The sequence below is a fragment of the Puntigrus tetrazona genome, chromosome 7 (genome assembly GCF_018831695.1).
Source record: "Puntigrus tetrazona isolate hp1 chromosome 7, ASM1883169v1, whole genome shotgun sequence".
Classification (NCBI taxonomy): Eukaryota; Metazoa; Chordata; class Actinopteri; order Cypriniformes; family Cyprinidae; genus Puntigrus; species Puntigrus tetrazona.
Genome location: NC_056705.1, coordinates 30,341,902 through 30,413,990, shown reverse-complemented (window position 1 = coordinate 30,413,990; position 72,089 = coordinate 30,341,902). Strand labels below are relative to the sequence as shown.

At 37.0% G+C, this 72,089-nt stretch overlaps 1 protein-coding gene across 1 annotated transcript; it reads left to right on the top strand.

Annotated features, from left to right (window-relative positions):
• The first annotated feature begins 26,954 nt into the window (after positions 1 to 26,954).
• Positions 26,955 to 52,402, top strand: LOC122347967 (pyruvate carboxylase, mitochondrial-like). Its single transcript, XM_043243200.1, has 8 exons — positions 26,955 to 27,263; positions 31,154 to 31,296; positions 31,762 to 31,946; positions 32,585 to 32,750; positions 34,065 to 34,210; positions 35,805 to 35,922; positions 37,118 to 37,269; positions 52,274 to 52,402. Exons 2-8 carry the CDS (start codon positions 31,155 to 31,157, stop codon positions 52,400 to 52,402), a joined length of 1,038 nt encoding a protein of 345 aa, XP_043099135.1. The 5' UTR covers positions 26,955 to 27,263; position 31,154.
• The last annotated feature ends 19,687 nt before the right edge of the window (positions 52,403 to 72,089 follow it).

The window sequence follows — 72,089 nt, the reverse complement described above, 5'->3', positions numbered from 1 at the left end:
AAAATTATAAACGCATTAAGAAATGACTTTTAACTTACTATGAATAACCCCAAAGACTTTGCTAACATTAATATTGAGTGATATTAGTGATTACTGTCTTTTTGGCAGACCAGTAAACAACAGGCATAGGAAAAAAAGAAGACAATTATCTTTTAAGGCATCTTTGTGAAAACAAACCTGGAAAAATTACAGATTCCTAGTGCATTCCAGTGAATTATTCATAGGATATATGGTAAATTAAATCAGAGAGCAGACCACACATGCAAATGTTACAGCGTACTACAAAAGGCAAAAATAATAAATAATGCATGCATTTCCTTTGTCACTATTTGCAGAGTTGGTAGCGTATGATGCCAAAATCGTGTAGAGTATTCCAGCCTTAAGATGACCAGAGAGTGGGGTGTAGCGGATCACAGTTCGGATCATATTAAGAGTTCTGAATCACAGATTGTTTCAAAGCAGGCTCCTTATATAGCTCTCTCCTAAATGAATGTCATGCCAAACATGTTCAAAATTAGCAGCAATGAACTCAGTTATAGCTCAGTGCCAACCAAACTGAGATATTAATAAAGTAGATGTTAATAATAGAGGTTGGTGCTGCTCGGCAAAGTCGAGACAAATCTTCTCCTGATTAGTGAAACTTCCTTCTGAGGCCTCTGTGGCAAAAAATTGATACTATGCCCCATCTCACGCCACCGTGGGACTCAATAACTCAATATCTGTTTAACAGCCCTTCTTATTAAGAGTTAAACATCGGCAGTCCATCTGCTTCAGTGCTTGCAGACTATTAGCGTGCTGTTATTAGCATTTCCTTCTTTGTCCCGCAGCTGTTACCCCATAGAGAGCTCCACTTCCTGCAATTTCACTGCTTTGCAAATTTCCTTCTTTGTTTGGTATCCCCCTCTTCACGGCTGCGACACTTCAACCTCAACACTTTTTAAACAGTCGTCCTTCCTGTTGTGTCAAAGCTCCCCCGAGATGAAAACAGCTGCAAATGTGTGTGTGTGTGTGTGCGCATGAATCAGAAGCTTAGCCATAAGTCATGGTTGTGATGTAGTTTATTGGTCACTCCTGTCAGGGTTTGTTTGATAGCACAGGCGTGAGCTAAAGCAGAGAAGAGAGAGAGAGAAGTAAAGCTACTGACTCACTATTTTAAACCTCTCTCATTACTCAGCAGAGTTACAGGGATTTGCAAGGACACACACACGCACAGACTTACACACTCTTTCCATTGTTCACTGCTCCGAGGCAAAACGTCAGCACACTATTGTCGCTGTTTATAGCACACTACTGCACACTGACTTGTATGTGTAGCTTAGTAATCCTTCTCTTTCAGATGTCTGTTGCAGATTTCTTTCTCTCGGCGTTAAAATAAAACAACATTGCCACAGTGAGTTTAGGATGGTAATGAAATCAATCAAGGGCTAATATATCTGTTTCTGTCAAACTGGCATCGAGGGAATGTCAAAGCTAATAGTATTCAACGAACACATTATAGCTTGGTTTCAAAACCTGGGAGACAGCAAAGAGGAAGCCCATTTTTAAAGGAAAAGAAGGCAATAGAAGAATGCAAGATCAACTCAAAATCAGATCCAAGGTATATTTGCTTGCATTGGTCATTTGCAACTATTGTACATGTCTGCTAACTCCTAGACTGTTTGGGATTTGTAGAAAGGTGACATATGCTCTCAGAGTCAGTAATGTTGTATGTCGTGGACCCATCAAAATAAAGACAATACTAATATTCTAATGACTGCTAGTTGACGTAGTTTCAAAGTCACTTACTGTTTTCTAAATTCTAAAGTGGATTATCAAAATAAAGTGTTACCAAACTATTTATTACAATGTATGTCAGTGCGTTTATTAAAATCAATCGTGCAATATTTGTTGTGCGCTATATGTCGATGATAATCAGGGCATTGCACTGATTCCATTAAGGATTGCTTTGTTCCTGGCAGGCAGCTGCCTGACTCTATTGGAACTGACAGAGTATGGCATTAGGAACAGTATCTGAGTTTTTGCCTATGTAGAGCATTCCAAATCAGTCAATTATGAGGCTCCGTCTCTGTTAGGATGCTGCCTACGTAGGCAGTTGGCAGCAGGTTTTGGAGCAGACCTGATATGTGACAGCAACATTATCTGCTCTCCGGTGTCATTAACAGTTACAAAATTTCTTCGTTTAGCATCTTTAAATGTTAATAAGAAGCTCAAAAAAAAAAAAAAAAAAAAAAAAAAAAAAATATATATATATATATATATATATATATATAACACAGAAAAAAAGAAAACATCTTTAGATTAATATAACCAGGATGTTTACTTGTTTAATTTGGTATTTTTAGTTATTTCAAAATTATATTGCAGTATTATTATTGTATTTGGCGTATGTGAGCCATTCTCGTTTTTTTTTTTAAGTGTGTTTGTGCGTGTTTTGTCACCCTGAGTGAATGACTCACCTAATTTCTGATGCAGTGTCTTTGATGCTGCCAGCTTGTTAGCGTAAATGTGATCAGATTGTGCCATGGCTTCCAGCAAGATTGTGTCAGTGTGTGTTTTTATTTTATTTATCTGTATTTATTTATTAAATCTATTATTAGTTCTGTCAGTCCCTTTTTAGTTTATTTAGTTAATCACATTTTTTTTTCAGTTATTAATTGTGGTGTATTGCACATACAATACAACATATCTATATTTATCCTCATGCACGGGCATATTAACCTACAATCATAAAGTATACTTGCTATAATCATACAGAATGTTAATTAGGTAGAGAAATGTAGCTCTAACAAGTTAATATAATAATGATAAAATATGCAAATATTAACTTAATAATAATTGTTAATAGTAAAAGTAACTTGATAATAACTGTTTAATGTTATTATCACGTTCTTATGAGTTAATACAATGTTCCCATTAATTAATATCTGGTGACCACGACCAGAGTAAACCGAAGACGACCCCTTAAAGACGTAAAGAAGGCAAAGTATAAATTGAAAATATAGATTAATCTTTATTCAAACTGCAAAACTTAACCGCCAAAGAGCCATGAGTGATTTTTTGGTTTTGTTCTTTGATTTACATTAATGACAGACTGCAGCAAGTCTTTTTAAAACCTAATGCACATGACATGGACATGGAACCCAAATCTTTATGGTTATTTAGGTCTTTTAACTTATTTAAAGTGTCATTTGTCTTTGGAGCGTTACAAGCTGTTTGTGTATAGATAAGATTGATTCCTTATATTCCTGTATTCTTTATAAAAGTTATGACTTGTCCATACCCTTCTACAACACCCGTTTGCCTCTGACTATTCAAGCACAAATTTGGAGCATTGTAGAGTGGTGCTTGCTGTTTGTCATTTCTCTCATCACAAATAAGTCATTATAACCACTATGGATGTAAAAACAGACTTGTTTAAGAGGGTTTTATTTTTTTTGTTTTTTTTTCATCGCTCAGGGACACTGCGTCACACTTCGGTAAGGGATGTAAGATTTCCGTCACACGCTTGAGGTATTTAGAAAGTCAAAATGCACCGAAATAGCTGGCCAATCAGAGCACACCTCGCTTTTTATAATTATAACCTTTTCAGAGCGTTTCAGAGAGGCGGAGCTTAGAGAAGCAACAATAATGTACATTATATGAAAAATAATGTGTTTTTGGAACCTTAAAATGTTCCAATGTTTAATGTGCCTGAGCTTACACGTGCTGTGCACTTCATTTCATACTTTCCTACTGTATATTGTGTGTAAAAAACGGTATGCAAGTAACTAAAGTTTTAAGTCAGAACTCTAATTACACAAATGATTAATAATAGACATAACAATAGGCTGAAGACCCCATATAGTGTGACAACATGCCAATTCATCTCTCTATATTAAATTACTGTCTGCTGAGTTCTGAGAGAGCGGCTAAAAGCATCTGCTGAGTAATAGTTTCCATAGTAACAAAAATACATCCACCTGCCTAATCTTCAAAGTGCTTCGTTACTACATAAGACCGGTGTTGGAGAGTAACTGTAGCGGAATTACATGATTTAATTATGAAACAAATGTAACCCATTATCTCGCTTAATACATGGCTGCTTGCCACAAAAGTAAATAATTAGAAATGAAACACTGATCTGAGTCTAAATATTTGAACACAAAGCGTCCATGAGGAAAGCAGTTGCTAGCAGGCGGCAAGTTCAAACGAGATGGACATTTAAGGCATATGGTCTAGACATACCACTTTTATTATTTAGAGTACTAGTTTATTAGTAAGCCATTACAGTGTAAAAAACAAAATGGCAGCAGCTGTGTTTGTATGAGTCTGCAATATAAGAATGGTAGAAATTCTACACAGTTGCTGGTTTTGAAATCAAATTTTTATATAGTTATGACAAGAAACACTGGTATCTAACTGTAACTAATTACAGTTACATTTATTTTGTAATTAAATTAAGTAATTTCGCTACATGTTACTAGTTACTCTCCAGCCTATTGTTATTGCAAAATAAAGATGATTTATCACTTACTTATAATTTCCAAAGTAACCTTCTCAACACTGCATTAGACCTGCACTACTTCATAAAGAGTAGACCACAATGAAAGGAACTACAGATACAACAGCATGAGGCTCTCTGCTGCCCCCAACAGCACTGGAGCACCAATAGCGTTGATGTGGTACTACTGCAGGTTGACGAATGGAAACCATGTTCTCGAGAAGATTGAGAGTTTGAGGCATGTTTGTGCTATTCGTGTAATCCCAACATGGCAACCACCGGATATAACTGGGGGCTTCATCTGCAATTTAAACTAAATAACTGCTTTTAAAATAAAGGACTTCCAATTCAGGACAAATAAGTTGAAAAGAGAGAGAAAATAAACTCGCTGTGTTTGAAAATACACATGCAGCCTTCACTGTTTGGTCTGTTTCTGTAGGAGAGACAGGCGGAGCAGTGGAGTGCTCTGAAATTTATAAGAGGGAGATGGGAGGACACAACTCTCGACTGTCATCTGACCAGCAGCATATGGCTATTCGTATGGCCACTGAAAGAGCCTTTAATCATATTCTCACTGAGCCATAATGGCTCTCAAGAGACAACATCTGCCAGCTTGATTCTTCTAACTTCAGATGTCTTTAAAGGATAAAGAAGCCTGGCAAGAGTGTTTTAGCCCAACAGGGCTACATTAATTAGATGGAGGGAAAGAGAGACAGCGAGACAAAATGTGGTGGTGTGCCTTCGTGTCCAGCTCTCACTCAATGTGAAGCTAAATGAATGTTAACTGGAGAGTGAAATTATCAGTTTGGAAGTGCAGTCACCATTAAGGATTTCATCCACAGCTGCAGTTTTTAAGACTATACTTGCAGACATCGATTCTCATCTGTAACTCTAAATAGCAACTTTTTGTTGTGTTTGCAAAAGTCTTTTTTCCTCAGTGGGTTAAACAACTCTTGGCATGAGATCTGCGCTGTCGGAACTCATGATTATTCACGTTCCATTTTAATACTGATTGGTTACAAAATGACACATAACTATTTGGTGTGATTGGAGAGTGTGAAAACAAATTCATTTAAAACCATCAAAAATGATATTTTCCTGCAAAGTATTCAGGATGGTCTCGTACATTCACCGTATTGCCCTAAAGAAAGCTACTTTGTTTGAGAGCAACTTCTATGTGAGTTTTGCACCAGCAATTTGGCAATTACTGACAATAAATTTCTGCCTGTAAAATATCGCTAATGTGACCTCAACTGTTGTGCTACCGTAATGTTTTGTTACAGTACAAACATTTTTGTTTCATTTGTACGGCCAATTGGTCTTTAAATCTGGCTTTTAAATCACCATTCTCCCTGAATGAGAATGAGTTTATTGCTTGATATTATATTTACTAGGAACTCATATAAACATGAGCTATTACACCTGACCAAGTATCCTCACATCACATGCGTGCGGCTCAGGAATCATTTGATACGAAACTCCCTTGGCAGGATTTTACAGGAAGCTGTACAATGAATAAATGCAGTGGTGTTTTGCTGTTCCCGACGAAATCTGTCCTCTGAGCTTCCAGATTATTACATGTGAGACTTTACAGCAATGAGCTGAGACCTGCATAAATTACCCATCATTTTGCTTTACTAATGAGCAGCGTTGTGCATTCGTGAACTGGTATATCATTTTTTTAAAGAGATTTGAAAATATAGGGGAACACAGACATGCACTTTCACTGAGTAGCACACTAAAATGAGAACAGTCAGAGGCAATTTTCTGATAATTGTACATAATGCATGCATAGAAGACAATGTAATGATTTCCTTTAGCTAGGAGCAGGATTATTCTGGGGGCAGCAAACTTATATGTCAGCACTTCAGACCACAATTTCATACATTTGAAAAAAGGATTGAATGCACTTGAAAGGAGTACACCCCATTCTGCAGCCCTGCTTTGAATTTGTTAGCGTTTGTTAGCACTTATAGCCACCAACAGCAAAGTAACCACTGATAAAATAACTGAAAATGCACATGCAAAACTATTTTACTTTGTGCTAGGTCTTATGCAACTATTTCTTATGCAAATCAGGCCCCTCGTAGCATATTTAATCTATGGGCTCAGAAAGAATGCATAGTGTTAGCGTCACCTGTTTGACACAGGATTAATTACCACAATATCCAGCAGCACTGGCTTCCCGGTTCCTCTCAGTGCTCAGCAGTATTAATATTATGTATATAATATTAATATAGAGAGCCCTATAAAAGGGGGAAGCCAAATACAGACATTACACAACACGCACTTTTAATATCTGCTTTTGAGTTCAGTGATTGCGAATTAAAAATATTTATCTTTTTATACTGGAGCGTAGAAGGAAGATGAAGAAGGAAGATCCAAAGCACCAGATTCAGGCTTTAACATGAAAAGAAGCTTTGAGGAATTTTCACTCTTCTCTTTTGCTGTCAGCGGCCCTGTTCTCACAAGAAGAGGGTGTATTTTCGAGTAACGTATCGTATCAACAACAGGTTTGAAAACCCAACTAATTTAATTATACTTATATTTGACGACAAACAGACCCGGATCAGGACACAAACATGAATCTAAGTTTTTCAGTGCTCTCCTAAAACACGTTTTTAAAGCAGGCTTTTTCCAGGACTGAAGTTAATCAGATTTGCAGGGGAGATGCAGCAGATAAAAGCTTTCTGTTTTCGTCTACGGGTCTGTACTGTGGCAGTTTGAATGGTTTTCTGTGTACAGAGTGGGAAAGGAAAACTGCAAACTAATTAACAAACTCGACCACAAAGTGTTCCTACTTCCCGTTTGCTTAGTGTTTATTCATTATTATTATTATTATTATTATTATTATTATTATCGTTTTGCTATAATGTGCAAAATAGCTCTTTCTGAATCTTCAATTCTCTGTATCTTGCAAAAATAATTTTTTAATAATTTTATGACTATAATTGAGATTTTCCATCAATATCAACCCCAAAAGGGCATAGCAAGCCTATAACCAGAAAGAGTTACAGTGACCTAGAAGAGAAAAGGATCGTCAAAGAGTTTATTTGTAAAAGAAGAAATTAAAAGTGATATAAGTATATGCACTTTAAATGGCCTTAATATATGGTCATTTAAGAATTCATTATATTAAGCAAATAAGGTGAATTTTGCTGAAAAATAATTAGCATTAACAGACTAATGGCTTGGGATTCTGTGGTCATTTATGAAGCACTGATGAATATTGCCTGCAGGTGGGGTTCAATTCTGTAAATATGTTTGTTAACCGTGGTTCCCTTTCTCTCCTTATTTGCAGAAATATGCCCTGGATGGCAACATAATTTGGTTTATAATTATCCTGTGATGACATTTCTAAAGAGCTCACTGGTTTCACTGGAGGACACCATATTACTGTACATTGTCTCTAAAGTATTTTATTAAAAACTGCCAAAAGGTCTCATTCTGAGCATCGATATGTAGACATATGAACACACGATTTACATGTTAATATTTATTTGGTACTCCAGGCATATCACCTCGCCTAGCCCAATGATTGCTGTGAAAGGACAGCTGACAATCAAGGTAAGTCTTTGTGACAGCCATGGAAAGATAGATGACAGGTAGAAATAGACCTCATTGGGGTTTGTCATGGGCTAGCTGCCTGTGGCACATTGGACACATTCAGTTTTGGCCTTCATGCCAAATAGTCCCTGAAGTACCTCTCAGCATACTCAGTCCTACGAGTGCTCCAATGAGACTACAGAAGACAAGGACTCTTGTGACAAGACCATCAGAAGTGCTGCACTGACCTTATCAACCGGGCAAAAGTGGATCCCATCTGATGTCATGCAGCAAGCGGCATAAACCATGAGGCGCAGAAACATCCAAAAGGAAAAGACGGCTCTGGGGTCACATCACAACCTTCACGGTAGTTGAGGAGTGTGATGGCAGAGGCTTTAGAACCACATCCTCCTGTTTAAAGAGGATCTATGGTCAGTTCTCTACAAACAAACATCAATTCCAAATCAAAGCCAGAGCAGAAGATGTGGATCAGGCGTGAAAAGGTCTCTTACAGTTTGGTGAACAAAATATGTTGACCGGGAACACATTATGTCGCATGACCGTATATTTAGTAACCACTCATAATTTCTGCCAGACTGTGAAAATAAGAAACACACACGAGGAGGTAAAGCAGAAGCTGTTTTTTTCTTTTGTCATCTTGAAACAGTACTTACAACCTGGTTATGATCCACCGGTGTGAAATATTAATATTTGTAATGTTTCCCTGGTCGTAAATTTTTTTGTTCAGGAGTGTATGCATATAGCTGATTTATCAAAACCATGCAAATCATTTAGCTTAATATTAGCCAGAATTATTAAGACAGCTTTTTTTTTTCCCAAATGGCAGTTATGGTGGCAATTAAGTGTGCCACATTCCACTATCTATCTATCTATATATATCTATATATATATATCTATATATATATATATATATATATATATATATATATATAAAAATACAGTTATATATCGTCCCTAGTGGTCTTTTTGACATAGATAAAATTCCCAAAAATTGTTGACTATAATGTTTAATATTTTCAATGACATTTATCTATTTAATATTATTTTTGAAATTAAGTTTTTATTTTACTCAACAAAATCCCAGTCTGAATAAAAAATGGCTCATCTCCCTCCACTGTCTGCCAAATTTAAAAACAATTATTGCAAAAGGTCTTTGCGCAGACAGAAGCAGCTTTCATTTTTATAAATATACATCTGACAACTAATGTGTAGCGACCATTAATACAGGTTGTCATATGAACATCCAGTCAATAACTAATTTAAGTTTTGCAGTTGCATTTGATTGCTTGTCTACATTATAAATTACAAAAGGATAATATACATTATAAAAAGTGTTCGGTGGACATTGAACTTTTGATTTTCCCAATGGGACAAAGGAAAAAAAAGAACAGGGCGTTTTACAGGGCTTTATTTAAATATTTTAATTTTCATTTGCAACCGTTTAACAAACTCAAATCCCACTTCGATTTGGGGAGCCTTGAGATTGCATTAAGGGCACTGAGCTTTTAGACACGTTTCTGACTTGGAAGAGTCTTGCGCATGTGGGTTTTGGGAGAGACCATTTGTTTAACTAAAAAGAACAGGCTCATTAAAATCATTCCTTTGGGATTTGGAGTTGAGTTGGGGCTGTTTGATTCACTAAAAGAACCATATGAGTCATTTATTTGTGAATCGCTTGCTTTGTTTGTATAACGCTGTAAAATTAGTAGCAATGCGCATATAACCTAGGATCAAAATACAGAATATCGGAATATTTTACTGTGGTGTTCCATCTATATTGGGAATAGTAAACATAACCAGTGTGCTATGCAGTTATGTGCACGCGCTCTGTGCTATATTTTTCTTTCCACTTAAAAGAGTAAGCTGACGTAGCTATCACAAATCTCCCTCTCTCTTTCAAACACACACTCACACACAAACGATTTTTACGAGGAGTCAGCAATGCCAAAGCCAATCAACAGCAAAACAAAAAACAGGCTCCCGAACCGAAATTAAATGAGAGAGACGAGACTGTTGGAGAGAAACACATTTATTGAGGATTGATGCAGGAACGCATGGATGGATGGACAGATGGATGAACTCGCAGATGAATACAAGGCTGAAAGGACAGACATATGAGACAAAAAGATTGCTGGACAAATGTATGTGTGGATGAATGAATTGCCTTGACATTTCTGCATCTCTGAAGGAGGGGCTGTCCCTGCCCGGCCCTGAAGCCAAGCGCTAATGCTATCAGAGGGCCGCTGACTCAGTGCATGATGTCTGCCATGATATTCCAAACAGAGCAGACGGAGGAGGATGTTACAGATGATTACTGCTATTAACTCATTCTGTCAGCCAATGGAATGAAGCACAGGCTAGCACAGAACCTTATTTGGTTAATGTAGAAGCCTCTGGTGGTGGGCAGAATCTTATATCCCAGTATTTATCTCACTATATACTATACATACTGTATCAACATGTACAAATTTTTTCTATTCTTGATAAGCTTACTAAAGATATTTAGTTACAAGAAACGACATTAAACAAATGCTAATAAATTTATATAAATTGACTGAATGAATGAATGAATGAATGATACATTTATATAGTGCTTTATTGTGTATTGATGCACACAATACATGGAAATGAAATGTATTATTAAAGTTATAGATTTTTCTCTTACTTGGTTGATTAACATGAACAGCAGTCAGGGGGTAATATGCAGCTTCACCTCTGACCGAATATCTGGATCCAATATATCGTTACACCTTTTCTTTCTCAGCTGTTTACTTTATTGACTGTTTAAGAGGAAGCTTGCAAAGATGGGCCTTTTCATGCGCGTTTAACCGTCCAAGGACAATAAAGCATTGAAATTAGCTCAGAAAATGATCAGAAACGCATTTCATATTTTGTGGTAGGTTTAAGGGCAGGGGTTGGTTTATGTGCTCAAAAATGTGTAAATAATGTAATATAATGTAACAGTTGTGACTGTTTACTTTGAAAAATCATTCTGGGAAATAGGACATATGCGCATTGCACGTGCCTGGAAAGGAAAACCTCTTGGCTTATTGAACTCAAATCCTCATGTGGTCTTCTATTTCATAACCGGCTTTTTTTGTTGTTGCTGTCTCTCCTTTCGCACTTCCGCATTTGTCACTTATTACTGCTGCATGTGCTACTCAGATGATTTTTCTTTGTTTTCTTCAAACCTCATTGATCTTAATGTCTTGGTAAACAAGTACACTAACTTTAAAAAGGAACTGCATTTAAAAACGTGCCCAGTATTCATAAAGAGAATAGGGACAACCCTTTTAGACCATGTGCCAAGCGTTGAGTGTTTTCCTGTCTGTGAACGAGGAAAGGGGATTCGGATACACCCTAAGTGCACATGTGGCTTGTGCTTTAAACCAAGTGCTTAGAATGGTTAACATAGGGCCTTCTGTGTTTTGTGTATGTTTTGTGAAATTGTAGTGAATATCATTTTAGCGTGCTTCCTATTCAAACGTCTCCATCCTCTCACAGCCAGCGCATAAGCAGCTGACTGAGATGTGTGAAACTGTTCCTTAGCTCTTTGTTAGATTAATATTGGGCCTGCCCCATGCACTCATTAGTAATGGAAGCGAGTTAGGCATTAACTGCAGGCATCTCTATGGCTAGCCACATGCAAGAGTTGCTGTCTCTGCAGAAATGATCCCCCTCCCTTTCTCCCCCCCTTCATTCCTCTCTCTCTTTCTTCAGTTAATTACTGTAATGGTTCGGCTGTCCTTCGGGGGATGCTGAAAGGTCAGGGTTTGGCCCAAAAGAAGATAGCAGAGGGAGAGGGCTAGTAAGTCATAGTTAGCAGCAAACGGTGGCGCTAACATCCCAAAGACAAGTTCATTAAGAGATGACCATATTTGTTTTCTTTTATGGAACGCAAAACAAGATTTTGCCTGGTTGATATATTTGGTCCGTGCAGTTATGTCAAAGGTTGTTTTGGATCTCAGTGTATTTCCAGATATTGCCCAAAACTGTCCTCATTACATGTGTAAATGTCAGTATGTACACGTTTTCTCTCTCCCACAGGCGTGTGTAGATATGTAGACCTGTGTTCTCTCCACTCAGCCATTCTGAAGTGATTACTGTGCTGACTGCTTTTATTATTGGGTCGCTTCCTCAGCCTCTTTTTAATGATCACTTCAAATCCTTAGAAGAGCCAGGCTCCTCTCAATGATTAACTGTGACCAGCGTATATTTCCTTTATTCTCACATATGGCTAACATTCCTTTTAATAAATTTGATATTGAAAAACCATTATGTTTAGCAGACGGCTCACTCGGTCAAGTGTTCGATGGGCTCGCAAAATCATGCCTATTTGACATCATGAATGATTTGGTGTTTTTTTTGAAATACAAGACTGTTTTTTTAATTCCTGTTTGAAAGGCAATGGATGTCTGTCGATTTGGAGTTTTGCAAGAACAAGAAAAAAGTGTTAACAGCATGCCGTGTAGAGGTGCATCTCAATAAATTAGAATGTCGTGGAGAAGTTAATTTATTTTAGTAATTCATCTCAAATTGTGAAACTCATGTATTAAATAAATGCAATGAATACAGATCAGAAGTAGAAGTAGTTTAAGTATTTCAATCAATGCAATGGTTTCTTGAGCCTTCAAAATGATCTCTAAGTTTGGATCACCAGGCTACACAATCATAGGGAAGGCCGCTGATCTGACGGTGGTGCAGAAGACAATCATTGACACCCTTCACAAGGAGGGTAGGCCACAAACATTCATTGCCAAAGAAGCTGGCTTTTCACAGAATGCTGTATTCAGACATGTTAACAGAAAGTTGAGTGGAAGGAAAAATTGTAGGAGGAAAATGCACAGCCTCAGCTTTTATGAGCATTGTCAAGTAAAATCGATTCAAGAATTTGAGTGAACTTCATAAGGAATGGACTGAGGCTGGGGTCAAGGCATCAAGAAGAACCACACACAGACGTGTCAAGAAATTTGGCTACAGTTGTAGAATTCCTCTTGTTAAACCACTCCTAAATCAAAGACATTGTTAGAGGCTTCTTACCTGGGCTAAGGAGAAGAACTTGACTGCTTCCCAGTGGTCCAAAGACTTCTTTTCAGATCAGAGCAAGTTTGTATTTCATTTGAAACCAAGGTCCTGGAGTCTGGAGGAAGGGTGAGAAGATCATAGAAGTCCAGTGTTAAGTTTCCATAGTCTCTGATGATTTGGGGTGCAGTGTCATTTGCTGGTGTTGGTCCATTGTGCTTTGTGAAAGCCAACATCACTGCACTCGTTTAACAAGACATTTTGGAGCACTTCAGACTGTGAAGTTCACTCAAATTTTTTAATCGGTTTCACTTCAAAATAAATTAACTTTTCTACAACATTCTAATTTATTGAGATGCACCATGTAGCCTCAAGAGAGTGACGATACATCTATGCTGTGAATAATTATTGCCTTTATTATTTAATTAAAATCATTTTATTTAGTAACATTATCATTTATTAATTGTATTATATTACTTATATTATTTTACTTATTTTCCTTGCCCTTGCAAAACCTGCTATTGTTGTGTAGTCTGATAATGGGATTTAATGGGTTGTTTGTCTTCATGAGTAAAAGATAAGAGGACAATGTCAAGATGAAGTTCAGATTAGGTTTTAGCATTGAAACATAGACTACTTCAATTATTAAATTAACCCTGCTAATTTTATCATCACTTTGTATTCTGCTTTCTGCTGTTTCACACCTTCCTCTCTCAACCAGTTTTGCGTTACCAGACAAGACTTGTTGAAAACTGGTTTTGAGTATGAGATAAAACTTCACTCACTTGAGAAACAAATATTTTGGGAGGATCTCGTAAAAGCGACTATACATTATTCCTGGCGTGGCGATTTAATCTAACATTTTTGGCGTAGTTGGCAGGATGTTGGCACTATACAGTGAATATATGGGCCTTAATAGAAAAGTCTGCTAAAACCATATTTCTTTGGCCTTCTTTGAATTTCTTCTGTAGAACTGAAAGGAAGATATTTTGAAAATGTTGCTGTATTATTATTATTATTATTTTATTTTTTTTATATCCAATGGAAGTCAGAGATCACCAAAACTGCTTCTTAATTAAGATTCTTCAAAATATATTCAATCTGCAGAATGATTCATGTAGTCATAAAGGTCTGGACAACATACAGATGAGAAAATCATGACAATTAAATAGCAGGATCATACTTACATGAAGGGATGTATAGAAGGTAAAAATGAGCTAATTTAGCTTTAAATGTAGAAGATAGAAATAAAAATGAAGTAAGAGAGAGAGGCTGGAGGGGGTTGTGGGGAGGATGAGAGACACGAGCGCATGATAGCGCAAGACTGAATCTCATTACAGGAGCGACCCCAGACTCCCACAGCAAATCACATTTATTAAGTCAACAGACGAGCGCGAGCACGCGCACACATACAACCTCTGCCGTAACACAACATATCAAAAGACAACGTGCACACACAATATTAAAACTGGATGATACGCACCATTTGTAATGTGTTTGTTTGTGTATGGGGGAAGACCCTTGTCTTGCTTGTTTTTTCTCATCGCTGACTCACCCTGCCTGAGAAACTGCACCACAGCAGCTGAACCGCAAACCATAAAAACAACCTACACTCAAATAATCTGACCCAAAACCACCATGCTTGTTCAACGGTGAGCGTGATTTCACAGAGCAAAAGATGTTCCTGGATCAACGACCTTGTCCAATCAACCAATCAGAATTAAGAGTTCATTTTTCAGGAAATATGATCAAGGTTAGGTGCTTCTTCACCCTTGTTAATCATCATTTCCCACTGGTTGTAGGAATACATTTTGAGAAGGGTTAGGTTTAGGGGTAAGTAATGTTGATCCAGGATCATGTCTTACTTGGCAAAATCACGGTGACCCTTGTTCAACACACGGAGAGCATAAGTGGCATTAAAACCCAAATCAGTGCCTGCTGAACCTCCCTTCAGGACACGTTTAGAGTCCTCATCATTCCCAAAGTGAGATGTTTCATTAAGATTGAAAGGAAGTAGTTCTTTTTAAAACGTTCACACAGCGATAGCGGTCGTACATGTGATGGTTTATTTATTGCCCGTACGTCTGAGCGTGCAGCATGATTTATTTATATATTTTTTCTTCCCTGAGCAGACACGCTGACCTTTATGCGGCTCAGGCAGGAGAGACGGCTGCAGGGTCACGCACAGATCTCAAGAGCCATGAGCAGAGAATACAAGATGTGCAGCAGTGCGTTAACTCGTATGTGTGTGTTCGTGCTCCGGAATGAGTGGAGTTTGCATAGTAAGACCCAGACAATTACTTCTATTCCTGGTTCTTTTTTTTCTCTCTGTCACACACACAGACACAGCCTGTACAACTTTTGTGGCAACCGCATTTCAGTACTCTCAGTCAATTTTTCAAGATTTATTTTTGACATTTTGAGAGTGGAGAAAAGCAAAGTAGAAGAAAAGTAGGATGCTGGAGCGCAAGGACAGGATTCAGAGCGCTGCCCACGAGGATTTTGGAAATGACTATTTCTTGATATCTTATATGATAAAGAGATCCTTTTAATGAACATATCTAAAATTACAGCGCACTGGTCTCTGAAGTCAATGAAGCCTTCTGGAGCCCGTGAGACCAATATTACTCAATTATTAACTTTATGAGTGAAAATGTGCGCCATGTGATTTCAAGCTCAATTGGGATGAAATTTTTGGTAAAATGAAGGTTGATTGTGTGTTAAATGCATTAAGCACTGCTCACACAGAAGTCACTTTTTAACCCTTTTTCTACCGATCAACACTATGCGACCAATCCTGCTTAAAATCAAGTCAAGTCACCTTCATTTATTCACCTTCATCAGGATAAATAGAGTATAATAATGCAAAACGGTAAACACTTTATAAGTTCATCGTTAATAAGTTTAAATAGTATCTGTGCAATTAAGCTCTAACTGGAAACTAACTGGATACTGGAGTGTCCTCAGCTAAGCAACCCAGAGGCGACGGCGGCAAGGGAGCGAAATTCCAGTTCCTCTCTGGCCAGCTGGCAAATCAGCGAGGGGAATTTTTTTTGCATAATTAACAAGGCATTTTATGCGTAATTAACAAGGCATGGCTACGTGGAAGTTTGAAAGATGGACTTTTCACACATGTGGTTTAAGCCCACATAACATTAGCTGTCGCGATTTATGAAAGAACACGTCAGGAAGTAAACAAGTGAAATACTCCATCATCGATTTAATTAGTCTGGAAAGACAGGCACCAACATGTTCTGGGGAGAAGGTGTTACACCTGGGCCAAATTAGCATTTTGATATAAAACAGCACACGCATACACACCGAGCGCTTTTAGAACAAAGACATCCCTTGTGAGAAAAACTGAGAAAATTGATGGGCCTGTGTCCTGAACTCTTCTGTGTCCTGTGTGTGTGTGTGTGTCTCATATCTCTGGCTGTTGAGAAGGGTGTTAGCCCCTAGCACCACTCTGGGAAATAACAGTATGTCTGGGCAGTCGAGGCGTGAATTCCTCATAGACATTTCCAACACGATTCTCCTACCCTGCTGTTTTTCTTTTCCTCACAGCACAGGACGCCTGAAAGCTCCATAGGCGACAACAGACTTGTCGCTTTGTCTAAACAGATAAGATAGTATCGAATCAATATGGATTATTTTATCCTCACTAGAAAGTAATTGAGACATGACCTCAATTCAGTGGCCACTTAAAGTGACGGTTGGTGATTTGAATTGTTTTTTTTTTTAATGAATGAATGAATGGATGTGCATCTCTTTCACCTCAGAGTGTATGTGGGTCATATGTAAATGAATTAACTCCAAAGCTGAGCCTACACTCTGCAATCTACAGTGAATAAAAAAATTGAAAGGCTGTATGAAAACATTTAATAATGTTTCACTTCTCTTATGCAGTGACGTGCGGGTGTGTGGAACAAGAGGCTGCACAGTAAGCTACTGTATTTACGTGGAGAAATTTAGTGCCACATTTAGTGCCACATCTGTCTAGTGCATGTTTAAAAGCAAGCTTACGAATCAATATAATGACTATTGTTCACAATCGTTGAGTGTGTGTGTATCTTAAGCTACCTGAAGATGATTGACAGGTATAACAACTATCAGATTTTGGACTTTTCATGCAGTGTGTAATGGATCTGTTACATCTGTTACTGCACTGTAGTCATTGTCTCTCGACAGAAATAGCCGACTGCGAAGCATCGAAAAGAATCGTTTTTAAAATGAATCCCAAGATGAAGCGAGGACTTTTCTAACGTTGTATACAAAGCAGCGCTGAGCTCACAAATGCTGCTTTATCAAGCATTACAGTCTCGATGATAGAGAAAGGCGACATCCAGACCAATCACTGCAGATTAGCGTCAGGCAAAGGAAGGCTTTAGAAAAATGAATCGCAAGTGAGGTAAAAATAAGCGCGCATTATAAGACAATGAAAGCGCTTTTGACCTTGCGTGCATGTCAACCCGCCATTGCGGAAATCACGAAACCCAAACACGAACCTTCCATCACGCGTGATAAACGAAACCGGAAACAAGCAACCCTCCAATAAAAAAAAAACCTTGACTTCAGAATCGACGGTTGTATTTACCAGAGCTCATTTCTGCAGGCTCTACATTATTAAGAAGTTTCGAGGTCTGGCAGTTTGTCAGAGCTGTCGCCGTTGCTCTTAGTGAATTGCTTGTCGAGATGGTTTGGTATTGTTTGCATAAGTGCGCGTTAGTGTATGTGTGTTTGCAAGCATGTGTGGCCTTTATCAATAATGCAGAACTAGAGAGGGCTGGCTGTTAACAGGAAATGAGTTCTATGCACAGTAGGGCTTTCTTCTGTGACATTTACAGGCGTCCGGATCTCCACACATGCCCTGGCCACCCACCAGCCCAACGAGCGCCTCTAATGACGCCCCCCGCGGCCACACACGCTCAGGGTATGCAACAAACACCTGTTAGATGGGAAAACTTGAGGTGGTGTAATGCGTATATGTGGGTGCGGACAGGTCCTTATGTTTGATTGCGTCTGATGTTGAAAACCTTTAAAATAGAAAGCCAGTGTTTAATACTTCATCAGCTGCCGTTCTCACCTCGCCCGCTCTTCTCTGAGCCCTTTTCGTTGCCCTCCATCTGTGGCATCTCCTGACGTCTCACACAAGTCTCTTCCCTTGACACCTGAGCTGCTCATTAATGCCAGCGCTACTGGAAAAAAGGATTGGAACAAGGAAGAATGGCTGAATTAAATTATGCACATCTAGTGTTAGACAGAAAACGAGAGAGAGGGAAGGGCTGATGAATAAAGAGACAGCGAGGCAGAGAGGGAGAGAACGGCTGAGGGTTTGAAGATCTGGGTTGAAAGAAACTTCTCGCTCGCAGACCATATTTCACTCTATTTTGTTCCGGAGTCGATTCATAATTTAACTCCAGTTATTAACAGTCCCATCTACTTACTAATGACGAACGCGCACCAGTATTATGCTTTTTCAGAATCTCTAGAAAGCTTTGTCTATTTTATCTATTAATACGTCGACTCTTTGTTGTTTGCTGCATTTTAAAAAAAGTTCATATTTTAAAAATTTTAATTCATTAGAAACCAAACTGTCCTATCTGAGACATAATTTAAAAAGAATGCACGTGCATCAGAAATCGGCCTTAAAAAAAAACTTCAATTAGTGATTTTAAAAGCTAGATTTAAAAAGCTTTTTTTCAGTTGAGATAAAAATGGTGTAAAATAAATTGTTCATGCTTTTCAGGATTTTATTTTTTTTTCCATTTGCCTCTGCTGACACCGAGTGGATACAGGCTGACATTACAAAAGCATCATCCAGTTTTTCTCAGATTTTATTATATTGATCAGAGTTTCACAGGTTTTAGTTATAATAATTATTTTGATTATTTAGATTTTTTTATTTTGTTTATTTATTATTATATTTTATTTTATCCATAAATTTATGAATAGTAGAGGGTCGCAGTTTTAGAAAAAAATAAGCGGCAAAACTAGTTTTAACCAATAAAATAAAATAAAAAATAATAATAATAATAATTACAGTAGTTAATTTAAATTGAATCATTTTAAACTGATAGTTAAAGTTACAGTGTATGTGTAACATACACACATACAACAACCAAGCCTTCACTTTTTAATTGCAGTGGTTACTTCATATGCCACTTCAAAAATGACTGATATAGAGAAAAATAAAACAGTGACTGAGATAAATGTGATTTTATATTACATACATGATTACATAATTTTAAAGAGGGTATTAAAAGTTCACATCTTAGTTGTGTGTAGGTGAGTTTATTATTATTATGATTTTTTTTTTACATTATTTTCAACATTTGCAACTGCTTTTTTATCACTTAGTTTGAAGGACTGCAATTATTACATTTTGTTATAGGGACTACTAAACAGCAGTTTAGTTTAGTTGAGTTTTTTTAAGGCAAAATAAAATGTAAAGTGTATTACTATCAGATAATAAAAAGTTCTTCACACGCGTTGTCTTCACCTTCACTTGAACACTCACAAATATGCCGTGAAAGTAGACAAGTGGTCGTAAGTGTGAGTATTTGGCAAGAGTATTCTTGAAAAAAAAAAAGTAATGAAATAAAACATTCAACATAAATACATAATATTCAATTTATAATACTACATACATGTACTGTATCCCTGCTTGGTCAAGCGATCAATCAGTAAACTTTTCAACAATATTACATTTATATTCATGCAAAGCCGCATGTGTTGTTTACACGTTTCTAATTTGGAGTTCAAGACTCTGTGTCTATAAATATTATAATAGAAACAGTGGGGAAACATAACAAGGAAGTACTGATTGCTTAAAAAGTCATTTCAAAGGAAAACGAGGAGATATGAAAGAGAACCAGAACAAACAACAGACAACACAATTGCTGTAAAATCCAACTGTGAATATAATGAACGTATTTTTAAACAAGCATTTCTGCAGAACAATGAAAGAAGGAAGATGTTGATCAAATAAAGCAAAAGGTTATTGCAAACTTCCTTAGGTTTGGACCTGTTATAACTGAAATGTATCATAAAGCAATATTAAAAAGATGATATGGGTCAGTCGCTGAACTGTAGGCTGTAGACAATCACGTAAGCTGTGTCACATACAGCCAATCTAAACAAATCTATAGATTTGAACTCAGTCAAGCAGGGTCAAAGTGTTATGTGAAGTATTAAAGATAGTAAAAAAAAAAAAAATATATATATATATATATATATATATATATATATATATATATATATATATATATATGATAAAATAATTTTGTTTAAAGATCATCAGTAAATCAAAATGGACAAATTTCTTATGGTTTTTTGTCATTGCAAATGATTCCAAAAAGTAAATAAATAAATAAATAATAATAAGAAGAAGAAAGTTTTGCTGTAATGCAATGACCTCCTCTTCTCCTGCTTTCCTTTTGGTAGAATATTTTTATTCTAAGGCTAAAAAAAAATACACATTTTCAGATGTTTCCGACTTTTGAACCCCGCTCTATACAAACACTGATGACAGCAAAAGATACTGGCGCACTGCACTGAGTTGATAAATGTTAATCATTTTCTATGTGTATTGAGTTGACAAAAGGGGGGAGTGTGAAACACATTTAAAAAAAAAAGTGACAAAAAATGTAACTACACAAAATGCCTTAATGTACATTTGAGGTCATTATTAGAAAACGCTGCACAAATCTAGGTTTACATTAATGTTATTAAACACAATTTTGCAGGGCAGAATATTATTTGCTGTGTAGCTGCTGTATAACCATTTTATTCTATGATTGAGTAACAATTTGCGTATTAAAATAATAGATGAGCACAACTGTGATGTACAATTCGTAAAAGACAAAGAAATATTAACAGGGTACAAACACTGCTACTATAAAATAAATTGGGCGGGGCTAAAGAAGCACAACGTATTAAGAGTTGTTTTTTTTGTCACACTATGATGTCATACTGAGACATGAAAACAGCTGTTTTTTCCTACAAAGACGTTTCGAGCTCTGAAACGGGATTTCAATTTCAATTCGTGACCCATTCCTGCATTAAAAGAAAGATGTTTTGCGCAGTTTGTGTACATCTCTGATTATCTGACTTCTTTACGACAGCTCTCGTGCAGAAAGCTTTGCATCATCCCACTTTAAAGATTAAAGAGCATTGTCGGCCAGTTCAGTTGGCCAATCTGTTTGATTTGGACATGCCTGTGACATCACTAGTTTGGCCTTGGCAGAAGATACTTTGTGTTTACATGTGCTGCAATAAAATGAACATATTGCCTACTGACATTCTTTTCCATCGGATCAACATTGATTTAAAGGCAACGACTGATAAAAGACTGTGAGCGTGATAAGATACACAACACGGCTTGTGATGTTCTACAACTTAATCTTTGGTGTATTTTTAAAATGTTTATGTGGAAATGGAGTATTTTATCTACCATGCCATATATTCAAAAATGCAATATGCTGAATGCCTCCTTATCTTTATGCAGGTTTTTCTTTAACAATATAAAGCCGGCAGCTGCAATAAAGAAAAGGGAAAACAAGAGACGTCTTCTGCCACTTCCAGCGTATTTTTTATTGTCAGGTGTGTCTTTTTAAACTGGACCGATGTTCTGTGCCATTATCATGAATCCATGAAGGGAAAAACTGTTTTTTTTTTAAATAACACAATCAGAAAGGCAATTAGTCGTTAATTTTTATGTAAATACTTCTATCTACTTATTTCTACTCCATAGCATTAACCACATGAACACCTACTTTCTGTCTAGTACAGACACTCATATCATATTTTTTTCTTTATGTCACGTAATACGGAGAGACTATAATTAACATATTCCTGTTTTAGGAGTGTGAAGTTTGAAAGAACAAGTGAGACTGGAAGGGAAACAAAGAGATGAAAGCGGGAGATTTTCCCGTTAACATAAGGATGGGTGAGGAATCTACATGTGAACAACAAACAGGAGATAAAGGAGTTGTATTTTTCTAAAATGATTAGCTCACTGCCTTATCGGTGCAGGGTAACCCAACAACAAGACGTTGCTTTTATACAAAAGCTCACATACAAGAAATTGAGTGTTGACAGTTGCTGTGTCTGTTACTGTTCCTACGGCAAAAGGCAACTTTCATAGCTGCTCAAATCACGAACTTCCCCAACATGAATGAGACGAGGGAAAAATAAACAGTATGTAAAAGAGTATGTCTGAATTCACAGTATTAATAAAACAAGCAAAACGTATGCGGATGACATGAACGGTGAATTGGATGGGCACTTTACTCTCCCATGAGGCCGCAGGAGAGGATTTGTGAACGCCACTGAAGCGATGCGTCTGATGATGTTAGGTCACATGACAGCTCAAAGGCCGAAGCACACTTCAATGGCTACACCTCTGAGACCTGGGGAGAGCTGCATCAGTCATCATGTTAAAACTAGTTAAGCAGTACGAGTAGCAGTCAGCCTTACTTTTTTGATCAACTTTTGTGTAGATTTTGCAGTAACTGATTTTGTAGGGACTACGTCTAGTATTCTTGCGGAATGACTAGTCTTGCGGAAATAAATGAATACATTTTCAGACTAGTCTAAGCTGCCACGGGTGTTGTTAAATGGGATGTTCTAGCCTACAGAGGATTGCTCTTGTCGCCTAGCAACTGTGACAGCTGCTGTTTGTACTGGACTTTTTCTATTTTCTATTTTTCTATATTTCTATTTTTCTAAGTTCTATTCCACTGCTCTAAAACAAAACCAGGCTCACAACCTGTCTAAATATGTTCACCTTTGTAAATTTATCCTAAGTATACATTTTATATAAATTCACATCCTAGTTAGATATGTCAACGTTTAAACATATAGTAAAGTGTTTTTGTAAAATGATTTTGATTTAGATTTTTGCATGCACCCAGTACTGAGCTTGTCATAAACTGAATCAGGCTTCTCATTCAGTTTTTATAATTAACCATTTGATATAATTCTGTTTTGTTAAACAGACTTGAAATGGTAATCTTTCCATGTTTACTTTCTAAGTAAAGTTTCAATCCAGTATAGCCACACTTCCCATGATGCAGCGCATGCATTTTTTAGCAAGATAAGAAAACGGCAATGTATTAAGTTGAGATAAATCTATAATTAACATATTTGCTCACATAAAAAATAGAATTACACTTTATTTGGAGTATTTCAGCAAAATCCACTTTTCCTAATATCAAGTCTGAAATGTGTTTTTATGTCACTGTTGATGAATTTGTGAATATGATGATGATATTTATATGAATACGATACTTAACTGTAACAAAAAAAAAATTGACTGGCGCTTTATGATACCGTAGAAGAACCTTAGTGTCTACATGGTTCCATAATGGACCTTTAACATCTGAAGAACCTTTCTGTTTAACGAAAGTTTCTTTGTGGCAAAAAAAAAAGTTCTTCTGATTATAAAAATGTACAAAAAATAAACAGTAAAAGAAACTTTGACTCAGTGGTTCTTTGTGGAACCAAAATTGTTCTTTTTATGGCATCACATTGAAGAACCTTTTGAAGCATCTTTATTTTTAAAAGTGAAATTTAACTAAAACCGAAATTTTATTTTTTTAGTCCTTACCATGTAAGATGGCTATTAGCAGGAAATGCGAAAAGCAGAAATGTATTTATTTACTTATTTATTTTAAAAATTAATGTGACAAGGTTGAGAGGGTTGAAGACATTTATTAATACATTTGGTTTTGTTTCTCTTTCATATTGTCCCCTTATTTCACTACTAATTTTTGTCACATATCAGTGAAGTCTAATTATTATGAGTGTAGAATGGTTAGTGTGAAGGGGTTTTTAATTAAATATCTGGCACTTTTTAGAATTTTTTTTTTCACACATGCAAGGAGCACAAATAAATGCTTTACATTATTGCCACATTTTGTTCATAATTTTCTTCGTACGAAATTGCCAAAAGAGCACGACAAAATGCTTCATTTATGACAGTATTAAAATTAAATATTTATTTTTATTCATCATAAGGGGCAGTTTAAAACCTGAAGTGATACCGATTACTTTTTGAAGTTGAAAATGATTACTTTTTGAAGTCACAAATCAAAAGAAATGCCTCCTCAGAGAGTATGCAGTTTGTGATGCATTGGCTGCAATTACTATCAGTAAAATGTCTTAAAAGAAGTTCTTCTGTCCACCAAGGCTGCATTTTATTCAAAAGAAAAAAAATGTTATACGATATTAATTTAATTTAAAATATATATTTTTAATTATTATTATAAAATACTTTAAAATATATTGTATTTCTGTGATGCCAAACGTCTCCAGGTTATGTATGTAACATAAATTAACTTTTCAAAGCTATTCAGCTTTTCGTCTCGGAGCCAAGCGGTTTATGTCGTTCTGCTCCCTAACCAAGACTAACCTAAAAGTCTTCACTCTTTGGCTGGCGGTACAGAGCTTCAGCGTTCCTCCTGGTCGAGTGGATTGCACACATCAGGCTGCACTAAACCAGTGTGAGTTGAGAACGGCCATCTCCCCTGTGTGTCTCAGCACACTACAAGAGCACCTATGGGAATGTCTTTTTCAAGATGCATCACAAGATCCCCTTCCACCTCTGTGTTTCTCTCCTCTCTAGCCAGTGAGCAGTAAGGGGCAAATTGGGAGAGCGAGCCAACGGTCTACCATGTTCCTTCTGCTCGGACACAGGGAAGAGTTGCACAGATTCAGACCCCACTTCGGACTGGCTAATAGACGCCCTCTTGCTGCCTTACTGCGGGTATGTCTCTGGTGCCGCTAATTCCGTATTTGTGAGCTTAGCTGAAGCTTTCCTGTCCATCTCATTGGCTACATGGAACCATCTTACTCATTCAGCGACATCCGCTTCACTTCAGTGAAGCCTGCAAATGCTCCTGTCTTGCTCACAGAGATCGCGATCCTACTGGCAAAGGACAGGATAGAGCCAATATGAGGACCAGCCGATCTGTTTTGCAGCCCTTAATTCATAGTACCCAAGAAAAACAGATTCTGGACCTGCTAGTTCTGAACCGTGCACTTCACAGGCTTTCATTCAGAATGCATCTGACACAGAAATGCATCTTCAGGTGATCAGTGATCAGGTGGCGAGCCTGCAAGCGCTGCTGTCTCCAAGCAGAGGACGGCTCACTGGATAGTGGATGCCATCCCCCTGGCTTACCAAGCACAGAGTGTGCCCTGCTCGCTCACTCTACAAGGAGTGTGGCACCCTCCTGGGCATTATCACATGGCACTTTGCTGGCAGATATCTGTAAAGCTGCAGGCTGGGCAACCCCTAACACGCTCACTAGGTTCTATAGCCTCGTGTGGAGCCGGTATCCTCCTGTGTTCTCACCTAAAATGGGTAGAAGAACTGAGAGGCCCAGCTTTAGGTTGGCTTGTTTAACTGCTCCAAAGAGTCCATACAGTAAACCCTGTTGAGCAGCCAGATGTGGTGACCATCCAGAGCCAGGCCCTCACTGCATCCTTGAGAACCAGTAGATGGCCGGGGTCCATATGTCCAAAAGAGGTTACCATAAGTGTATTTCCATGGTATAGTCTTAGAACCCGTATTCTAGGTATTCTGCCTTGAGGAATATAATTACCTCCAAACTTTCATATGCACCTGAGGGATGATCTTATGAGTAAGCATTCTGGAACCTCCTTCAGAGAGAACTTCAACGGGCCTTGACAAGATGTCTGCTCCTATATTGAGAATTTGTCCTGGGATCTGGTGCGGACCTATGGAGATCTGGGAAAAATGGCAAGCTCTGGCATAGAGGTGGTGGCCTTGTCTCCAGAAAGCGTTCATCCAGCTGGCTTTTCTAGTGCTCAGTCCGTTTCTTGGCTGGCCAGTCAATATTTAGCTTGGCCACCGCATGAGTAACCACCTCCAAAAGCTCCTCGTACTGTGACGACTGAGGTGGTGAATCCAGGAAAGGCAGAAGATAGGGTCTCTGCCATCTCCATGCCCTCTGCCAGATAAGCCTGCAATCCTCACAAGCGCAAGTACCGCTCTTCCTCAGCAGCAGGACCAGCACCACAAGAAACACAGATGAGATTCTTTCGGAAGCGAAGTGTATGCACTGGCAACCTCTCACAACGTGGGCAGTCGGCTCCCTGGCAATCCACACAGATTGTGTATAAACCTGCTCGTGTTATAACGTGAGCAGGGAGCACCATTTATAATGTGACTTGCCGTTGCCCTTACGTGATGTCTTGGATGCTTTAGACATTGCAAAAAACAAACAACATAAAATAAGACTTACAACAGAGAACTTTTCTGACAAACAAAAACTCAAAAGTAACAACAATTATTAAAAAAAAGAAATTAGTATTTACTAGAACATTTTAGCATATCTGAATAAAATTATTAATTTCTTTAAAAAAATGAAAGAAAGGAAAATAAACCAATTTGAAAATCTAACTGATATTTTATAATGAATACATTTTATTCATTTATTCAATCTGGATTCTAATAATGATTTCTAAAGGATCACGTGACACTGAAGGTCAGGGTAATGATACTTAAAATTCATCTATTATCACACGGATATGTTTTACATTATGTTCACACAGAAAGCAACTACTTAAAAAAAAGATTGATCCCAAACCTTGACTGTATTACAATATGGATATGTCATTTACAGTATGTTACCTTGCAAAATAGAGGTCTTGGATCCATGCTTTGTGCCTGCAAAAACAGATTTTGTGTTTCCCTAAGACACATGAATAACTTTTTTCTTGTGTTTGGTTTGATTTCCTTCACTCTCTTCTCATCAGATCTCTTCCCCCTCCTTCTCATCCCTCCCTCCCCATCTCAGTCTTTAAATTCTGCCGCCCTTTGCCGGTGGAAACAGAGTGTCTGCGGTCGGCCCGTACGCACGGGGGGTGTGTGAGTGTTACGTAATCATCAGAGGATGAAAACCTGCATCTAGCGAGAAAGAAAGAGAGAGAGAGAGAGGTCAGAAGTGAGAGTGAGCGAGAGAGATAGAAAGAGATTAACAGGATCCAGGCCTCCCAGTCTCACAGTCAGTGTGACAGGAGAGCGGTGATAGTGTGTACGCCTGGGCGGCGTTCTCTGGACTGGCTCATTGTGTCACGGGACTGCGGCCGAACTTTCTGGCCCGTTCATTTGTTTACATCTGACACCTGCTCTGATTTTGGACTGAATCTGGACCCGACTGGACAAGTGAGTGCAGCTGCATGTGGTCCGTTGTGTATATGTTCATAAAACAGGGGGAGTGTATTAAATGCTTTTCATTTTGCGGGAAAAGTTCTTATGCAATGAACTTTGTTTGGAAGTGTGTGTGATTTTAGTGCACGTGGTGATGCAACCATTACTATGCCAGTATAGCCGTGGGCCGTTTGTATTCTGTGTCAGATTAATACGGGCTTGTTTTCAGTGAATATTAAGGATTTGGTCACGTAGAACCTCTCAAAGTTGCACAATACGCTGCAAAAAATGCTTTTCAAGCCAAGATTTGTTTGTGTTGTTTCCGGCTAAAGTAACTGAAAATTCTTAAATCAAAGATTTTCTGGACAAGCAAAAGTTATCGTCTTGTTTTCTAGAAAATAGTCAAAATAAGGTGACATTTTGCTTAGAAAAAGCTAAATAATCTGCCAATGGAGTAAGTTAAATACTTGCTTAATTTCTTGATTTAAGAATATTTAGATATTTTGGCTGGAAACAAAAGCATTTTTTGCAGTTGTGTATGTATTTTACTATATCAGTTGATACAATGTATAATGTATAATATAATGCTGACTTATATTTAATCTTTAAAAACACTAAAAATTCAATAAGACTGTAACATGAAATCCATTTTTACTGCACATTATACAGTAACGTTGTGATGCCTAGATTTCCTCTGTAGCATTTAAAATGATTCATTTTAGTTCTCAGTATTATATTTTTTATAAACAGGATTGTATAGAATTTTAGCATATTTGTTATATTTAGTATAATTGTATTTTTGTTCATTGGCCACAAAATACACATAATTACTAGTCTGTCAGCTTACCGGACATTATTTTAATATCAGTCGCAACACAATTTTTGTCCGTGTGTGGGTGAGAGTGTAAGTATGCATGTGCTCGATTGTTTCAAGAAAGAATACAGGACGGTGGAATAAATAAACTCTATATTTTAAACATGGACTGCATGACCTTTGGTCAGTAGCTTGTTGTGGAGCTGTGCAACATGAGCTAGCTCAGTTGTTCTTGCAGAATTAAGGACATATCATCAGCATTGTTATTTACCAAAGGAGACAAATACTTGCACAAGAACAATAGAATGAAAGCTGCACTACTTGAACGATCAAAGCAACAAGCCACTTAAATGATAGTGTATCTGACGGCGTATCTTATTGACTTAGAAAGGTATTCAAGCAAGTTGGCAAATCAGTTGTATTTTGTTATCATTAACTTATTCATCATTCAACTCCAGAGAGGACAAAAGCCTGTACAGAGTTCAGTCTGGTGCTGTTTAACATTCAAATGATTACAAAACAGCAAAGAGAAACAAATAAAGAAGAAGACCCCAACTTTGAACACTCTGTGCACGTAAAGCTCATCAAAGAAGGATGGAATGATTTGTTCCTGACAGGGAGATAACAGAGCTCACGTGACTACACATCCACCGAGAGCCACGGTGTCTGGAATTAGTTCACCCAGGGGTTCAAAAGAAACATGTTTTCCACATGGTGTGTTTGATAAAGCAATTTGCGAAACAAAACCAAAAAAACTTGTTTGATTGTAATTAGATGGACGAAATATACTATATTATATACCATATATAATCTTTTCTATAAATATACACAGCTATATACAGCTATATATATATATATATATAGTATATATATATATATATATATATATATATATATATATATATATATATATATATATATATATATATTACTGCTGTCAAAATCAGATCCAAAATAAAAGTTTTTGGTTTATTTAATATATACACACATACATTTTTATATTTAAATTTAATTATTTAATTATATATATATATATATAAATATGCATGCATACTTACTCAGCATTTACTCTTTACTACCCTTCAGCATTTAAGCATGTCCATATTGATTTCTGGGGTTGACTTTAGCTCAGATTGTAAATTCATAAAGTTGTATATTTGTGTTTGTATTGCATGAGCAGGGTCTAATGGCAGAACATTTGCACTGCTCAGAATGTAAAGACACAAAACATTTATCTACCAGAGCTCTAATGGACAAACACAGCAGGAAGTGTTAGTCAGGTGGAAGGAGAGGTGAGGGAATAGACTGAAAAGAGAGCAGCAGAGAGCAACAAAAGGCCCCCAAAAAGCTCTGCTGATGTATGACTCTATTTAGATTGTGTACGGAGGTGGCTGAGCATGTTGATTTTACCCAGCTTGGCCTTTTAGGGAAGTGTTCAGAGTAATTTAACGCTAACTGAGCAATTTTGAAGGCACCAATAGGCTGATCATTATATTTTCTCTGTAATTTCCCCTCATGTAGCTCTTGGCAGGTTCATAGGTGTGCCACAGTCATCTAAATTATGATTTATTATGAAAAAATATTTTTTTCCTTTCCAAAGTAGGGTAGCTTAACACAAAGCAGCTAATTTATGTATTTTATTGCACTTTACTGATGTTAAAAAAAGAGGTTATTCATTAGATTTCCCACATGATCGAAGTTCATGTTGACACTAGAATCTTGATGAAGGGACACCTAATCACCCACTAACTTTCTAGTTCAAAGTTTTTTCTGTTTATGAGCTACAAACCCACTGACTCTTTTATTCAGCCACTGCTGCCTTTGACCTGTGACCTTTAACCCCAGGAGTTGCTTACAATTTTTTATGTATCTGCTGATCTACTGATGTTTTCTGAGTCTTCTAATAATTCTTTCACTCATAATTAGAGTGACTTGAATAAATCTCCGATTATACCTGCTGTAAGTTATATGTTTTAAGGTTTTCTGCAGAGAACAAAGTGTTCAAATCCCATAGAGTTTAACAGAAATTAGGGAGATAGGGTATATGATAGAGGACTTTTTTGACTTGGGACAGTAAGCAGCGACTACACTGCAACATGCTTAAAATCACATGAAAATGTACATTTTTATGCATTTTAATTTCAAAAGATATACACAGAACACGATAAAATGTCAGCATAAATATGCAATTGGTGAAAAGTCAGACTTGTAGATATGCAATGCTGTTCAAAAGGTTAGTGTGTTTGTACTGAATGCACAGGTGGGGAAAAAGGTTTCATTATTACGTCTGGCATCAGAGACGGTGTAGGTGAGACATAGACAGAAATAAAGTAAAACAGTGAAATGAGAGTTATCATATCTTGGCGTAATTTGTAGTTTGCCTCCCACTGAAACACACGCTCTAAATAGGCTACATTTGAACAAACACAATTGAACTGTTAAGACCAATCAGGGAAGCATAAAAATACATACATTCTCTGTTGAAAAAAAACAAAAACAGCACATACTGTTTAGGTATGTTTTGAAGTCGGGATGCTGATTTAAGATGACTTATGCTGGTTTAAACAGGGTTGGTATAAATTTCTCATTAAGATAAATGAAAACTTCCGATGGCCCTCTGTAATTCATCAGGGAGCAACTTTACTGTCAATTGCTAAGAATTTATAACCGGGGGTGGCTGTAAAATGAGATTAACAAAGATACCCAGCCAAACGCGCACGCTCACGCACGCACGCGCACGTTCTAACGTGCAGGCGCTCTCACGGGCATACGTCTTAATTAAACGCCAACGTTAAAAAGTAAAAGACGACGAAACAGTTTAATTGACGACCACAAGATGGCAGTCCTCACTACAGCAGCTCCAAAACAACGTGGAAGCTCGTGGAAGTGTAAAAGTTTTCAAATACATAGCTGCTAATTAAAGTTTAATTTCCCTGTTATTGTGGTGAAAACATTAAGAGATCAGAAACCTCGGTCCATTCTTAAAGGTGTACAGATCATTCACAGTGTCGACTTAAAACGAGTTTATGAAGGGTAACCACAACCAAGGCCATTTGTTTATTGTCTTTTTGTGTCTTCTGTGTATCTCTAGGATGCTCCTGCATTTGGGAGGGTCCAGGGGGAAGATGGGCGTTCTTCTAGTCAGGAGAGTGGCTTTGTTTTGTCGTTCTGCCCACTTGTCTCCCCAAAGCCTGGAGTATCGACCAATCAAAAAGGTTATGGTGGCAAACAGAGGTAAGGCTTGTAATCTGCAGATTAAACATTTTGCAAACAGTGAAAAGACCGCGGAAAGTGAAAGCCTGATCCCTGGATTAGTGCTCTGAAAATCTAAATACACACAGGCCCAGGAGAGCTGCACTTTAAATTAATTTTCAGCTAGATCTAAAATGATTTACTTGTCATTATTTACCCAGCCTCTCGTCATTATTTACTCATCCCATCCTTGTGCATTCGTTCACTGACTTGTCATTTAAATCTGCATGCTAACACATGGCCTCATGACAATCGGGTGTTTTCAAACTTTTTAATGCCACGTGCCCCCAAGGATGATGATCTCCTTTTTTAAAACTTTTTTTCCCCTATAATAATTAATGTTTTATCCTTGAGGGCTCATTTTCGAGGCGGATTGCCACTACTGTCCACTAACCACAGCATACCCGTTTCACGAATGTGAAGAATTGTAACTCTTTCTCCCATCAGGTGAAATTGCCATCCGGGTGTTTCGGGCATGCACAGAGCTCGGGATCCGCACAGTGGCTGTATATTCAGAGCAGGACACGGGGCAGATGCACAGACAGAAGGCAGATGAGGCTTACCTCATTGGCAGAGGCCTGTCCCCCGTCGCAGCCTATCTCCATATCCCCGACATAATCAAAGTGGCTAAGGTTAGGCAGTTATATAAATATCCGTCAGACTGTGCTTCACCTTATCCGTCACTCTCTGAACGACGGCCTGTCTGCATCGAGCAATAAACGCATCTCTTCCGGTGCTTAGTATTCACATCAGCACTTCGCTATATGGTGCTCAAATAGATCCATTCCTGCTTTTTGGAACGGTGTCAGAGATGCCAGCCAGATTCAGATCCTTTGGCGAACTCTCTCATTATGCCACAGGCAGCTCATCTCTCAAACCAGCAGCTTAGCCACCACAACAATACACTAATAATGCATAAACACAAAGCATAATACACACAATAACAACACACCGTATTAAAACCGAACAAGCAGCCAACATCATCGTCTCTAACCTCAGCAGACGGCCTCAGAATAATTAGTCTTTCTCCAATGCAATTACCATGTTGCACGCAGTCAGCCAACAGAGAGAGAGGGGCCTTTCAAATTCTGTCTGATTGGGATTTTAATGAAATTAGTATTTTCCAGCATCAGAATAATTAGGCCTGACTGCTGTGCTACATACACATCCTGACTAATGTTTTTTTCTTTCTGTTCTCATTTCTCTCTCTCTGTCTTTCTATCTCTCGCCCCTTCTGTCTTTCTCTGTCTGTGCTTTTTCTCCCTCTCAGGAAAATAACGTGGATGCGATCCACCCTGGTTATGGCTTTTTATCCGAGCGTGCAGACTTCGCCCAAGCCTGTGCTGATGCCGGGGTAAGATTCATTGGCCCTTCCCCAGAGGTTGTGCACAAGATGGGGGATAAAGTGGAAGCCCGTGCCCTGGCCATAAAAGCAGGTACCAAATAAACTCTTTGCTCATGGGATTCCTTTGTGCATGGGGACGAACGGCACTGGGGCAACCCTAGCACCAGGGTACTTGCAACATTGTAATAGCAGTTTTTGACCAGTAGTCCTCAATAGATAGTTACGGCGCAGCTGTTGATGGATGCTGGACTTTTGGTTAAGGTCAGTGGTTCAATGAGGTTAGGCATTCCTTGGCTTAGCCCGAACGTCCATGCTGAGAGTGATAGTTGGAAACTGCTGTCGCATAAGGCTCTGCAGCTGGATGTGTCTGACCGACTGACAGTATTTCTGGAATGCACAATCAAGCAGATTCAACAGTAAAAAAAAAATCACTAAATTTGCCTCTCAGCAAATCAAATTAAATCAAACCAGACCATATAATGAGAAAATTTGTTCAGGGTAAGAGCCTTTATGACACTCTGTTACTGCGTTTATGCTTCAAGGTATAAATCACAGATCCGATTATTTGACAAACTTCCTGTTTGGCCCATCTGTTACTTTCTACTTCGCATTTACTTCAGACACAGCCAGCTGTGTTTACATGCATACCTGTCAAGGCTGTCAGTCAGCATGATGTAACCTTGTTTGGTTTTTCTAGCGGGCCTAGCAGTCCCCAAGTATTTAACCTGAATACCCCAATAAACATGTCATTATTTTACATGTCCGTGTTCTTGAAAAAAAAAAAATCAATAAAACCTCTAAAGAATGTAATGGATTATTCTATATAATACAGTCAATTAATTAATTAATTAATTTATTTATTTTATTTATTAATGCTTTATGACATAAATTTATTAAATTAGAGGAGATTAAGATGTCAAATTTTATAAAATGTACTAAACGTTTTACTTTATGGATATGTACCACCACGGATGTGGCCCAAGTAGTTTGCAAAAGAATAAATAGATCTGAATTAAATTCTGTTTATTTGTCACATTTGGTTTAGACCGTTTTATTGAATTTGAGTGAACCAGGTGTGTCGGGACACGACTGTTGTGCTCCCGTAAAACATAAATCCTTATGTGTCATTGAAGATTACTATATACATGTTTGTTCTCTATCAGCTGTTAAGAATGATTGAAATCGGTTTGTATGAAAGACATAAAACAACCGATCAAAAAAACAAAAACCAAAAGTGCTATGTGAGATGGATAAAGTCTAAAATGTGTATCATGTGTATATATATATATATATATATATATATATATATATATATATATATATATATATATATATATATATATATGTGTGTATATATAAATGCGAATGTGTGTGTGTGTGTGTGTGTGTGCGTGCGTGTGTGAAGGTGTTCCAGTTGTTCCTGGAACAAACGCACCCATCTCATCTCTTCAAGAAGCTCAGGAATTTGCCAAAACATACGACTTTCCCATCATCTTTAAAGCCGCATATGGAGGAGGAGGCCGTGGGATGAGGGTGGTCCGAGATTATGAGGTCTGTGCATCTTCTGGCCCACGAAGGCCTAAAAATAAATGACAAGAGAATCAAAAAACATCATGTGTCACTGTGATGATAGCAGGCCCGCTATCTAAATATAAAATATTCAGAGTGCCTCAACGCCACAGCATTTACACTTATTACTGCCTCTATAGCTGTCTCTAAAATTTAAACTCAAATAGAAGGATTTTAAAATCGAAAAAATTGCATAAATCACTTTTATACTCAAGGGCACCTTTTCGCTCAGTCACCCTTCCCCTGTATAAAACCCCCTCCTTCTCCCCTGTAGTGCCCTTTAAACACAACCGTGTGTTTGGAAGGCTAGTCCACTGAACCATGTCGATCACGACTGTTAATGGGCCTCATTTTCTGCAAGTGTTTACAACATATATTGTTTATTTTATGTCAGTGGATACTGCCTATTTTACGACTGCATTAAATTTTGTTACGGTACGATAGATGCTCATTGTCCTCCACTTGACATGTGGACATGCACATGTGATAATTACTGCTCCAGTGCAATACTATATCACATTGACATTGCTTGTTCTGCATAGTCCATTTGCTTTATTTATTGCCTTTATTTACTGTCACTAGTGAAAAGTGTTTAGTGTTTATTGCCTTTTTCTACAAGGCCCCAAGTAGATAAGTGGACAAGCTTGTAAAGAGTGTGTTAAATATTGCGTACCATGTTTTCTGAAGAGACGTTGTTTAATGTCACTTCACAGAAGAGAAATGAAACTATACCAAGCTCAAACTTTGTTCCGTAAAAAAAAATTGAAATCATTGACATGACATTTATTTTCTACTGTTTTATGTTAGCTTTCAGATTGTTGGACGCACTCGAAAGTACCCTTTAGATTATTTCAATTATTTCAAGGTTTTAATTATTATATTATATTGTATTAAAAATAAGCAGCTAAACAGTTTTCAAATTTGAGAATAATAAGAAATGTTTCAAATCATCATGTTTGAATGATTTTGTGTAAAGGCTACCGAAAATGAATCTTTTCTATCATAGGAATAAATTAAATGTTTAAATATATTTAATATTAGCGCTGTCAATTCATTCATTGTAATTAAATTAAGTTTTGGTATTTTGGGATCTCTTAACTAGTTGCTTATTAAAGTAGCATGCATATAACTAGAATATTAGCCATTTATTATTAGTAATTAGTAATAATGCCTTCTTCCTTAATCCTACACAATATCTAAACTTAAAAACTACCTTTTAACTATTAATAAGCAGCAAACATGAATTTATATATATGTGTGTGTGTCTGTGTTTGCTGTGTATATCTATTATGTGTATATATAAATACGCACACATGCATGCATATATATTTATGAAATATACTATGTTTATATTATATATAATTATATATGATATAAATTATGTACATATATATACGAATATTTTCAAAATATATACTGTATGTCTGTGCATTTATATATACATAATAAGAGAAAAACTTTTATTTTGAAAGCGATAATCATGATTAATCATTTGACAGCACACATATTAAAAGAGAAAGCTAGTGTATTTGGTCTTTGTATTAATGTAATATTGAATTTTGTGACTTATTTTTAGGAGTTAGAGGAGAATTATCAGCGAGCATATTCAGAGGCTCTGTCGGCATTTGGTAACGGTGCTCTATTTGTTGAGAAGTTCATAGAGAAACCACGACACATTGAAGTACAAATTCTCGGTGAGTATATTAATCCACGTATTTTGTGTTTGTGTTGACAAAAGAAACAGAATCATAAGAATTTGTCTGCTAGTCCCTAGAATGTGTGCACATATTTGTTTACTATGCTTACTATGATCTATTAGCTTCTCTCTGGTGTATTTGAGCCATTATAGCTGAGTATTTTGGCTCATTAGACGTGCTTTGCTCGTCTGGAACAGAGCTCATAGTCGATAACATACAGCTGGAATTGAATTGGGCTTGTTAACAGAGAATGGCTCTGTGTGTGTCCAGGGAACACCAACCACATGCTCTCTCTCTCTCCCTTTCTCTCACTCTCAGATAAACTGTGAATCTAATATCAAAGTCATGTAGATACATATCTGAGATACAAAAGAATTAGCTTTAATTCATAGGAAAGTATCAATGAAACGAGCATATTTCCAAGTTTCTATTATTTTCTATAACAGGATAAAAAGTTTTAGCGATAATACAAAAACTATTGCATATTTTATTTGATAGATTGTTAAATAATTTGGTACAGGGACCGGTTCTCTATTATTATTATTAATAGAATAAGCACAGTAGTACTAACTACTTGCTTATTAGCATGCCTGTTATTAACATATTGTTATTTATTAGTACGTATAGAGCACATATGCATGACCGTATTCTATATCCATAATCATACCCGATACCTGAACTTAACAACTACCTAAATTACAGTTAATTGTGTGTTTAATTATGGGTTTAAATTATGGGTTTAAGGAGACAAAAGTTGTACCTAGTGGTTTGTGAGTAGCGGGAATCTGGACCTTAAAATATTGTGTATATTTAACTAATATATTATGTAAAACTAACAGAACAAAAGTGAAATTGATGACACAGTGAAGCAATATGAGATGAACCCAATTAAAACAATATTCATGAGAAAATATATTGGTTATAGGAAATAAGAAATGCCTGGAAAGTTGCTTAAATCAAAGTAGAAAATTAATAAAAAAGCCTGCTAATGCTCAACTTATTTGTGATCAAATAAATGTGATGTTATTTTTGCGTCTATCCTAATCATTTTATTCAGCATATTGAGACGCATATGATAGGGAAGTATATGATGTGGAAGTAACCCGTCTAAAGCAGGCGAACTTAAGCATCTCTCCCCGCATTTCTCTCTGTCCTTTCTCTCAATATTTATTCTTCTCGCTTTCGCTCACAGGTGATAAATATGGAAACGTGATTCATCTGTATGAGAGGGATTGCTCTATCCAGAGAAGACATCAGAAAGTGGTAGAGATCGCTCCTGCTGCCCAGCTCGACCCTCACCTCAGAGACAGATTGACCTCAGACTCAGTCAACCTGGCCAAACAGGTACAGTACTGACACAAACACAATTGATTGACATGCATTAAACTTGCAACCAGAGCTCACGCATAGATTTTGCTTAGTTACATACTTAGCATGCCCTTCCTGAGGTTTCCTCTTAACAGTGTGAGTCAATCAACTCAAGGTTATAATACCTTCTCACACTTCATTATGCCCGGTCACACACTCACGCGCCTCAAGGCATGTGCACCCAGGCCTAGATTTCTCATCGCTCCTTTGCTGTATGTGTGTACTGAATGATTAACATATGTTAGATATCTGTGCTGCTCTGTCAAAAGATCTAGTCACAGGGGATTATGTTGATTTATTTATTGATGCATTTAGCAGAGGCAGATAAATGGAGATGGAACCGATCAGTGAGATATTAGTAGGAAACTCCCAGTGATGTCTATCATTATGGATATATGTGTTGCATAATTTCTCTCTTATGCTTTCTCTGTTTCTTTCATGCCGTCTTATCTCTTTTATATTTATAGATGATTAGTAACAAACTTGCAGTCTGCTAGCATCGTACTTCTTCTGATGGTTCTTCAGTCAGTAAGATTTATTGAAACCTCCACTTCCACCAGCTCCACCTGTCTAAAATTGCTGTGTGATATATATATATATATATATATATATATATATATATATATATATATATATATACATGCATGGGTGTATATTAATATATGTGGGTGTAATAAATGCACAATAAATGTACACAGTGTACATATTATGTAAAAAAATATTTCAGATGCAATTAATCCTTTGGCAATTTTTCAGTTATAATAAGCAACTAGTTAATAGTGAGCATTAGTATGCTACAATCTTATCACATATATGGAACACTAAGAATACTATGCATACTAAGTAGCAGTGTACTGTATTGCCACTAGGAATTTGATGACCTGGATGAAAATGATAAGAATGACAGGGCTAAGCGTGATACAGAGATATTGTGATATTTGGGCTAATGCAGTGGGACAATCGAGTTGAGTTTTTTGAAGTCAGAATGTTCCAGTGGAAAATCAGAAGCCTGACATTTCACTTTTGAGGAAGGGGAAAAGAATAAAGAGTAGAGGGAAACCCTCCTGGTGCATGCTGGGAAAGTGTTTCTATTTGTAGAGATTAATCTGTGTTGATCTGCCTGCTCTGTCAAAACTGAGTGCAGGCTTGAACACACACACACACACACACACACACACTTTTAGATATCTCCTCTGACCTTAGAGTTAGTGACAGAAGGATTACGGATTTGGAGAGATGGACTCGCCACCCAGTGATTACAAGGTGTGTGCGTGAGCACCGTTACCAATTCCCATCTGTTGATAAACCACATGCTGTCAGTTTTGATAAGTCACTTGCCCCTGTAGGAGTCAAATTTGTATGTATCATCTTTTGAAATGATATTAGTGATGCTGGCAGCAGCAGAGAAAAGGTGAAGAGAGGGAAAGAGAGACCGTCCAGGCAAGAGAGAGAGAGAGAGAGAGCGCGGGAGAGAGCAAGAGATGACTGATAAAGATGGAAAGACAGGATAAATCAATATTGGGCAGGTGCAGCAGACAGGATGGGTTTACTGTTCTATTTTTTGGCTTGATGAAACCTGGCAAGCTGTTGCATGTCCGCATTCCCTATTGTTTCCTTGTAGAAACACCTTGCAATATAAGTACATTTACAACAGGTGGCGGTATATCATTCCAACATATTCTAGGCTTGTACAAGTCCTTTGAATTATTAAGATGACAGAAAACTGTGCACCTTAAATGACCCTCTAATTACTTTTGTACTTGTATTCTCCATAGCAAAGTAGGAAGATCTCATTTATACACAGAGTTAGCAACGCAAGCTAATTAAATGAGTGCGCCCACTGAAAGCTTTCCACAATTAAGATTTCACTGTTTTCATTCATTATCTGTGCAAGGTTATAGGCCTGCCTTAGCCTCTGATTGTTTCGAATTATAGAGCCGACTTTTATCTCAGCTGTTGTCTGATTACAGTTTAAAGGCAACTTTGGATGAAGTGCTTTGTGTGGTACTGTATGCGTTCGGCACGTTCAATAGCCTTCCTGCCTCCTACATAGGTTGCAAAGGTGTTTCAGGGCTTTATTGCGTAGTCACATGACTGCTGATGTGAAAGCGTTTTGAATACTTTTTAATAGTAGCACTGCTGGATGGAAAAAAGAGAAACTGTGCACCGCTGGAGAGATGCTAGAAGCAGGGGTGAGACAAAAAGACAATACAATAGTAGCGTTTGCAGGTTTGTGGAGGTTGTGAGCATGTGTTGTTGCATGTGCTGTGGGCTTATTTGACAACTTATTGGAATATGCCTGATGAATATTTGTGAGCTGCATTTGGATGAGAAAACTGCATTTTATTAGGCAATACATTGAGCGAGGCACAGTGACAACTGACAGTGAGCCAGTATGGGTTAGTTAATGGCCAATTGCTAATGTAATGCAGTGTTATATAATGCAATTTGTAGCATAAAAATGTAGGTGAATATACTTATAATTCACCAATAAGCGGAGCGGTATTGACACTATAGGGTGGAATGACTACTGTATGCGTGTTAATTATTCAGTCTATCACTTATTGTAGCTCAAGAACAAGACTGACTGGATATATTGACTGCCTGTCGAGGGAGTATTTTGTAACATTTAGTATTAATTCAGAATAATATTACAAAAAGTCTCACAAGGTAAATTCTATGAGGTAACCGGTGCATTATGTATTGTTTTGATTTATTAAAACTATTTAAAAACTTTACACTCACATACAGATTCTGTCTAAGGTATTCATAATAAAAATAATCATAAAAACTGCTACATTATCACATATTTGGTTACTTTTCTGTGTTATTTTATTTATCTTTTTGGATGTTTGTTTGTAAAGATTTTTTTCCTTTTTTTATTTTGTTAGCCTGTGTTTCTCAGGGTATAAATAGCCTTCCTCTTTCTTTGTTCAGGGTCAAGTCTAGTTCTAACAGTGTCCATGTATTGGATACACTTGGTAGTGCATGGTAGACTGTTACCATTGAGTACTTTATTTCATACTTTTTCGTATTTTTCACGTTCTTCTGTTCTCATTTCTGCACTGTTGTATAAAGCTGTGTTTAGATTCTGAAAGCTATTCTGTTCTTATCCTCAAACCCTGTAAGGTACAGAGATATTCCAATTTTCTGTTAATAATTTAAATCTTTAAATGGTAAATTAAGATTTTGGGGTTAGCACTGCATGACTGTAAAACTCTTAAAAATATATTTTGAAGAATTTTATAGTATATTTTTCTTCTGATGTGAAATATATTTTAGACCACAGTTTTAGCTCTGAACATCAGAATATTCATAGACACAGCAACGAACAAATATATAATGCATACCAAAAACAGTTCATTTGCAATCTGCATAGCTTTTAGTGCACTGCATTCCTGCAGATTTAAAGTTTGTGTTGTTTTCTATCAGCTAAGAGCTCGTGCTCATCTTCTTAGTCACACTCTTCAAGTAATACTAATTTGCAAGGGTGGAGTTGAACTTTGAAAGCTTGCGTTTCTTGTTTCCTGGAATCATTCATATGCGTATCGATGGAAGTCAATGGAACGAAAAGTGTAGTGTGATTGCACATTTATTGTATTCTGAAAATCAGCTTGTGCCGGTTTTATACACATGTGCAGAAAAGGTTTACTGGTCCCACATTACTTTGATGATTTCAGGAATTCCTGTTACTGGAGGGAATAATCCACTAAGACCAGAATGAACTCATTACACTGGATTTAGGTAGCAGCCCAATTCTTTCAAAATCTCTATTGCTGGCAGTCTTTGCTAGTTTTTTTTTTACCCACAAAAGCCCAAAAATCCCACAACTAATGCACTTGCCTTGCCAGTAGAATTGATCTTTAGAGTTTTAGGTGGTAAAGCTCTCTAGCTCCATTACAGTCTCTGTTTTGGACTGAAACCCAACCAGCAGCTCTTTTTATTCTTCTGGCCTGCATGACATGAAATATAGGCCATTTATTATAATGTCATACTAGTTTAATAATAAATTATACCTGCCTTCTTGATCAGACTCCAGTGCTGAAAGAGCTTGTTCAGCATGAGTGTTTTGTTTTGTTTTTTTATCTTTTTTGTCTGTTAGAAAGAGCTTTAATTTACATCCGCTTTCTTATCCATTACTGTCAGTAACAGCTGATGGAGTCCAGGCTGGTCTGACCATACAGGAATAGCACGAGATGCTGCAGTCATCTTCAGTCCACGCTTTTCTCTAGGTTCTCCATCCCTATGTAATTATTAGCCCTCACCTGAGTAGCTTGAGAGATCTAGTGTCTTGACAAGCTGGTTGGCGTCCTGGGCTTCTTGCAAGCTAAAGATATGCCATTTTTGACATAACCGAGAATGGAAGTCTGACACCTTTTCTGTCACCTGGCAAAAGAAAAGACATGTATTAGGCCTAAATAATATCTCCCTTGTTATTCACCAGACAGAGACGTCAGTAGGGATTGACACTGGGCGTAACTTCTTTAAATAAAAAAAAAGAAGTTAAAATATTATTAGAGTTATCATTAAAATAACTTTCAATTCAATTTTTGCGCTGTTTAGAATAGTTTGTATCATGCATTGTTTTGATTAATTAAAAGCAAATTAACCTTTACGCTCACATACACAAGGTTTTCACAGCTGATAGTTATAAAATAATCATAAAAACTGCTACAGTATTTCTTTTTTTTTTTTTTGGTTACTCACGTTTTTTTGTTAGCCTGTGTTTCTCAGGGAATAAATAGCCTTTCTCTTCGTTTGTTCAGGGCCAAGTTCTTGTTCTAACAGTGTCCATGTACTTGGTAGTGCATGGTAGACTGTTACCTTCGAGTACTTTTTAAACCACAACAAGTCATTGCATAGGCATGAATGTTCCTTAAGGATAAAAAAAAAAGTAAAATGTTCTCATTCTATTAAAAATAGAATAATCCTGCAAGTGTTTTACTCTAGTTTCCGTGACATTGTTGCGAGATTGTTTTGTGTCTTTTTGTTTTTGTGACTGATTAGAGGTTTATCCTTCCGAGTGTGACTCTTTCTGTGATTTTTTTTTTGTGCCTTAATATGGTTTCTGTCCATGGTTCCGAATGCTTTCATTTGTAAATGCTGTATACATTTGTCTCGTGAGCTTGCGAGTAAGCAGCAGTGGATAATTAATTCTCGAGCGGACCACCTCAGTTCTGAGGGGACAGTTTATTTTGTTACGGAACCTTAACAAATTGCAGCAACAACAATTTAAAAAGAAGATGTGGACATAAATCTCGAAATCTCGTTCTTTTTATACCCTGTAACTAAATTAAATGGGGCTAGACTGAAAAGAGAGCGAGGACGCAGTAAAGAGAAATGGATCTTCTGGACAGGATGAAAGACGCAAATGAATAAAGAAGTAAACGCTGGTAGGGGTGGAAAGAGCAGCGAGGAGACAGTCAGTACTGTACTGTGAAGGACGTTCCCTCGGTTGCAAAATAAACACACATTTTTTGACATGAATGCATCGCGCGCACACACAGGCCTGAGGCCCCACAGTATACCATGTGGAGTTTGTGCTCTGCTGTTGATGGCCAGAGCTGTTGAATTGATTTATTACTTCTGGCTGCTGTTGTTGACATGGCTGAAATCTAAATGGCTACAGCCGGCTGGCAATGTAAGCACTTTAAAGGGCACCGTAAGTCATATACGCTCGCTCTCGCGCGCTTTTATTGTATTTTCAATAAAATCTCTTGTGGTCTGGGCTCAAAAGATTGAATTCTGAGATTAAGCGCACGGTATCAGAATCTCTTTGTGTTCTGAAGAAAAGGCCTATCGTCGCTTCCCTTTCCGTCCTTTACTGCATCCGTTCACGCAGATTCGCACCTCTCCTGCGTCCATCCGAATGCCCTGCGCTAAATAAAGTGCTAAGTGCACTTAACCTTTCATAAACAGCGGAAACCGAGGATAAACAACAGAATAGCCGGCAGCTTGCTATCGTCAGCAGTCTGACTCGCTCGGAGTCTGCGCTTGTTGGCTGATATCTCTCGCCCGTTTCGGTCTTTCTTTCGGGGTTTATTTGCAGCGGATGTGATTCAAACAGAAACGAGCGCATTTTAAAGCAAGTGGAGAGCACAGAAGTGTTGTTGACAGATGCAGTTAACACACCGCAGGCACATCCACATGTGGTATAGTGTGTAATTCAGACTTAGAATGTAGATTTGTAATTGCTTTTAGCTATTTGCATAGACTCGTTGCGTAACACCCACTTTAAAGCCCTGCTTATCTGTTGCGTATGTGTCTGATCTAGTGTCGGGTGATTGCAGATTGTGTAAATGTGATCAGAAACATGTCCTCCCTTTCTTTCTCTCTCGATATCACTTCTCACTCCCCTCGCCGATTTGAAATGCAAATAGTTATTGGACGACAATGAATTTTGTAGCTAAAAGCCATTAACTCTGAGGTGATTGACTATAGCAAGCTTAAATTCATGAATAAATCTTCAAGAAAGGATTATAGATAAAACTAGCTCATCAAATAAACACAGAAGCCCGAGATAACCCGATTCTATCATTCTCTCCTCACATCTCACCTCTCTACTCCCTACAGAGAAATACAAACCATTCTTCGGCATACTGCAGTCTCTCTCATTCTCTGCTTGCTCTTCCCTAAGGCTGTGTGGAGTGCTGCAAAGTGGGTGTTGCGCAAATGACTGCCAAATCTCTCTAAAACAGACGGGCCGCTGGTGCTATAAACGCCAGTCTTTTGTAGGGGCCCTGTCCTGGGGTTTTTAGAGTGAGCTCTTGACCCACAATCGTACAAACACATGTAGGATTGGCCGTTGAGGGAGACTCTTTCATTTCTTTTCCCTGTTAATCGATTTCTGTTAAACGAGGTGTCTGATTGACTTAACCGTACTTACTGTAAATATAAGCCCACTTGAGGACAGACTAATTACACACTCACGTATGCCACATAGGCCTGCACATCATAGATAACTAGAGCACTCTTCATGTAAAGTTTCCTAGATAGCAAGATCAAGAAAGTGCCGCTGTTTTTTTAAGCCCAAACGGTTTTAAATGAGCACCAAAATCAACCGAGCACCGAAAACCTCTAAAAGTGTTTAGTGCACTACTATTCAGTGTATTGCTAATCACAAATTACTGCTTTTTGTGAGCCAGTTATTTTTAGTGCACCAACACACAGCACGACCAGCGTAGCCTAATTTCCAAGAACATGATGTTTTTTTGTGAATAAAAATCCCTTATAAATCAGTCATCTAATTCACTTACTGAATGACAAGTTATTGCTTTTTCATGTTTATCTCAAATTGAACCAATTATTGTTAATGTGTTTTGCAGCGCTATAAGGCTTTTGAGACTCAAATCAGTGTAGTTACTGGCTGGTTGTATGACAGTCATGAGTTTTAGTTGTATAAAATTTTATTTCATTCAATTGAAATCTGATTCGTCGTATTTATTCCGATTTCAAAAAATTAATGATTGGAAACAGACTTGACGGCCAGAAGTATTCCGTTCTAAAGAAACAGTAGCGACAGATCGTTTCTTTTCTATTGTGATGTACAGTACATCCGCATATATTGGATTAAGTGTTAAGCAGGCTAAATGTTTGCTGGCGTCTCATATACTTTGCCTCAGAGAGAAGTCATTTTACCTATCCAGCCCCACTTGATGCACTTCTAGGAATACATTAACCCATATACAAACAGGCTTATTCACAGTTCAACGCATTTATAGCCTCATCTTCTGTGTGCATCCATACATTCTCATGCCTGAAAGTGTGTTCACACAAACACCCTTTAACAACAAATACATTTCTGTTCTCTAAGCTCTTAAGCTCTTGTTTGTGCCACCAGATGTGAGCTGCATTCACAATTGTTGTATAAGTTCTCAGAAACATGCATGCACAAACTTTTACATGTCTCTCTCTTTTTTCAAGCCGTTTTAATTGAGCTGTTCATGCAGGAGCTCATATTTAATGCATTTCACAGAGAGACTAAGAGAGACCGGCAGAAATGGTCTGCAGAATGTCCTGCTGGTGTTAACAAGCTTTAGGACTGCACTTATCTGCTGGCTCTTATTTTATATTCTGACTGAGAACATCAATCTTAATTCCACAAGACTGCCAGCAGGGGAATTTTTGAGGCATTTCATTGGTTTCATTTGGAGTGTGAGCGTATGGATGGGATGGTGTTGTGAATTTTGTTTGTTTGTTTTTCAGTCTAGCATGGATGCCTTGGATTATATTCACTGAAGCTTTGGGGTCTTACTGAGTATTATGGGACATTTGCCATGGTTTTTATTGTCTTGTCTATGGGCCAGTTTGGGGGATCCAGCACAACTTCAGCGTCAAGTTTATTTTATTTATTTATTTATTACAAAAGAAGAGAGAGAATGGACAGAGGATGGACATTGGATCTCAAAGTAGAAAAACTAATATAGAGAAAAGTCATATTTTTACTTGAATTGCAATCCATATCTAAATGTTGTCTGCGTATGTGCATTAAAAAGTCAAGAGCTAATGCGTTCATAAACGATTAAGATATCCGCCAGAAACTAGCTCCAGTGTCAGTAAAACAGAATGCATTTGAAGACAATGAACTGAAATGCTCAACCTCATTGAGCATAACACTGACTGGGTTATGATCCAGCCAGCTTGATTGGATCACAATGTTTGGATGCAAGTTGTAAACGTGAAGATGTAGGAAAAAAACACTGAAGAGCAAAGCAATGTCTTTTGCTGCAGTATGTCCATTCAAATTACAGTTCAAAGAGATAAAGGGAGAGAGAGGTTATTTTTCCTCAATTAAGGTGATAGAGTGGATGAAAGGTTAGAAATAAAGAATGAGGAAAAAATGATGAGCCAGATCAATGAGCAGATAGCAAGATTTAATGAGCAATCTTTTTCTGATTTATTTGTCATTGTCTGTGTTGCCATGACAACCATTCTCATGGCTCAAGACTACTGAAGAGCTGTGAAGTACAGTTGTGAAGTATTGAGCCCTTACTCACTCACACTCACTTATGTTTAGTCCCAAATGACATGCACTATGAACTATGAGCTATGCACAGATTCTGCTAGCCCCTCCCTTTCCTCTACTTAAGGAAAACTGTGACAGCTGAATGCATGAAGTGCCCAACATTTTTTCACTTTTTTTTTTTATATAACTGCATAATCATTTTCAGCTTGAACTCTGTAAACTCTTACCATTACACAACAAAATGGCATATAATATTGCATAAGTAGAAAAAGTCCACATGCTCACTTATTTGACTAACTAGCTCATTTACTTACAGAATCACTCACTCATTCAAACGCAATCACTTGACTTGCTCATTGATTATTTTACTGACACTTACTGATTCAGTCATTCACTTACTCCTTCACTTATACTGTATAGTGAGAAACAGGCGCTATGAACTATGCACAGATTACAACTTAAAGATGCATATCATAATTGATTTAAAGATCATTATTTTGTGTAATTGGTGTAACTGAATATGTTTACATGCTTTAATGTTAAAAAGTACATTCTTTTTCAAATACAGTACATTATTTCCTCTATGCTCCACCTCTCTTAAATACATTGTTTTCTAAAAAGATCCTCCTTCCGACAAGCACGGTCTGCTCTGATTGACCAGCTTACCCAGTGCATTGGGACTGGCCAAACACCGTAATCACGCATCGGAAATGCAACAGATACTTTAACTATTAACAAAACAATTTTTACGGTCACTCATTCGAAGGCGCCATATTGTCAGGGAAAAGTCAGAATAGAGAAAACAGCCTTTGCACAGCCAGCCTTGTACTCTCTTAGGTTCACAGAAGTGTTGTCCATAAAATGCGTTAGCTGGTTTGGATCAACCTTCTCCTTTATATAGAATAAATCCTTTCGTGGCAGACTTAAGCTTTGTAACTATTCAGATCTTATACATGCACAAACAGCTACATACCACCTTAGTATATAACCTAAATATTTGAAGTATGCTTGCTCTTTTTAGAATTTTTAGTGTGTCACTATTTACACAACAACATGGCATAGAATGTTGCACAAGTATGCAAACTAGTACAAATCCGATTGGTGACTCCTTAGTGACTGACTCACTTAATCGTTCACTCATTCACTAACTGATACTGATTCATTCATTGACCCACTCGCTCACAGTCACACCCATTTGCTCATTCACTCAACACTAACTTTTAAGACTCTGAATCATAATAAATGTTTTAATCTTTAATACACTTTTCTTCCTTCCCTCTTTGGTCCAGTGTGGGAAGATCCGAGGAGGGGTTGAACCCAGTGCTTTTCTCAGTATTGCGCTTCTGCTAAAAAGGCAAGCTGAATACTCACTGTAGTGCGTGGAAAGGCCTTGTTTGTTTTTGAGTGCTTCTCTAATGTATTCCAACCAGAAAATCTGCCATCTGCTTTATTGTCTGAAACACAGAGTTATAAAATCTATAAACAGTAAAGCAGATCCTCACAATAACAGGTTTTATTTGAACTTGTCTTGTCTATTATACTTTTCGTACACTCAGTTAAATAGTTTCATTAGTTCATAACATAAAGTGTTCTCTAGATGTCACTAAAGCAGTGAGTTAAATCTAAGCACGTCTGGAGCTCTGACATTCTGCTGGTAATGATTGAACAATGATGTGTGTTAATAACCATAGTGATTTTCTACTTCTCTTTGTATTCTCCTCATGTGTTCACATCTGTTAGTGTCTATCCTTCATCTTTGGTCCCAATCTCTATTTTTCTCATTGACTTATTCTGGGCCATATCTGTAAGTGAATGGTCACCATGGCAGCCACTTGAGAGCCGATTATAATCACACATGTCACCACAAACATGTCTGATCAAAAAGACACTGATTGCATCTCTCTCTCTCTCTCTCTCTCTCTCTCTCTCTCTTTCCCCACCCCCACTCTTCTCTTCACCATCTGTCCTTTCATCCTGCCCCTCCTTATGGAACTCGTTATAACCTGCCTGCTTGACACTGCATCATAAAAGGAAGTTGTAGAATAAAGTTTTTATCGAATTCAGTTGAAAAGTATTTCTCTGAAACCAGAAATTCAATGGCAAGGTGAAAGGATTTGCAAAGAGATAGGAGATGTATCGACACTTCTGCAGGTCAAGAATGTCGGTAGCATCTGCCTTAAGCTGGACGTTAGCATTCCTGTACATTTTGTGAAAAACTGCAAAGCCATCTTTTCTTTTTTGGGGGAGTAAAATTTTAGGACATTTTATGAAATGCAGTGCATTCATTTTGAGGCCTGCAAAGTTAAAACAAAGGGTGTTAAAAGTTTTGAAACATTCCACAATAAACAGGTGAATTGATAAAAGTGAGGACATAATGATAAAAACTGTTGTGAAAAGATTCAGAGAATCTTGAGAAATCTCAGTGAAAGGCAGAAAACGTGAATGTATGTAACATTCCAGCATTGCACGAGAACTTATCGTGCTGCTGTGTTAAATATAGCCACATCGGCTCAGAAGTACTTCAGAAAACCGTCCCTCTCTCCATCAAGGAATGCAGCTTGAATCTCTGTTACTCGAAAAGAAAGACATACATCAATTTCGTGGAAAAATGTTGGCAAGTTCTCTGGGCCAAGCTCATCTCAGGTGGTCTAAGGGACAGTGGTAATGTGTGCTGTGGTCAGATGAGTCAATGTTTCAGCTTGTTTTTTGGGAAAATCAAACACTGAGTTTTCTGTGCCAAAGACAAAAGAGTCTGCCCAGATGCACAAGCCAACATTTGTCATCGTATGGGGTATGATGCACCCAACGGCATTACATATGTTGAAGGTACCATTACATTACATATAAAATTACCATTCAGGCCGAGGCATGTATTACCATTGTACAGAGACATATGCTGCAAACAGAATGATGACTTTTCCTGGGAATTCCAAGGTTATTAGAGCGAGACAATGCAAGCTTTTTTCTGCACAAGCAACAACAATATGCTTTCATGGACATGCATTGAAAATGCATGGTATACAACATGAATAGCAGAATAAGAAAACAATGACCACCGATTGTTGAGTAGGTGAAGTTTTGTATCAAGCAAGGTTAAGGATGTCTTTTCTTGTCAGCTAAATAAGAGAATTATTACATTTTAGTTTTTAACTGCATTTTTCAAGATGTCTGTACTTTTTTGCAAATGTGGGGGCTGTATTGCATTAATCACTATGGAGCCATAGGAAAAGGATATCATGACATTGGTGATTGGCCAACGACTCCACAAGAATGGTATATATAATCATGTTCAGAGCATTTGATCGGTATGATTATAAAAGAAATGTAAAGCATGCATTATTCTGCTGTACTATTTATAAAGCAGCACATCTATTATGTATGTATTTGTAAATTTGTAGAGAGTATGAGGTGATCAGAAATCTAGGAAGAGGCAAGAAGGCATGGCATGAAAGATTGGAAAATGGAAATAGCAGCATTTTGGTTAAAGTGTTTGTGGTGCTTTACAGGTAAAAGTAGATGAGTAAATACATAATACATGGAACAGTTCATATGCGATATTGGCTGTTTAAGATGCAAAGGGTGGTTGCTAAGTTTGTTAGGCGATAATATACAAAACCGGTCATAGTCATGCTTTATCGTGAATAACATGCGACTGTGTCAGCCATTTTATAAATTAGTTATACTAACGTAATCTTACTTAAAATACTAAAACATTTACTGAAAAGGAAGATGAAGAAGTAGAACATTTAACAGACACCATATGTGTATGTTTTTCTATTAGAATAGCATTCCAAGAGGTACATATTATCTTAGATATGATTGTCTTTGAATGCTGTTATGTATAAAAGTGAGCCTTGGAGTCAAAACGACTGAGAGCCAATAATGTAAACCGCTACGCTTTTTCTAGCTATGCTGTTAAGGTTTTGTTGAGTTTGGATTGATTGTTTAACATGTATAATGCAAGAATGTACATATAGATACCGATATATATATTAATGCATAGAATAACAGACAGATATAATACGATTAATTGTATGAATATATGTGCACATCTACACATTTTTATATACAAGTCAGTTATAGCATATGTAAATGAACGTATTCATCATTTCACATGAAACCCTCTTGAAGTTCAGTTAGGATTTTGAATAAATCAATAGCTTATGAAAAATCACGACACATTAGTTCATGCCAGAAGACCAGCAGCATTGGGTAAATCTACACATTCTCATTAATTTTCCTTCGTGGACAGTAGTTACATGTGTATCCACATGAATCAGATCAATTCCTGCCTTCCGGTGGTATCAATTTGTACGTGCAGTCAGTCGCAGGTTCTGAAGCGACTTTCAGCTTGATAAATCACTTTGTGGGTGCAATTTAATCTATTTGCAATGACATCAGCACGTGCTCTGTTCATGCATGGGGAAACGGTTTTGCAGATTACAGATTACACATTCAGCACTCCTGAGAACTGACAAACAAATTCTAGCTTTATGCTCCCCCATGAACAAACCTGTGTGTTTTTTACATAAGAATGTATTAGTTCATTCATTTTTTTCTTCTTTATATTCATTCATTGATTTATTTGTTTGTTCAGTCACCCATATGTTTTTTTCATTGATTCATTCATTTTTTCCTCTCTCTCTCCTCTAGTGGTTTAGCTGACATCAGTTTGAACTCTGTTCTCGTGGTCATGTTATTCGGTTAAGATTAAAGGGCTTCAAATCCTCCTGGGCACGATTGGCATGGGTTGTGGATGGATGCAGGAAAGAGGGATGAATGGAAAAAGGGTGGGCACTGAGTAAAAGAGTGAATTAATTTTGTCAAATCAGTGTCGCAGCAGTTTAAAAAAAGTCTGTTTGTTTGTGTAAAGCGCCTAAGTGTGGATTTGTGTCCATGTATATGTGGTAAATATTGTAATATGTCAGAGTGAGTTTACTGAAGCTATGTTTAAATTATATTTGTGTGTGTGTGTATTTGTGTTTGTGTTGTTTGTGTGGGTGAGCGTCTGCTTTTGGCAAGCTCATTGCAATGTGGGATTAGTAGGCAACGCTGAATTGTGGGGAGAAATTGGATCAGATTACAGTGAATTTTGGCACCGGATTATCTTCAATCCCTTCAGTGTATCCAAGTAGCCTGAATGAGTGTTCATGAAAGAGAGTGTGAGAGAGAAGACACCAAAACAGAGAAGACAGCTGGAGACTTTAGAAGAAGTGGATTCTGTGTCTTTGTCTCCTCTTTCTGTTTTCGCCTCTTATGTTTAATACTGAGACTGTCTTCATCTCACCTAGGATATTCGTCTCTATATCTCATGCACATCTCCTGCTCCACGGGTTGTGTTTTTGGCTGGTGTCAAGACCAGCAGTCCTGCTGATTTCGTGGCTTTTACTACAGAAGCCTCTTTGCTTCCTTCCACTGGCACCACGCTGTTCAGCAGAATTAACCAATCGCCTGAGGGTTTTTTTTTTTTTTTATTCTACAAGCTTGAGAGATTTAAGAGAGAAAGTTTGGGCTTTTTAAACTAAATCTCTGCTCATCATGTTAGGTTCAAATTGTCATTCCTCTGGGAGCTCAAGCAGAAGCTTCCCTGGGGATACCGGCACATGTAAATAAAGTTCTCAAACTTACTCATCCTCTCATAATTTCCATACCAAAATATCTGACATTGTTACCACTATTTCTAGTTTCTAAAAGAAAGCATCTTTGATTGTTGCATGCTGTGGAACTTGTGTGTTGGGTTCTCGTGATAATGCCTTAACTTAGCAAACCGATTTTACTGGATGCCTTCCAGAGCACAGTGCGGCTTGAACTATATCAGAGAAAGGCAACTCTGATAACGGAGTGCCACCATCCTCCAGAATCTAGCTCTATCCCTAATCAGAAATCTAACGCAAGTTGCTTGAAATTAGTCAGGCAGGAGACTCAGCTAGATGTTCAGTTGTAAAAAGTTAAAGAGGTTTAATATGTCCATAAGCAACATGTGCAAAAATGTACTTCTTTTTTTGTTTTCCATAGGTGGGCTATGAGAATGCAGGCACAGTGGAGTTCCTGGTGGACAAACATGGAAAACATTACTTCATCGAGGTCAACTCCCCGCTCTACAGGTGGAACATACAGTTACCGAGGAAATCACTGAGTGAGTGACTGTTTGGTTCTCATTCTAATGGCATATTTATAGCTTGTTTTGGGCTGTTTTGCCAAATGTTAACTTAACTTTGCATATGTTAAGTTTTAAATGAATAGCAAATCAAAAACACATCATAGATTTATGATATGCGCCATCTATTTCTCTGAATCAGAATGTCTGGAGGATATTACATTTAGATTTGCTATTGTATTCTATTAGATGCTTCTTTTTGTTTAATCAAAGCGAATTCTAAGAAGGCCAAGCTTTATGTACACTGCAATTATTTCAACAGTCAAGCACTGAAGAGCACTTGTGTGCAAATATACAAATGCTGCAATAATTGCATTAATGTTGCAGCAGCACTCAGAGTTAAGACAATCTAATAGCTAATAGCTGAATTAAAATATTTTCTATCTGGTCCATTTGCTCTGTTTTTGGGGAGAAGTTTTCTTTGATTGATTGAAGGGGTTTGTCATACATTAAAGTGAGTAAAAAAAAATGGTAGGTAAAAAAATAAAGGTAAAAAAATGAAAAGGTTGAGATCCACTGCAAAACTGAATTCTAAAGCCAAACATTATTTACACCGCAATTACTGCACAGTCAACAATCAAGAGCACTTGTGTGCAAATATACAAATGCTGCAATAATTATGCTCACATGCTGAAGTTGCACTCAGATTTAGTTTGGTATGATTAAAAAAAAAAATCATTCATTTATTTATTAACAAGACGTTTCTATAGAAGTATATATATATATATATATATATATATATGTGTGTGTGTGTGTGTGTGTGTAAAAATATATATATATATATATATATATATATATATATATAAAATAAATATAGATATGTATTATCGCAGCTGTTGACCAAAGCATATTCAAGTTACATCTATATAATAAATATTTAAAGTGCACACACTGAGCTTTAATTATCACAACCGGAAAAGTTAAAGAATTACAACTCATAAGACAGTCTGTAAATGTAAATGATGTGTTGACTGTGTATGTTCTTGAAGCATGTTCTCCATTTTTTCCTCACAACGTAGGCTAGAATATTACCACCGCAAGTGAGGACATGAAGCATGCGTGTGAATTTGCATACATATGTAGGTGTATGTTTGCAGAATGTCAATGTACAGAGTTTAGGATGAATGCTTGTCTGCCACCCCACCTTGAGAAGTTGGTCAAGGGGAGAGAAGTGAGAACATGTGTCAGGAACAGCATGCGTATGAGAGAAAAAGAGCGTGAGAGAGAGGAAGAAAAAGGAAAGAGGCGTTATAAATAGCTCTCACCTCCTGATAACCTATGAGCTGCTCCAATGACATAGAGATGAGCCTGATCTCATCACACACGAACACACACACATACACACCCATGCTGACAAGCACTCAGACATTAACGCGCTGATGAGTCAAATGATTGATAGCGCCCTTTCTTATTCTTGTCTCCACACACATACACACACAAACGCATCTTTCTGTTTTCCAGCACAAGTTCTCACCACAGAAATGGAGTCTCATACATTATAGATATCAGAGTTGTCTGGTGTAGTTGACAGCTCTGCTTTGAATTGGCTCTCATTGCATGTGCTGCCATCTTAGATTTGGCGGGAAGGATTTACTGAAATATATAATGAGTATTAGTCTGTCATTTGTATGGGTATTATACTGCCTCCTTTACATGGGGAAATATAGATGGTCTGTAATGCAGTCATGTGTGTGTGTGTGTGTGTGTGTGATACGCTAATGTGATCAATTCGTTGTGGTTTCTGTTTGCGTTTAATGTCATACAGTGTGGCTGTGTGTTTTGATTTGATACAAACACTGATTCGATCATTTTTTCATGCTTACTTTAATAAAAGGTTGGAAATGTGCTCCCTAATAGGCAAATACCTTTTCTATATTCTTTGTTTAACACGATTATCATCAATACCAATGTATTAGATTCCTCCAGTTTGAATTTCTCCTGAAATCGATTCCTTTGCAAATCTCAGTACAGATTGAGACGTTGAGACCTCTTCTGAAACCCCAAAGTTAAACGTGAGAGATTATTGGAGTATTTTTCTCAGGAGCAAGATGATGAGAAACGGAGACTTACCGTAGTCTCCATTTTTCCGCATATTTAATCTCATTAATCTGTCTGGGGAAACTATTAAGATATCTCTGCTCACGCACTAAGCGCAATTAACACATTTTTCGCCTTAATTCTCACCACTGTAATGCCGATAATCAGTAATGAAAATAGTCCTATCCAGACACCAAGATTTGTTTAATGTTAACGAGCCAAAATTAAATTCAGTACATCAAATAGCGATTGAATATTTTACATTACATTTAAAAACGGATCACCAAAATACATAAAAACTATCATTATTTCCTTTCACATTACAGGACCGAATAGTCCAAATAGCCTAATGTGCAAAATAGTGACGGTCCTGTAACAGGCCTCATGCTGTATTATATTTCTATGATTTTGGAGTGAAGTATGGCTAGGGTTTTTGTGCTTATCCATGTGATGTATGTATGTTGTAATAGTGTTTGTTTTTGTGCAGGTGGATATATGTGTGTCTCAGGCAGCCCACCACATATTGAGTAAATGACTGCTCAACAAAGTCTCTAAATTGCTGCAGTAGATCTTTATTTTGGGTTGTGCTGTTTGAGACAGAAGAGACAAAGAAACAAGGATAAACTGCAAAAGAGGCTAAAAACTAAGAGAAATAAGGTTGTAGAAAGGCTAAAGTCAGAAGTGAGTGAGGGTTTTGGTGACCCAGGACCAGAAAACCTATTTCACCTTTCTCTTTCTGACACTAATACCCTTATCAATCTCTGTGATTTAGTTCACAACCTTTCCCTTCCCCTTTCCTCTTCGCTCAGTCTCGTTCATGTTTTTCTTCCATTTCTTTATTTCCTGTCCTTCTGTCCAGCCTCTTCTCTCTGTCATATCTCTTCTCATCCTCTCTGGCTTTTGTTTAGACTTCTCTTTTCATCCTTCATCTTGTCTGTTTTGTCCCCTGTTTTTATGTTTCAGTCACAGAATTGAGGTAAGAAGCTGTTTATATATGCATATTCTATGATTTGATTGGTTGGATGAGATGGTCATTCTCCCCCAAAGATTAATTTCTAAGATTACTTCATTTTTCCCCAGCTCATTACAGCATCATTTGCTGACGGTGAATTTATGTTCGTGAAGAGGGAAATGCTCCATTGAAATTTGGCATCATTCGGATGACGCTTTCTCTTCTGATTCTGACTGGCTGCACTATTGAGGCTCCTCCAGTCCATATTGATTCTTACTCTTTCACCTAAACTCTTGCTCTAGCATCATAAATCAAAGAGCAGAAATGACCTCGGAGGTCATCCTCCTCTGACACTCTTCTGTGCTGATCCCAGACCAGTTTTACCATTCTGCTGTGCAGTTTGAACAAATGAAGTTATTCTCTTAGATCAGGATATAAATGGAAGCCCTAGTGGGATTGTATTTCCTTTAAAAACTGTTGGAGGTCTGTAGAACAGTAGCTGCTGGCTTTATGTGCTTAGGGCATTGCAAAGAAGGATTTCATTAAATGTAATGGCTCCTGGTGGATTTAGCTCTGCGCTGGAGCTTTACCTCTGCTGTTTTTATTCGCATTTTTGTTCATCTTTTTTCTGAAAACGTGCTCTACAACGGAAGTGAGGTGTTGCTTTTAAGCTTATATGACTTAGTGTGGTGTGATCAGGTCTTTACTGCTCTGTGTGTGTGTTGTTATTTGCCATTTAGCAGACATTTGTCATCCGAGTACACTAATTGCAGAAACGGTTCCCTAGAGCAGTCAGGTTAACAGCTTTACTGAAGGACACAATGATGACAGAGCAGAATCTTAGAAGTCTCTGGGTGACCTTTACTTTACAACTCCACCTACAACCTTGTTCTGACCATTAGGCATATTCTTTTTCTGTTCCACTTTATTTCTTATATATTTTTTATTTCTTGTTCACATTTTTCTGGTAGTTGTGGACAGATGTATCCACCAATATTTTCTTTTTAAATAATACATTTGACCCTTGACCACAAAAACAGGCATTTTTCTTTCAAAAGCTGAATAAATAGGTATATAAATAGGTACAAAATATATTTGTTAGGATATGACAATATTTCATTGAGATCTATTTTAAGTAATTTTCAACATTTAGGGTTAGTCTGTGATTTTATTGCTGTCCGATTCCAGAATATCTGTATTTTTCTTTCAAAAAACTCGTGCAAAAGTCCCTGGCTGAATTACCTACTGTTTAAAAAAAGAAATAAATAAATGAAGAAATCCACTCCGCTGAAATTGCTGTAAAGTATTTACAACAACCAGTGAGTGAGAGCTGTTAAGAACAAAAAGAAGAGAGGAAAACACACAAACATTTAAAATACAAACATGTTTTATATAATGATTATATACACTAAATATAAACAAAGCAGCTTTATCGCTTTGAGAGAGAAAATTCAAGACAGTAAACCATTTAAACTACGCATGTGTATTTTCCTATTTTAAAATAGATTTAAATAACCAAATAATAAATAGGATATTGTTATTTTTTTTTATTATTTCATGTATATGCCATTTTATGTACAATCATGCAACTGACTATGTGAATAAATTGCAGTCAATGAGGAATAAATCGAATCGATAAATTGAGTCTGAGAATTCTTTCAGTAACCTCCGAATAGTGCTTTTCTTCAACAATTCTAAGTGAAAATAGAAAGAGAAGTGCTATAAAAGTTTTTTTTTTTTTTTTCATGTACTTTCACTATTCTGCAAATATATATGATTTGAACAAATCATGGTTAATGCCACAACAAATCCAGTTGTTGCATCCTCTGAAGAGTAAATTGTAGCCTGTGGAAAAAAAACACAAGCACTCTGTGCATGATGGTCTGGCCATGTTGGATGCAGTTCTGCTTACTCAGCGGACACACTTTAAATCCTTGATTTCAAGCTGTGCTGTGCTACAGTTCTGTCTTATTCTCTGAGTACTGTAGGTAAAGTACAGCGCTAGAAGCAAGATTCTTTTCTTTCTGATTTCTGTCTCACGCCAAATTGATTGCCGCTTTATTATGTCATTTTCAATTGACCATGTGTATATATTTTTTTTTTTGAACAGTGAAGTCAAATTGTTGGTTGTGTACACATCGGTTGGCAATTTTAGGTATAAGCTGTTTTCAACATTGTTGTCATAATGCTGTTCTTGGCTTTTCTTTTTAACATAGCTTTTAGCAGTTTTATAGAGTTTACTAGTGTTTTGAGTTTAGGTGGTCATTGAACGATTTTGCATTAAAGCAAAGACTAAATAATCCTCAGTCGAGTCCACACTGCTGTTGTGCTGGCTGTCTTAAGAGTATTGAAAACATGTACGGGCGATTGTGTAAAGCACTTTGCCAAGTGTAAAAAATTCTCTTTGCCTGTAGCTTTTTACAGAGCCTGCTTTCAATCATATTCCTCTAGCTCAGCACACCGCAGGCCGGGTGAAATCCAGCGTGGCTGCTTGAGAATGCCAACAGGCTGCGGACTCTGCGCTCAATCAGAGCGCCTCTCAATGCAGCTCAACGCTCAGGCCTATTCACTCTGACCTGAGGTGCAGGCATGAGGCCCATAGCAGAGCTCCATGCTGAGCCCCACCGTGCATCATCAAACAATGTGGATAACCTAAGCTGCGAGGAGCCGTGCCTGCTTGTATTTGATATGATTGGAATAATGAGCCTCAGGGTGGAGCTCCGTGCTGGGGCCTGCTCTGCGTGATAAGAGCTGGAAATGGGCTTTGTTGTAGTTTCATGCTGTACTCTGATAAAGATAGTGTAGTGCTGGTTTCTTTGCACGCTTTCTCTTCACTTTAACTGCTGTATCTTCAAGACCTGTCCAAATACACATTTACCTGTCTTTAAAGGCCTCATGGACTAGAAGCCGCTGCCAAATTTATTTTAGTATAGTGACATATTAAAACTAAATTTGAACAGGGTGGGCTATTTTTGAGCTGCTCTTCTAAATCTCTCACTCACAGCCAAGTAAAGATTGGAGGGGCTGTGGTTAAGAATAAGACTGACGTCATCAGAGAAGGCATGCCATTACAAAGCAGAAGCAAAGACATACATTTTTTTTTCAGTGGATTGAATTTCTACAGAGTCAACGCTGAAGTACACAATCATTCAAAATTTTAGATTTAGGTTTGCACGATTTTTATGTATTTTTATTATTTATAGGTTACCCTTTATTTAGAAAAAGAAGCATCAACATTTCAGTTTCAAATTAAATTAATTATCATTATTAAAAATAATATAACAATACAGTTCATCAAAACTTATTATGCATAATTTGTTGCTTTTTTTTTTAATTCACTGGATTTGCTGCATTGTTAATCACAATTTCTAAACCCTCCTAATATTGAAGGCATTGTGGTCAGGAGACGCCTGCCTAAAAGCCTTATCAATAATGGAAAACAAAGATACGCAGAGGAGTGTGGTCTGTGTGTTCTTGACTGAAAACTCTAAGAGAGAAATAAACATTTCATGCGCTTCTCACACACACGCACCTACATATTTCAGGTTGTTGGTTACTGAATGGGTCCTGGAAGGAGACTGATGAAAATTACATCAGAGGTGGCTTTCAAAAATGAATCATACTGTATGAGAAAACTCCAGTGTTTTTTTTTTTTTTTTATTATTATTAATTTTGAACATTTTATTCATGGCTCATCCGTCAAGGGAATGTTCCATCTTATCTGACCTTTACCATTCTCTGGTTCATATCCTTTGATTGCACTGAATGACAGGAGCAAATAAATAAACACCTTTATTAAAAAGTAAGACTGGAAGTCTGAACTTTGGTTTTGGTCATGCATATTCATGAGTGCAAATGAGCTGGAATCTTCTTCATTTGGGATCTATGCAATCTATGACCTTCATTCATTGTAAATAAGCAGCAATTATGAATATTCAAAAGTCAATAACCTGCCCCCAACATGTATACATGTGGCATTATTTATCTCCTCCTGAGACAGATTTTTCTCTCTCCCATTTCTCTGCATGTTTTTTTGCCTTCTGTTTTCACCTTTTTCTTTCATTTGAGGCATGATAGCAAAAATACTGTGCTAATGAAAGCATTGTTTATGAAAGCATTGTCCTATATTTTTGATGGACAGCTGTCGTTGCTTTATGACTGTTACAAAATAAACAGATTTAGATTTTTATAAACCTTTGCAAACATTTGTCTGTATGCTAAAGCTGAAGTGTGTAATTCCTGTGTCACTAGTTGAACCAACTGGAAAGCTTCCCTAACTCTAGAAACTGACACGTTGTACATGTTTGCAAGAACCACGGTGTTTATGCTTTTTAGACAGGCATAGGTACTAGCCCAAAACTCTTTGAGACCAAGTTATTCATTATAAGCATTTTTAGTGTCGCTGCGAAAAAATATGCATAAATTGAAGTAGCGTGATCAATTTCACAGATGTACTTATTTGATTAGTGATTTAGTAATAGTTCAGGATCTTAAATATTACTGTTATAACGTTACGTATTTGGTCTCATGTTAATCATCAAAATCCCAGATTTTCAGTGTTATTATAGACTTCTGATCCCACTTTAGTTATGCCCTTTACTACACCTGCATGTAGAGAAAATGCTTCAACATTGCTTCCCTTTAAATCTAAAGCAATCTTTAGTTGTGATTTTTCTTGTCCAAAAGTATTTAGCGCTTTTTCTTGATCTCATAACAGTCCTTTGCTATTGCTGTTTTCTCTCTCTCTCTGTCTCTGCTGGCCTCATTGTCTCTTCTTATGTTGTATTTATTACTTGAGATTTTTTCATTATTATCCTATTATCTCCTGAATGTGTTTTCTGACTCATGAGTGTGGGGTGGCAGATAAAGCGGTAAGCCAATAATTAATGCTTTCTGTGAACAGCAGGCTGAGGGTGAAACCCAGATGAAATACAAGAACTAGAAAATAGAGGTAAAAGTGTTTATAGCAAACGCGGATTGTCCCCTCAGTACGGAATGTGCTTTTGTATCCGCATGCTGTGTTGTGTACACCTTTTGACCAGATATGCAGAAGATGCAGAGGTGTGTATCTGTGTTTGTTTGTGGGAAGGATGTGGCTTCGATCACTCAAGGTCAGCCGGTGTTAAAGGCTCATTAACACATTCCTGCTGATCTTTGAGCAGTATTGAGGACACGTGTCCTCTCTGACCTATTTGATTTTGAATATGCTTGACCCTGACCTGTGGTAAGTCACATCTATACTGGGAAGTAGGCAATATTTGCTTATAGCAGGGGTCTTCAACCTCTGAGTGCTTCATTTAATCCTGACTTAAAATAACACTCTATAGAGCACTAATTGTGATATAATCGCAATAGCAATTAACAGCCAAAGATAGCAATAAACAATAGAATTGTGATTTACTCGGATACAAAATAATATTTTTGTTTGCATTATACAGGAGTTGAAATGAAACCGAAACGCCTGGTTTTAGACCACAATAATTCATTAGTATGGTGTAGGGCCTTTTACGGCCAATACAGCATTAATTCCTCTTGGAAATCCTGCACAGTGGCCAGAGGGGTTTTGAGCCATTCTTCTTGCAGAATAGTGACCAGGTCACACGCGTGATGCTGGTGGAGGAAAACGCTTCTGACTCGGCCTCTAAAACACCCCAAAGTGTCTCAATAATATTTAGATGTGGTGACTGTGCAGGCCATGGGAGATGTTCAGCTTCACTTTCATGTTCATCAAACCGCTCTGTCACCAGTCTTGCTGTGTGTATCGGTGCATTATCATCCTCATACACAGCACCGCCTACAGGATGCGTACATGTTTGAACCATTGGGTGCACATGGTCCTCCAGAATGGTTCGGTAATCCTTGGCAGTGACGTGCTCATCTACCACAAGTATTGTGACTAAGGAATGCCATAATACAGCCCAAACCATCACTGATCCACCCTCATGCTTCACTCTGGGCATGCAACAGTCTGGGTGGTACACTTTTTCTCCACACTGTAACGGATGTGGGGAAAGACAGTGAAGATGGACTCATCAGAGAACACAATACATGTTTCGCATTATCCACAGCCCAAGATTTTTGTGGCTAGCACCATTGAAACCGACGCTTGGCATTGTCACGAAGGTTTAGCTATAGCAGCCCAGCTATGTTTACTGACCCTGTGGAGCTCCCAAAGGACAGTTTTGGTAAAAACAGGAGAGTTGAGGTGCATGTTTAATTCTCCAGTGAGTGGGGAAGCTGTGGTTTTGTTTTTTGATACAATCCAGGTTGAACCCTGACATCCCTTCAGACAGCTTCCTCTTTGCGTTCACAGTTACTCCTGCTGGATGTGGTTCGTCCTCCTTTGTGGTATGCTGACATCACCCCTGGATACTGTGGCTCTTGATACATCAACAATTTGTCCTCTTTTAAACTCTGATATGTCACCCATAATGTTGCATGTGCATTGCGATGTTTTAAAACAAAACTGTGCTATTACTCAGCTAATTAAACCTTCACACTCTGCTCTTACTGGTGGAATCAATGAAGGTTGGCCACCAGGCTGCTCAAAGTTAGCCATGACACTTCTCCAACACTCAAATATGTATATATATAGAAAGAAAGAGTAGAGATATATATATATATATATATATATATATATATATATATAATGTTTATATATATATATATATATATATATATATATATATATATATATGTTTGTATATGTATATATAATATATGTATGTATGTAAACAAATTCATTTTTTTATTTTTGAATGCATTCAGCTGTACTTTTTATGTCTCTTCCACCTCTTTGTCTCTGCTCCTTTTGCCATGTAAGACATTAGATATTCTACACCTCACATCGCCTCAACTTCTCGCCAGTGTCTCGGCACAATAGCAGTGGCAGACATTAATTATGAGTTCGCGGTTTGAAAATAAAGTGATGCCTACAGGCAACAAGGCATGTGTGTTTTGTATGCAGATCACAGGTGAGAGCATGTGCGAATATTTAAATTACAGACATTTATGTAGCTGCTGACACCAGTAGTGATCGCTTGTGTCTTTGTTCTTGTGTGGGAATCACTGGATTCAGAATCGGGACATTCACCTCATTGTAATTTTGAATTTATTGTTCTAGACCTGCTTTTTCAAAAATTGCTCTCTGTGCATCTGTGGATAATTATGCAGAGATATGTAAATGAATTCACATAATAAAGTTCCATTCCACTGTGGTTTAATCTTACTGGTGCATTAAACTAACAAACAAGGATTTCAAGCAAAATATAGATAAGATAATAGTAGATAAAATACTTCACAAAGCATAGGCAATTCATATCAGTTGTGATGTACAGTGGTACATGCCCTGTTTGTTACAAATTTAATTTTTAATAATTACATTGTCACAGAGGCAGTATTATTATTACTATTATTACTACTATTAGTAGAAATGAAATTATTATTACCATACTATTATCATACAATTTTAAATACAGTTTCTCATGTCTGAGAGATAAATATTTATGACTGAAAATTCTCCTGCCATTGGCAAAATGTTAATTTTGACCTGTGTGAGAGAAAGAAAGGCAGACTACAAAAAGGCTTTTAAATGAAAGTTGTGTTTATTCAAGCTTTCCAAGTATTGCTAAAAGCATTATAACATAAAATTCAGCTAAATGTTCTAACTGGGCGCTTTGTTCATGAGCACCTCTTGCTTGTCCTCTCATAGTTATTTATCTGATTTTGTTTCATTAAAAGAAAGCAAAACAAGGATCACTACTGAAGTGGAATGCCCACGTGCCATCGAAATTAAAAGTATTCTGGAATCAAACTCACTTTGAGTTTCACATGCACATGCACAGGCCACAAAACCTTATAGAAGGCAGATTTATCAAAATAAAATGACACCTACGCTGATACTATATTTAGTTTGCATGCAGTATTTATATTGCATTTAGCATCTGTTTCATTTATAAATTAATTAATCAGGTAGCAAGTAGTGCAAACATACGTGCAAAAATTGTGCTAAATGTAATTTGCATCAATGTACTGTAACTAGTTCTGACCATATCTAAAGTGCTGTAATACGGCATGCTTGAGATTAATATCACTGAATGAATTGCTTGTCATGTCACTTGTCAACAGTGTTCACAAACCATATATAAATAGTTTTATTTGCAATATTACTGTATCTGTGATAAGTATAAAGTTAACCCTTAAAAGATCCCATTTTAATGACACTATTTGCTCTGAGTAAACAGTCATTATATATAGCATATAGCTTAAATATCAATCATTTTAATATGGATTGCATATGATTAGTGTAAAAGTTTTTTTAACTGGAATGCATGCATTGGCAAAAAATATTTAGTGAATTCACTCCGCTTTCTCTGAACAAATGCAAAAAAAAACAGCCATTTTCTGGTCAATGTTTAAGTAGATGTTTCCAAAATTGCATTTCCTTTCATCCAAAGATGTTCTCAAATTCTTTTGTGGGTATAATCAGTATATTTTCATCCCATCCTCATCCTACATTTTGGTAGAAGGCATGGATAATGAGTAGGAAACAGCTATAAACAGAAACAGGCTGAAAAATAAATACATTTCATTATAGTTTAATGTGCTGGGGCCTGGGGCTGTACTTCAACTCCAGAAGATTATTAGCTGGGTACTCCACAAGATCAGGCTTAAATGGTGTTCTGCTTCACAACGGCTTGGCTCTCGTCCTGCTTAAATGTACAGTTGGTTGCTTAAATTCATGCGTTGAAATGTTGATAAGATATTCTGCTTTGTCTGAAGATATGGAACATAGATATGCATGCAAAAGAAGTTTTGGGTTGCAAGAATGTATGAGCTCGGGTCTTTATAGAAAGTTATGAGATTCATCCTGATTCTGTACGCATCTATCTCGCTGCATTTGGTGTGTTTGACAATGTTTGTATGGGTGATATTCTACTAGTTTCACACTTTGACTATTCTAGCTTTTCATGTGCTTTTTGATCCATGCCCCCAAAAACATAAGCACACACACACACAGACCTCTGAATCTATATAAGTTGTTTTTATACTAATATAGTAAAAACTAATCTTTATATAACTGATTGTGGTTTGGATACTTAGATTTGAAGCAAGACATCATTTGTCCATTTTATAAGCTTTTCAAATAGTTAGGACCACTTGAAATGTCAGTTCTGCCTTGCTTCTCTTCACACGCTTTTTAAATATTTTAGTTCAAGTACTGTAAAGCTAAACCTACACATACTCTCTCTCTGTCTCTCGTTGTCTTTACACACAACACTTGTTTTTCTTCTACCACATCCTCTGACAGTAAATATACTTTTAATACTGTACTTACTTTCACCTTCAATAGTGAGCCATGTTCACTCTGTGTGTGTGTGTGTGTGTGTGTGAGAGTACTTATATCTACCCCTTTGATTTTGTTTCCATTAATCAGGCCATTTTCAGACCACTAGTTTTGTTTTACTAGACTATTAACAAACATTAATTTCTCAGTTGACTACCCTGAGGCTGCATTCATGTGCAAGCAAAGGATCTTGCAGATTAGCCTAAAATAAACGGTCATTTTAGTAGCACATCAAAAGAAATATAAAATAGACTAACACGAACATGCAGAATTTCAAATGAATAGATTTCTAAATCTAACTATTAAAAGTCTGAGATTAATTGCATTTTGTTCCTAGAGATACCTACTAGCTATATGCGCATGCGCACACACACACACACACACACATATATATGTAGATTGTGTGTGTGTGTACATACATACTATACATACATATATATCAATCTGTATATATACATTTTTTTCTGGACTGGATAGATAGATAGATATATTGATAGATAGATAGAATAGATAGATAGATAGATAGATGATAGATGAATAGATATATATAGATAGATAGATAGATGCTACCGTTGACAAGTAGAAGATCTTCTATACAGGTGTTCTGTTAAATGTTTGACAGTTATTATGATTTTAAGCTTATTTTACATTTTCACAAATCATTAGCGTACATCCTGTCTTCAAAGAGAAATGTCAAAGAAGCTTCCTTAACCACCATATGCACTTTATATCCAACTAAAGAGCATAAAATACATTTGGAGTCACCCCTCTCCTCAGAAATAAAATTGGAAGTGGTTTATCAACTTTGTTACAAACTTAGCTATAAAATTAGCATAGTTCCTGTCAAATAAAATACCAGATCGCTATAGTCTGGAAGTGATTTGCTAAGATATTTCTGAGGTAGCTTTGAGAGCAATAGCTATTTGTGCTTAATGCTTTTTGTATAGCCGCTTTAATTCATTTAATCTAATTCAACATGACTTTTTCTGCTTTCTGAGTCTTTAACTAGATGAATTAATGGAAGGATTGATTTGGATTAATAGAAATCGTCTCATTAATAATCAATACGTCACAACACAATGATTAAAATGAATTAAAGCAGAACAGTTTATATTATGAGTGCTAAATTGACAAACTTCTTTCATGGATCAAATATCAAACAAAGCAGATCAAAGAACTAATTATGCAGCTGTGATTGTCAGATAAAGTCAAATTGCTGTTTCCAAGTTGTAATGAATTTATACCACTTCAGGTTTATTATCATCAGCTAGTGCAGATAACGCTCTCTCTCTCTATCCTCCTTCATGCATTGTGGACTTGATCCTTGCAGCTACATGCAGGCAAGAGGGCTGTAGCTCTCCTGAGCTGGGTCTCGCAGCAGGACAAGATCTGTGATCAATGGCTGTGCCATTCAGTGCCGAGTCACTACAGAAGACCTCATCCTGGCTTTCAACCAGACACAGGCCGTATAGAGGTACGCCTTTGCTAAATGACACGCCAGTTATGCAAATTGATGGAAAGGTGAAACAACAAGACACTAGAAACTAATCTCTGATATAAATCTCTTCAGGAACATTTCTATCCATTCATTTTACTTGTTTTTATAACCGCTTATGTTTTCGGAGCTGCTTTATAACAGTTGTTGTCTGAAACCGGAAGTGAAATGTAAAGCTACAATCCTGTGGTTTTAGGATCAGCTCCATTACAGGAGCTGCACTCTGTTTGTTTGGATTTCTCTCTGCACTTAAAAACACACAAAACTCCCTGCATTTTCAAAGAGGCGTTATTTTGATGAGTCATCGAACAGTGAGCATTTGATCGAAAACGATTTTCAGGGACTGCTCTTATTGAGTTATTGAGCTGAAAGAGAAACTAGACTCCATATTCTGTTCCAGTGGCAACGCTTTAATGCAATTTCTGAGTAAACCTACACTCAGAGCAGAGCTCTACACTAGCCTCATTTTACATGAGGAAATCTGTGGATGGACTAAAAACCTCAGCACGCTGGAACACGTGCATAAGTAGTAGGCCTTAATTACTTAAGCCTTGATTTTAGGATTTTGTGCTTCGCTAAATGCTGTTACAGACTAAATAATTGTAATTGACATTTGAAAAAAACACATATTTAGAGCGTTAGTGACAGTGTTGTCATCATGCGCAGGTCATGATGATCAAATCTTTTTTTTCTTACGGAGTTTCTAAAGCCAACCAAACTGTGTTTGTTTATCTTATTGTCAGAACAAACTGAATTTAAATTATTTATTTTTTAAATAAAGCAGTGCAAAGTGCAAAGTGATTTAAAATGTGATATCTAAAAGATTCCCAACCCATGACAAAAGTTTCAGTGTTATAAAACCGCTGGCTATAAAATGTTCGTGGACAAAAACATTAGGTGGTATAGCCACCTGGTCATATGTCAGCTCTGAATTGGATACTATTTGACATATCAAAACAGCATTAGTAAAAGTTTAGGAAGTTAGATCCCAGAGTGCCTGTGGAACACAGAAACACTCTGTTTCGCTTCTTTCTGACTCCATGTGTTTCATTACTCTTACATCTTTTCTGTCTGCAATCTTCACTTTATCTTTTGTTCTGCCTCCTTTAGCCTGGTGTAATAACAGATACCTGAGTCTCACGGGGCTGGGGCTTAGCCTGGCCTGTTTCAACTTTAAAAACTGTGATATATTTTTTTTTACTTTTTCCTTCCAGTTCCAATAGCTAAAAAATGTATGATATAAAATGTCTACATTATTATGTCTAAAATCCAAGTTTGCTTTGTTGTTCTAGGACTGCATAATTTGGCAAAAATGTAAAGTAATTAATAATTTTAGTAATTAATATGGCTATCGTAATCATTTCCATTACAGTAATATTATGGAATATCTCTTAATTTTATATATCAGTTTTACAGTTTTAAATGTTTATGAGTGATTCTTATCAAAAATTTTGTAAGGTGGCTGCAAACATTTTGCGTTATCAAATGCACATAACAGCGACTTAAACTCAATGAAGGTAGAAAGCATCGTGTGAACAGCACTTAGACTTAGAAAGTACACTGTAGTACTTTGATCTGAAATACACCACATATATTTATTTAATTACTGTAAACTGCAGCTTTTGCAGTTTGATAAATCGTGTTTCTTTGTATCGGTGATTTTGGTTTTATTTTTGATTAGTTGTGCATCCCTATGTTCCTCAATAATAAAATGTGAAATGTCTACATCTAACCAGCATTAAACGTAAGTAATTTTTTACTAAACAGTGTTGATGTTTGGAAGCACCTAAACAAACACGCCTATTAAATGAACAAGCCTCGCCTTATTTTGAAATCTGGCCCCAACGTGCAGTATGTAAATCATGGCAACGATGATCACAGAAATAAGTGAAGATAACACACAAACATGTGCCAAACAAAACACAGATGAGTTGTGTGAAACTAAGCAAAATCAAAGTTACCTGGATGAAAAAACGATTCTCTGTTTTGCATTATTTATGTCCTTATAGTTACACTGGTTCTACTTCTTACTGATCACAAACCTTCTTTTAATGTTTTGTTCATTATAGTGGTTAAAAAGTGTTTTTAAAAATGCTTAGTACACACATTTAATTGATGTTAGATGTGTGAAATGCATCCGTTTTACTTTAATTTTAAAATGAATTAAGTGATTAACAATACATGTAATAGTTGTATGGCCTCTATGTTAAATGATAACAGGAAGTTCATTCTTCTCCAGCAAGGTTGAAACTATATGTAGAGATGAATGCATGATGACAGCATTTTTGTATTAATGTGTCCTATGTCTCTAACTTCACAACTATTCATCCTTCTCTAGCACAGCCTCTTGTTTACTTAATTTTTTCAGCAGGTAGGAACAGCAGATATGATCAAAGAGTGAGGGGGCTCATGCAAACATAGATGTAGTTCAGCCGTGAAATGTGTGCTCTAAAAATACACTGTTAAAAAAATGCATGGCCAAACATAATAAATCCTGGGTTGATGAATGAAGTCATGGCTTGAGTGTGCTCCAGAGAGGTGGAAGAGATGCACAGAGGAGAAGAGAGAGAGAAAGCTCTATGAAGAGAAGGGCTTAAACGTCTGGCCCAGCAAAGACTACAGCATTTATGTTGAGTTAGCTTAGAGAAGCAGAGAGATAAAGAGGTAAGAAAATGAAAGAATGACTACTGAGCTCAGAAATGTACACAGTCCTTCTGAGAAACAGTAGGATAAAAGAAAGAGATGTGGGATGGTTGGAATTAAAATGCTGTTGATGGTTGATTTCTCTTTGCTTGGCTTTTTGGAGACAGTTCACTCGCGCAAGTTATTTTCTTAGGAGTTTACTTACTAATTAACTTGCCTCAGCCAAATTTACTAACGACATCACTGAAAACTTGTCTCATTCGAAGTTCATCTAGTGTGGTCTTCTGGCAGTCGCACTTAATTGACGCTGCTTTAATCGTGAGGTATGATTCAGTTCACTGTTTCATTAATCATTTCCGAGTTGATTGGCTCTCATTAGCTAAATTACAGTCATCATATTTAATTGTATTGTCATTTGACTGATTCTGGCTCAGTTCCACATGTACGATGCAGTTACCCAATATTTACGTGTGCTTAAAGCTCAGTTTATAGAAAACTGCTCAAATTTGTTCAAAGAGAATACTGTGTTCATTGTAATGGTAACTGTGTATGCCTAGGTAAAAGGGTGAGGTATTTATAAAGATAAAACTTTTAATTCTGCCAAAAACAACTCTATGGTCCTCAAATTCCTTTTTTAAGCATACAAGAATAAAATTATTTATGCACTAACTTATGTGTTTTGCCCCAGCTCACGGTTCTAGTGGTAGCAGACATAACAATTTAAGTTGCGGAGCTTTTAGCTTTATTAAGGATTTATCATTCAGTCTAATTAGCTAAACCAAAAACAAACAAAACAAATATATTAATTCAGCAAGTTTCTATCAGCGGGAGTAATATTTCTTCAAATAAAAGAAACTTTCAAGGAGGGTATATTGTCAGCATTGTGTTTTCAAACACATTAGCATACAAGTTGAGTACAGCCAGTCGGATCAAAAGTTATTTTTGGTAGATCATCGATTTTACTCTAATAAATACTTTTACATTTTGGTAATCTGAATACTTTTCAAAGAATCTCACCCTGCCTCTCCCTTCTTCCTCCTTCTTCTTTCATTTGTTTGTTTATTTGCGAATCTTTTCCTCCTACTTCCTCTTTTGTTTTGTGCCAAAATGAAATAATAAACATATAACGCTCACAAGAGAAGTATTCAAAGATGACTGAATAGAGTGCTGAAAGAGAAAGAGAGAGATAGCATATGTGATTGGAGTGAATAGGAGTTATCGTCTTCAGGTACAATATATATGGAAGAGAGAGAAAGAGAGTAGAAGGAAGGGATGTATATAAATCCATGGATGTGCAGTGTGCAGATAAAGGCAGACAGTGATATATTAGGGGAATGTTGATGGAAAGATCAATGGCTTCAAAGCATGGGTGGACTCCATCTACACAGTCAGGGTTTCCAGCGTAGTTGATAACTGTGGAAGGAGTCTCTCCAGCAGCATACAATCCAAACTTTTATTTTATAACTGAACTGTTTTAGGAAACATGAATGGGTAATTCTTTGGTTTCTTTTCTGTTGCAGCGTGAACAGACTCATGTGAATCGTGCCCCTGCATGCATAAGACTCTCTGCACGCACGCGCACGCACACACACACACACACACACACACACACACACATCCGCTTCCTCCATGCAATCAGAATAGATTGAATTCACTCTCAATCACATATCTTTCTGTCTTCTCCTCACTATACTCTCCTCTCCCTCCTCACGCCATCAGCCTTTTCCCAGAAGTGATGGAACGCCATCCTTTACAGGAGCAGCATGTAATGCAAAATACATCAGTTTACATAGACACACACTCTGTCAAAGTTATATTGAAACAACACCAGCTTATTAATGGCATTCTGAGCATAGACTCTAGCTTTATAACTGTGGCAGCTTAGGTTTTATTGAGGTATATGCAATGATCTTGGGAAGCTTGATATCATTAAAAAAAGGGAATTTTCTCTATTTAAATCCTTTGAAATGAAATAATTGCTGTATTGTTTAATATGATGATGCATTTCTGAAGATTTAAATAAAGATAAATAAAGCATCAGAAAGATAAATAAAGATTTTGCACCGTTTGTAGGTCACTAATCATGATAAGTAAACTTTAAAACCAGGCCAGGTGTACTAGAACTCACAGATCAAGGTGGAAGTTAATATTTGAATAATGCTTCGAAATATACTAATTGCTTTGAATACTTCTTTTAGAATAATTAACTAAGTACATTAATATTAATTCTCAATATATTTCTATCTCTAATTACTAATCAAACTTCTTATTGTAAATATTATACTTATTTGTTCTACAAAAACACTATTAAAAAATAATTATTACGACTTTTGTTAGCATAAGGTTTACTTAAGTAAAAAGCGGTGGAGTGAATGGATTCTAAAACTAAACACCTCTGATTGGCCATTGCACTTTGTGAAATGAACAAACATTGATCAATCTTTGATGTGTAAACACTACTGTAAATTTTTAAATTATTTGACGCTTTCCAAACAGAAGGGCAGTGATTGAGTGCCAACTCTATTTTGGTAATATGATATTATCGTCAAAGGAAGAAGGTTAGATCTCTAGATCATAGGGTTATGGTATGGTCATCTACTAAGCAAAAGATCATCTGGCTTTGCACAAATTTCGCGTTTTGTTATATTCGATATCATACTGTACTGTACCAGCCGTACATTCATTGCAGTATACTGTATGCACGTGACGTGTATTCGCTCATAATTCAGCACACCAATTATTATGTGAGCTGAATCCCCAGCATAGAATAATATATATTAATAGATATGCTACTATGCATTTGCTCAGAAGGTTTTGGTTTGTGCTTTAACCCTTACAGGAAATAAAAAGGTATAGAAAATAAATGCGTGTTTCATAAAATATTAGAGTCATAACAAAGAAAAACATTTCAATATTTTCTTCAAAATAACATTTTATTAAAATTTTTACAGCTTGCAAATCTCCTATCCAAATAAATGCAGCAGATTCCATTGAAGAAAGCAAAGTGAAAATACAAAGATGCCTTGGCATTAGCATTCATGCAGCAGTTATACATCAAAGACTCTTCCAAGATAGAGGGTGAAAAATATAGGTGAGAGCATGTTTGATCATGTGATAAAACATTTAGATTCAATGAGAGGCTTCTGAGAAGACATTGTTGGTAATGACAGCATTGCACTATTCTCCTCATCAATGCAGTTT

Coding starts and splice junctions, on each gene's coding strand:
- LOC122347967 (XM_043243200.1), top strand. CDS start 31,155: ATGCTCCTGCATTTGGGAGGGTCCAGGGGGAAGATGGGCGTTCTTCTA. Junction 32,751..34,064: donor TGCCCTGGCCATAAAAGCAG/GTACCAAATAAA, acceptor GCGTGTGTGAAG/GTGTTCCAGTTGTTCCTGGA. Junction 37,270..52,273: donor CAGTCAACCTGGCCAAACAG/GTACAGTACTGA, acceptor TGTTTTCCATAG/GTGGGCTATGAGAATGCAGG.